The 72,089-nt window shown below is 45.3% G+C and overlaps 1 protein-coding gene across 1 annotated transcript; it reads right to left on the bottom strand.

Moving 5' to 3' along the window:
- Positions 1 to 12,291: 12,291 nt before the first annotated feature.
- LOC115081114 (extracellular calcium-sensing receptor-like) lies at positions 12,292 to 54,133 on the bottom strand. Its single transcript, XM_029585626.1, has 5 exons — positions 54,098 to 54,133; positions 52,934 to 53,773; positions 36,726 to 36,953; positions 31,461 to 31,584; positions 12,292 to 13,214 (listed from the first exon to the last, which is right to left on the bottom strand). Exons 1-5 carry the CDS (start codon positions 54,131 to 54,133, stop codon positions 12,292 to 12,294), a joined length of 2,151 nt encoding a protein of 716 aa, XP_029441486.1.
- Positions 54,134 to 72,089: the final 17,956 nt, after the last annotated feature.

Here is a 72,089-nt window from a genome sequence, read left to right as displayed (position 1 = left end):
TTCAGCCCTGGTCTTCTATCGAGGGCTGCAGAGGCGTCTCGGATTGCCGTCTGAGGCGGCGTCCGCCTTTCTCCACCCTTTGCCATCGTGGAAGTTCTCGCCGCTCCTTCTGCTCTCTTTGAGCCGTTTGCGGCACGGTCCTGCTGCCTGCAAAATGGCTGCCGCTTCCGCTGGCGTCAGTGCTTTAGAAGTGATTCCCTTGATAGTAATAGAAATCCCCGACGGGTAGAGCCAGCGGTAACGAAAGTCCTCCTGGCGAAGCAGCAAAGTAATATGCCGATATTCCTGCCGGCGCCTAAGAGTTCCTGGAGATAGATCTGCAAACACCGCAATCAAATGTGATTCCCAGTCCCATGTCTTCTTTTGCAGGGCCGCCTGAAATATCTGCTCTTTCACCGGGTACCTCGAATAGCAGGCTATTATATCTCTCGGGAGGTTCCCTTGTCTCGGCCCTAGGGTCCGGTGTGCCCGCTCGAGTTCGATCTCCAGTCCCGGGGTGGTCGGCCATCTTGGAGAGGAGGACACGGCTTATGGATTTCACCACCTCGTGGCAATCTGTAAAGGCCTCAGTTTCGGGGATTCCGCGGAATCGCAGATTACACCTGCGATTCCTATTTTCTAAATCTTCCAATTTGAGAATCAGTTCTTCTGCCGTGGAGGCGTGCTTGACGCTTTGTGACTGCAATTTCCTAATTTTGTCTTCTTGAGCCTCTAGCCGCAGATCGCAGTCGTCTACTCGGCGCCCTATATCAGCCATTTCTTCGCGAAATTCCGTAAATTTCTCCAGCATCTCCTGCTTGTGGGCTGTCATATCCGCCCTTAAGTCCGTGAACCATTGGCGAAACTCGCTCCTTGTAGGAACAGAGTCTTGCTGAGGGTTTATAGCACTCGTGTCTTGCAGCTCGTCCTCTTCTGCCGGTTCTAACATGGCTGCGTCGCCACCCGAAGCCATTCCTGCCTTTAGGTAAGAGAAGCGGCTTAGATCGGCGCCTTTTTTCCGGGTCGACATTAGGAGATTCGTGTGCTATATTCTCCTTAGTCTTTTTTACCGCCGTTGCTGAGTGCCGGGGTGGGATGCACCTGGATAGCTGTTCAGGATGCTCGGGAGCTCTTTGGTTAGGCTGCCATGTCTCCCGGTGACGTCACCCGACTCCGAAATGTGCTCCTTTTTTAAACGCTTTCTGTTGCTCATGCATGCACATATGTGTGTAATTTGCCACTTTTAAAATAAGAGTTGTGCATGCTTGGCCCATATTCTTGCATATCTGAGCCTTTTTACATGAACAATTCTTTTAAAATTCACCTCCTACTGTACAAAGTAGTTCACGACTGCCTCAGAGATGTTTTCTTATATTTTGGATATGTATGATGTGTGTCTTTCTATTTTTTGAAAGTCTTGCGTGAGGAGACTTGAGCCAGATGACTTAATACTATCATTAGTCCCACAAATGTGGAAACCTATATTTGTTGTATGGACTTGGACTGTGCATCCCGGACTGACTTCAATTTACCAGAAGGCCTGAACATTCCATAATGTGGTAGACGTGCAGGTCAAGGATATTATATACCAGATTGGACTTTTCCTCTATACACTTGGACTTTTTTTTGTATAAATGTTTTTATTGACATTTTCATTCAGCATTAACATCATCTTATTCTTTATCCTAGTTACACGTATAAGCCAAACAAATATATTACCCTCTTCCCATCTTACTCCTCTCCTCTCCCTTCCCAATTCCCCCCTCCAACAATCAGGAGTCTTAAAGAAATATATCATTATAGAATTATCCGTAACAGCATACTATAAACAATCCTGCAAACACTCTGAATTGGCACACTATTAACCTTCCTATTATGCTGAATTGGACATTTCCGATACCCGAATGAGTGCATGGCAGTATTAATTTATACGGCTTAAATTAGTCAACACCTTTGTGCAAAGCCTCAAAAGCAAATTTCTCCTGAAGCTCCTTTGGTAGCTTGCCCATATATACCCCTCAGACTTCCAAAAATTGTTTAGGTGATTTCTTAAATCTCATTGATCCCGTCTTATAATCCAAAATCATCAATTCCAGCATTTCTGCAGCCCAGTATTCTTTAGAGCAGTGGTTCTCAACCTTTTTTCGGCCGGGACACACCTGACAGATGGTTCTCACATGCGTGACACACTGAACATGTGACCATCACGGGACAAAATGTAAATATACATTCTGCATCCTCAGGAACCACGTCGACCCCCAAAAATGGGTGCAGAGCAGAACTAGGGCATTACCCGTACGGCTCACCATACAAAAAAAAGATATTCTGGATCTGATGACATCTCAGTAAAAGCAAAGCAAACTCTCTTTACTGGCAAGCACAATACCCCTCCTTATGAAAAGACAGTAATTAACCAGGCCCTAAACACTAATACACCTCCTATTGGGAAAACAGAGCAAGCCAAGCTGCTATAGATACCCACTTAGAAATAATTGTAAAACTATACTAATAAATGTTACAAAACAGCTGATGAACGGAATAACATCCAACAATTAAAAACTCATAAAAATTATTAAAAATTGTCTAAATATCAAAATATTTCAAAACAGCAGACACATCACATAACACCCAATAATTAAAATGGCAATCAATCAAGAAAAATAAACTTAAAAAGCTGCCTTTACTTACCCTCTCCAGCAACTCTCCTACTCCTTTCCCTTGCAGACCAATAGCGCTCACCAGAAGCAGCAGTGGCTGCTGAAGCTCTGTCCTCACAGTCCTCTTCCTTAGGGCCCACAACCAGTCACAACCAGTCTCTGTCTCACACAGACCAGTAACTTTCATAACTAGTATCTCTTCCTCACACACACACCAGTCACCTCCCTGACCAGTCTCTCTCAATCACACACATGCTGTCACTTACATACAAGCACACACATACTCTGTCACTTACAACCACACACACTGCCACTTATGCACCCATTGTACCACACACACAAGCTCTCACTCATGCACCCAAGCACCCATTCTACCACATACACACACACACTGCCACTCATGCAACCAGGCATGCATTCTAACACACACACACACACAAAGCTGCCACTCACGCACCCAGGCATGCATTCCAACACACACACACACACACACAAAGCTGCCACTCACCACTCAGGCACCCATTCTACCACAGGCACACAAGCTCTCACTCATGCAATCAGGCACCCATTCTAACACACACACACACACAAAGCTGCCACTCACGCACCCAGGCATGCATTCCAACACACACATACATAAAGCTGCCACTCACGCACCCAGGCATGCATTCTAACACACACACACAAAGCTCCCACTCACGCACCCAGGCACCCATTCTACCACAGGCACACAAGCTCTCACTCATGCACCCAGGCACCCATTCTAACACACACACACACACACACAAGCTCTTACTCATGCACCCAGGGACCCATTCTACCACACACAATCACACAAGCTCTCACTCATGCACCCATTCTACAACAGGCACACAAGCTGTCACTCATGCACCCATTCTACCACACACACACAAGCTCTCACTCATGCACCCAGGCACCCATTCTACCACACACACACACACACACAAGCTCTCACTCATGCACCCTGGCACCCATTCTACCACACACACACACGCACACAATCTCTCACTCATGCACCCATTCTACCACACACGCACACAGCTCTCACTCATGCTCCCAGGCACCCATTCTACCACACACACACACGCACACAAGCTCTCGCTCATGCTCCCAGGCACCCATTCTACCACACACACACACAAGCTCTCACTCATGCTCCCAGGCACCCATTCTACCACACACACACGCTCTCACTCATGCTCCCAGGCACCCATTCTACCACACACACACACGCACACAAGCTCTCACTCATGCACCCATTCTACCACACACGCACACAAGCTCTCACTCATGCTCCCAGGCACCCATTCTACCACACACACACACAAGCTCTCACTCATGCTCCCAGGCACCCATTCTACCACACACACACATGCACACAAGCTCTCACTCATGCACCCAGGCACCCATTCTACCACACACACACACGCACACAAGCTCTCACTCATGCACCCAGGCACCCATTCTACCACACACACACACGCACACAAGCTCTCACTCATGCACCCATTCTACCACACACACACACAAGCTCTCACTCATGCACCCAGGCACCCATTCTACCACAAGCACACAAGCTCACATGGAGCCTCTTCTCATTGTTTGGCCTCCACTTCTCAGCCACCTCTGGCCTGACCTCCCGCGGTACGCAACGTCTCTCCAGCCGCCTCCCGCAGTGTGCAGGGTCTCTCCGCTCTTCAGCCGCTGGCAGCAGCGCACAGTGTCTCTTTGTTCTTCGGCCCCGCCGCCGGCAACGTGCAGGTCTCTGCGCTCTTCAGCCACCGGCAGCGGCGCACAGTGTCTCTTTGTTCTTCGGCCCCGCCTCTGGTGACGCGCAGGTCTCTCTGCTCTTCAGCTGCCAGCGGCACGCAGGTCTCTCTCCTCTTCAGCTGCCGGCGGCGCGCAGCGTCTCTTCGTTCTTCGGCCCCGCTGACGTCGGCGCGCAGCGTCTCTTCGTTCTTCGGCCCCGCTGACGTCGGCGCGCAGGTCTTTTCGTTCTTCGGCCCCGCTGGCGTTGGCGCGCAGCGTCTCTTCATTCTTCGGCCCCGCTGGCGTCGGCGCGCAGCGTCTCTTCATTCTTCGGCCCCGCCCCTAGGGAGAAGGGAAGCACAAGCGGGGCAGTGGAACACCGGGAGCCGCGACACACCTGCCGGAGCTTGGCGACACACCTGTTGAGAACCACTGCTTTAGAGGGTACGTCTGGTGCAAGTGAATATGTCAAAATACATTTTTTCACATTCGCCAAACCTTTAATTGTAAATCTTAAACATTTAATAATTGCACAAGATCTGCCAAAGTCATCCCCAAATAAACATAACTGGGCCTGATTAGGCAAACTGATTTGTAGCTAATTTGACAGTTCGTGTAAAATTATCTCCTGGAATTTTTGCACCTGCTTGCTCCCATAAATTGTGAAATAGGGTGGAATGGTCATAAGAGCATTTGAGGCAAGCACAGCACTGGCTTAGCTATTCCCATCTTAAATGCTTTCATAGGTGATACCACTAACCTATGCACTATGCGCAAATGTTGATCAATAATGTAGCAGACACCAGAGCTTTGTGTATCAAGAGAAAGCTTTCACTCAGATCTACTTCCTCCATTCTTTCAGTAAGGTCTTTTTCCCATTTATCTGACACCCAACAAGTAACTTACAGTCCATTTGCTCTTGCAAATACTTATAAATACTTGACAATCTATTTTTCCCTGCTCGATAAATCTGCAACAGCTTCTGAAAAGCCTTAGATGGAAGGTGAGTATTCTGATAAGCTATAATTGATCTAATATAGCTTGACAGTTGGTTATATGCCACAACATCTGACGCCTTAAAGCCCAAGGCTTCCTGACATTGAACATACCCATGCATCACTCCCATCTTAGGATTAATATTATCTATATTTCTCTATTTTAACTCTCTAAAACATTTTGTCTTTTGCCACAGCATAAAGTCTAGATTGCCACATATTGGTGGCCATAAGGATGCTCTCCATGGTAAGGCCACCAAATGCCTCAAGAATTTCCATACTTTTTACTAACTCATTTTTGCGGATCTGTTTGGGTGACTTATCATCCTGCGAATGTAGCACACATTGTAGATCAATAGGTTCCACCATCAAATGTTCCAGCTTTACATCTGAGTATAAATTAGTCAATCAAATCAAGTCTCCCAATGATCTTAGTAAACAACCCATGTTATGCAATAAAAAACTGAGAAACCCCCAACCTCCTTCTTCCACCAGGGCTGCCATTCTAGCCAGAGTTAGCTGAGATTTCTATCCTTTCCAAACGAACCTTGAGCAATCTTTTTGTATACTTAATAGATCGCTATTTTTAATCATTATAGGGAACATTTGTAACATATACAGAACATCTTTATCATAGCTAATCTGCCTAATGTTTTCAGCAGAAGGTTCATCCAATTCTGCAGCTTAGACTTAAAAATGTACACGATTGGTGTTATGTTACACTTATACCAATCCGAGAAATCTTTGTGAATATATACCTCCAGGTATTTAGGGCTAGATTTTTAAAACTCTGCATGTGCGTCCATGTGCTCACGGTTCACGGTGCGCGCACATGGACGCGGCTGTTTTATAATCTACGCGCGTCAGTGCACGCATGTTATGAAATAAGGGTCCAGTGCGCACATGTGCGCCGGATTTTAATATCTGTGCACGCATGTGCAGGCAGGTGGCCTGTTCCTCGCGTGGGTTTTTTGTTTTTTTAAATTATACGCGGTGACACAATCGGACCCTTGCCCAGTTTCCTCCCAATCCACTCTAATTAAGGTGTGGACTGGGAGGGAACTTTCCTTTACTCCTTTCTACCATTCCTCCCTTTTCCCCTCTCCTAATCGACCCCTAAACTAACCCAACTTGTGGGGGTTTTTTGGCTTTTTAACTTTCCTGCTCCTTTGGAGCACAAGTAAGTTCCGCACTCCGGCCGGCTGCTGGTGGGTGCTTCTCCAGAACAGAGCCTGATGGCCGCTGTCCCGCCCGGCACCCGCTCTGCCCCACCCTGACCACACCCCCGCCCCTTTCAACTAGCCCGGCTCTTCAGTGAGTAGCGGGGGTTACGTATGTGTCCATGCCCTTTCTAAAATGGGCTCGGCGTGCAAGGATCAGGTGCGTGCATAATCCCCAGTATTAATGTGCCGCACTTTTAAAATTAGGCTTTAAGGGTCTATTTTAAGACCCACACGCGTACATTTGGACTCACCAGTTGTATAACAAGTGTGCATCCAAATGCCTGTTCGGCATCAAACCTTATTAACACAGGATCTTTCACATTCAATTCGTTACATAAAGTTTGGAGTACCATAAGCCTTCCAATATTAATGCTAGGTCTCCTGCCTCTGAAGAATCCCACTAGTCCTCCCGATATTAGGCAAAAGAGAATAATAGGGATGTGAATCGTTTATCTGACGATTGAAAATATCGTCCGATATTTTCAATATCGTCAGATATCGGGGGGTCCCTGATAGCGATAGGAAACCCCACGATTAATTTAGTGGGTTTTCTTATCGTTATGGGGGGGGGGGGGCGGGAAGAAAGAACAAAACCTAAAAACACAACCTGACCCTTTAAAATGAATTTGTTAGTATCCCTCCACCCTCTGGACCCCCCCCCCCCAAATTTGTAAATACCTGGTGGTCCAGCGGGGGTCCCGGGAGCATTCTCCCGGGCTCGGGCTGTCGGCTGCCACTAATCAAAATGGCGCCGATGGCCCTTTGCTCTTACCATGTGACAGGGGCTATCGGTGCCATTGGTTGGCCCCTGTCACACGGTAGGTGCACTGGATGGCCCGTGCCATTTTTAAAGATGGCGCCAGCTGTCCATTGCTCCTACCATGTGACAGGGACCAGCCAATGGCAAGAATACCCTGTCACATGCTAAGGGCAAAGGGCCATCGGCGCCATTTTGTTTACTGGCAGCAGATGGCCCGAGCGCGGGAGAATGCTCCCAGGACCCTCGCTGCTTCACCAGGTATATAAAAAGTTTTTTTGGGGGGTCCGGAGGGTGGGGGGATACTAACAAACTCATTTTAAAGAGTCAGCTGTATTTTTTGGTTATCGGCTCGGGCGCAGCCGATAAAAAAAACCTGATCGGACTGCAAGAAAAAACTTTCACGATGTGAATCGGAACCGGAATCAGAACCGATGCCGGTTCCGATTCACATCTCTAGAGAATAACTTTTAAACGGTTTGTTAATATCTTTGTAAATTGTTTGATATCTAAATTTAGCAAAGATATGGGTCTATATGAGTTGTCAGTTGTAAGTCCCCACCTAGTTTCAGTACTACAATAACATGCGCTAACTTCAGAGTCTCTGGCATCGCCCCCTTTGTAATCATTTCTGTAAAAAGTTATTGAAGTGTTTCTACTATCAGCCAACAGCCCATCTGGGCCAGGGGCCTTTAGGTTCTGAAGCCCTGCTATAGCCATATTCATTTCAGCCGTTTGCAATGATTATTTAATTATTCCAGCTTTCTTCTGTCAACATTGGTAGAAACTCCTAACTCGTACATTTTTCCCTCTCTTCTGTGTCAGCCACTTCTGCCATGTACAAGGATTCATAGTACTTTTAAAAATCTCTCTAGTCCCCTCCTCTGATGTTACTACTTCCCCAGACTTGTCTATCATACTAGTCACAAATGAAGCTCCTGTTCTTGGTTTTACCAACCTTGCCATCAGCTTGCCCATTTTATTACACTTGGACTGTTATTTCTTTAGTAATTATATTTACTCATTATTTTAAAAACTTTTACTTAGAATAAGTGTTGAAAAGTGGTTGAGTTGCAAGTAAACTGTGATTTATTTAATTGTGATGTGTTATTACAGTGCGTGTTGATACTGTATTGGTTTATGTATGAAAACTAATATTTGAAAAACAAAATTAAAATAAAAATGAAAAAAAAAAAACCTTTGAAAATGATTTCTGACATAATAACAGAGGAGGAAGGAAGTTGAAGAAAGCACTTTTAGGAGGAGTGCAGACTACATGAAGGTAAAGAAGGAACCAGGAGTTTTGAGAGGTAGAGCAGAAACCAGGAATGAAGGAAACAGTAGGATAAAGGATTCTGAATTTCATTCAATAGGATATAGGTATTTATTTATTTATTTATTTAAGGGCTTTTAAATATACCGACATTCATAGGACATATCATGCCGGTTTACAATCAACTTTGTAGCAAGGAAAGAGAAATTACAAATAACAGGGAGAGGGGAAGGGGAAGGGGTGCAGGAATGGAAAAAGGGAGAGGAGGGGGGAAAGTGAAAGCGAGCGCATAAGAAGCATGAAGAACATAGGCTGTAAAGCGTAAAGGGAGAAAGAATATATAGGAACTGTATTAAAAGCATTAAAATAAATATAACATTTCAATAATTACATAGTCAACATTTCCATAAGATGCATCATTGATTAGCAGGTAGCAGAGCAGGATGCGATTGGGAGGAGGCAATAAAGGGATTAGGTTTGATTGGCATCTGGGTAGGCCTGTAAGAAAAGCCGTTTTGATGCCTTTCTTGAAGTTGGGTAAGGAGAGTTCAAGGCGGAGGGACATGGGGAGTGAGTTCCATAGGGTAGGGCCAGCTATGGTAAAAGCTCTTTCTCTTGTAATGGAGAGGTGAGCAGTTTTGAGGGGTGGGATGTGTAGGGTGCCCGCAAAGGTGGCTCTGGATGGACGATTGGAGGTACGGAAATGCGGCATTTCCTTGAGCCATGCAGGGTTGTTTTTGTAGAGCACATTATGAAGAACGGTGAGGGTTTTGTATTTTATGCGGAAAGGGGTGGGGAGCCAGTGCAGATCTTTTAAGACTGGGGAGATGTGTTCTCTTTTGCGTGTGTCTGTGATGATTCTTGCCATGGAGTTCTGCAGAATTTGTAGTGGTTTAATTGTGGAATAGGGGAGGCCTAGGAAAAGGGAGTTGCAGTAATCCAATTTAGATAGAATGGTAGACTGCAAAACTAGATGGAAGTCCTGAGCGTGGAGGAGGGGTTTGAGTTTTTTGAGTATGTGGAGTTTGTAGAAACCTCCTTTTAGTAGTGATTTGATATGGGGTTGGAAATTAAGGTGATGATCTAATACGACACCTAGGTCTCTTATAGATGGCAGGAGGGGGTGGGTAGTGGTGGGTACCTTGAATGTGACCTGCGAGATGATTTCAGGATTGTTGGATATGAGGAGGATTTCCGTTTTAGCTGTGTTAAGTGCAAGTTGGAGGTTGGCTAAAAGGACGTTGATGGAGACTAAACAGGATTCCCAGAAGTTCAGGGTGTCTTTGAGGGTTTTTTGAATGGGTATGAGGATCTGGACATCATCTGCATATATGAAGAAATTAAGACCTAGGTCAGAGAGTAGATAGCAGAGAGGGAGGAGATAGATGTTAAAAAGGGTGGAGGATAGGGAGGGTCCTTGGTGGACACCCTGCACGAGTGGGATGATTGGGGATTTAGAGTTGTCAATTTTGGCCAGGTATTCTCTATGAGTGAGGTAGGAAGAGAACCATGAGAGCACTGTACCGGAGATACCTATCTCTGATAGTCGGGATAGAAGGATTTGGTGGTTGACTGTGTCGAATGCAGCTGAGATATCTAGGATGGTGAGTAAGTATGAGTTTCCTTGGTCCATGCCAATATGAATGGTGTTGGTAACTGCTAGCAGGAGGTTTTCCGTATTGTGACCTTTGCGGAAACAAAATTGGGAACGGTGCACGATGTTGTGGTCTTCAAGATAGTCAGAGAGTTGAGTATTGACAACCTTTTCAAGGATTTTGGATACAAATGGAAGATTGGATATGGGCCGGTAGTTGGAGGGGTCTTTGGAGTCTAAAGTGGGTTTTTTAAGGAGGGGCTTGACGATCGCAAGTTTGAGGGGGTCTGGAACCTTGCGAAATGAGAGTGAGCAGTTGATTAAATCAGTTAAGAGTTTGGTTATGGAAGTGGGAAAGGAGAGGAGAGGAGGGTTTTGGAAGGGATGGTGTCAGAAGTGTGGGATGCAGGTTTCATCTTTTTTAGTATAGTTTCTATCTCCAAGGTAGACGTGTTGTTGAAGGATTGAAGGGTGATTCCATTGGTTTTAGTAGGTAGAGGAGAGGTGCGGGAGGGCTTGGTTGGGAATCGAAGGAGAATGTTGTCAATTTTGTTTTTGAAGAATTTAGCAAGTTCTACACACTTCTCCTTAGAGTTTTCTTCTTGGGAGTTGGGGAGTGCGGGCATAGTGAGTTCAGCAACATATGAGAAAAGAACATTTGCGTTGAATTGGTAGTTGTGGATTTTGGCTGCGTAGAAGTCTTTTTTGGCTTGGATGGTGGCTTGACAGTAATTGTGGAGAGTAGAGATGTGAATCGTGTCCTCGATCGTCTTAACGATCGATTTCGGCTGGGAGGGGGACGGAATCGTATCGTCACCGTTTGGGTGTTTAGAGTATCGTGAAAATCGTTGAAATCATGAACCGGCACACTAAAACCCCCTAAAACCCACCCCGACCCTTTAAATTAAATCCCCCACCCTCCCGAACCCCCCCCCCCAAATGCCTTAAATTACCTGGGGGTCCAGCGGCGGTCCGTAGCTAAATCGGGGAAAGGGGGAGGGCAGGAAAACCGGCACACTAAAACACCCTAAAACCCACCCCCGACCGTTTAAATTAAATCCCCCACCCTCCCGAAACCCCCCCAAATGCCTTAAATTACCTGATGGTCCAGCGGCGGTCCGTAGCTAAATCGGGGGAAGGGGGAGGGCAGGAAAACCGGCACACTAAAACACCCTAAAACCCACCCCCGACCCTTTAAATTAAATCCCCCCCCCCCCCGAACCCCCCCCCCCCCCAAATGCCTTAAATTACCTGGGGTCCAGCGGCGGTCCGGAACGGTCTCCTGCAATTGAATCGTGTTGTCTTCAGCCGGCGCCATTCTGCGCCGCCATTTTGCAAAATGGCGGCCGCAAAATGGCGGCGGCCATAGACCAACACGATTCGACTGCAGGAGGTCGTTCCGGACCCCCGCTGGACTTTTGGCAAGTCTTGTGGGGGTCAGGAGGCCCCCCAAGCTGGCCAAAAGTCCCTGGGGGTCCAGCGAGGGACCGGGAGCGATTTCCTGCCGCGAATCGTTTTCCGTACGGAAAATGGCGCCGGCAGGAGATCGACTGCAGGAGGTCGTTCAGCCAGGATCCGGAACCCCCGTAAGCTGGCATACGCACGTACATATGTGCCCGCACTCCGGTATCAAAGTTATCCTCTAAGAGAGGACTGTAACCTCTAACATTGTGTTTGAGGGCTGATTCCTGGGACCTAGAGGGTACACCTAAGTTCTAATGAATATTTATTGATCGATGGTACCTCATGTACTCTCTTTGGCCTTATTCAAATCCAGTCTAAAACCCCTCCTTTTTTATGCCACTTTTACACCTTTACAACCTGATAATTTCTCTTTCAGCTTTATTGATTTTAACCCTTTTCTTAATAAATGAAATTCCCAATGTTTCTTTTACATTGTATGTTGGTCTTGATTAGATTGTAAGCTCTATGGAGCAGGGACTATCTCTTATGTGTTTTTGCACAGCACTGTGTACATTGATTAGCACTATAGAAGTGATAAGTAGTAGCAGTACTGGTAGAAGCGATGGGGGTACAATAAAATTACTTTGCATTTTTTAGGTTCCCTGTGGTTTTACCCATTAGGAATTCCTTGGTGTTCATCTCTGGTCTGATTAGAATGACATAACATTTGGGGAAGAATATACAACCCAACAACCCAGCACTGGAGGACAATATTGCAAATATTTCCACAGCCACTGTGTATTTCCCTCTTGTGCTTAGGTAAGCAGGGATGAAAGAGAGCCAGACAGCAATGAATATAAGCATGCTGAAGGTGATGAACTTAGCCTCATTAAAGCTGTCGGGTAACCTTCTAGCTAAAAAAGCTACAATGAAGCTGATAGAAGCCAAAAGCCCCATGTATCCCAGCATGCACCAGAATGCAATCAATGACCCTTCGTTGCATTCAAAGATTATCTTCCCCATCTGAGATTTCATGCTCATTTGGGAAAACGGGGGAGCCACGATCAACCAAGTGACACAGATGAGGACTTGGACCAGGCTGCAGGCTAACACCAAGGTGCTGGGCAGTTGTGGTCCTACCCATGACCTTAGATTGCTGTTTGGCTTGGTGGCCTTGAAGGCTATGGTCACTATGATGGTCTTGGCCAACAAGCAGGAGATGCAGATGACGAATACAACACCAAATGCAATCTGACGCACCATGCAGACTGGGTTTGTGGGGTGGCCAATGAACACTAATGAGCAGCCGAAACACAGGATAAGGGCCAATAGCAGGAGGTAGCTCAGTTCACGATTATTCGCTTTCACAAGTGGAGTGTGGTGTTTCCAGATGAAAACTGCAAGTATAGCGGCTGGCACCAGGGCTCCTAGCACTGAGGTAACAGCAAGCATCATGCCCAGGGGTTCTTGGTAGGACAGAAACTCAATGGACTTCTCCTGGCATCCGTCATTTCTCTTGGTGGGCCATTGGTCATCAGGGCATTTCATGCAATCTGTGGCATCTGTAGGAAAAAAGAGATTCCATGTGTGGCTTAGATCAGGGAAAATCATTACAGGAATAAAATGAGAAAGTGAACATGATTTATCTTTACAGAGGCATTATCCTTTGCCAACTACGATTTGCCAGAACTTGTTGAGTTTTAAGTATGAGGGGGATAGTAAATTGCTGGGCTCTGATTACTTTCTACCAGGACTTTAACCCCTAACAAGTGACTCACAATATGATCAAACACCTGATTCCGCGAGATTCTGTAGTGGGAGGGTATTTTTTGGATTTGAGATTAATGAACTGCTACTGTGGTGCCTGCAATGCCATCCTAAAGCTCAGGTACTGTAGTTTAGGTGCAGAAATCAGTTACTATGCCAGGTTTAATGCAGACCTGCCTCTACAGGGTTAATGGTCAGGCTGAGAGTGCTTAGCCTTTAGGATCCCTGCTGACCTGTCTTGAACCAATCAGAGATGGGAGTATGCCTCAGAGCCAGTGGGGGCCTGCACATTCTGCTTGCATTTTCTTTATCTTGTGGATTTTCTTCCAGAGTTACAAAACTGGTGCCAGAAAAGGGCTGAGTCATTAGATACAGGCAGAGTATCTAATCCTGGAGACAGGAATGTTAGTGTAGCCCCTAAGCCATTGAAGAGCTGTGAAAGAACATTAACTATTGAGGCTTTTAAATGTATATTTCCTACTGAACCATTCTGTGTTTATGTATTAGGGATGTGCATTTGCCCTGGTTCGGCCACCCCGAAAATTGAAGCGAATTTTCCTGAAATTTCGTGAAAATTTGTTTTTCGGGATTAGTGCGCACTAACCCTGAAATTTGGGGCAGCCGAAAAAAATCATCCCGAACCGCAGGAAAACGAAATTTCCTGTGGCGAGCAGATGACGAAGGCCGAACCAAAAGGTTTGGCCGAATCACATGTCTATTATGTACTGCAAGAGCAAGATTGATTTGTTTCCTCTTTACCTCCACAGGATATAGAACTATTCCTCCACTAACCTCTGACTTCCAAACAGTAGTTAGTCGAGTCTCCCTTCCCTTTTGTTTCTCCTCCCTCCCAACTTTATGTAATGCATCCCATATGCCAATACCCTTCTCTCCATGCTACCTTATTAACCGGTTTCCCGTTTTTCATTTTTCCTGTTTCCCAGCTAGTCCATGTTATTGATTACTATGTAATAAAAGTTTATTTTATTTTATTTTATTTTATTCTTTTGTGTTCCATGTACTCGTTCTGCCGTGCATTTGCCTTTCTATCTCTATGTTCCTTGTAAACCGATACAATGTGAAAATGGTTATTGGTGTATAAAAAACTACAAATAAATAAATAGGTTTTTACTGGGTGGGTTTGGATTTTTATGTATTTATTTTATGTAATATTTCCTTTGTTATATGTTACTGAGTTTTTTTGTATTTATGTCTGTTTGGGTTGTATTGGTATTATAATAAGTGTGGTGGGTTGTGGGTGGGTAGGTTGTCTTGGATATATGTAATTATTTAATTATTGTTATTATGTATTGTTCATGCTTGCCTTGAACTTTATGTTTATAGTTTTCTGATTCTGATTTATGAATATATAGATTTATTTGTATGCATAATATTTTAATTAAAGAAATTTTGTGATTTATTTGTTAGAATCCAGCCACCTTCCCAGAAACCTCAGCGGCAGATGTTCTGTACGGAAAAACGATTCGCGGCAGGAGATCGCTTCCGGACCCCGCTGGACCCCCAGGGACTTTTGGCCAGCTTGGGGGGGCCTCCTGACCCCCACAAGACTTGCCAAAAGTCCAGCGGGGGTCCGGAACGACCTCCTGCGGTCTAATCGTGTTGTCTACGGCCGGCGCCATTTTGCCGGCGCCATTTTGCGCCGCCATTTTGGAAAATGGCGCCGGCCGTAGACAACACGATTCGACCGCAGGAGGTCGTTCCGGACCCCCGCTGGACCCCAGGTAATTTAAGGCATTTGGGGGGGGGGTTCGGGAGGGTGGGGGATTTATTTTAAAGGGTCGGGGTGGGTTTTACGGTTGTTTTAGTGTGCTGGTTTTCCCGCCCTCCCCCCCACTGGACCCCAGGTAATTTAAGGCATTTTGGGGGGGGTTCGGGAGGGTGGGGGATTTATTTTAAAGGGTCGGGGTGGGTTTTAGGGATGTTTTAGTGTGCCGGTTTTCGATTTACACGATTTTCACGATTTTAACGATATTTTAAAACCCCAAACGGCAACGATCCGATTCCCTCCCCCTCCCAGCCGAAATCGATCATTAAGACGATATATGATATAATTCACATCTCTACTACCAACACACCTTGGCTATTTTACAAGCTGCAAAATTGCGCCAGTCAATTCATTTTGTGTCATTGAAGCTTTTTTTTTTTGTGCCGGATTTGGCCAAAATGACGGCACAGATTAAAAGAACTTTCTTGGTGCTGTGGCCTCAACTTTGGGATGCTGGTGCTAAATATGGCCTATTGTATCCGGCCAGGATGAGGGTCAAACATAATAATTCTACCAAAGTCTATGATTCGCCAGATGACCTGCATTCTTATTTGGCCTCTTTGCCTGCTTCTTCAGCCATGGTGGGTTGAATATACTGTTTTCCTTTTTTCTTTTTCTCATCTGGATGCCTTTTTTATGGGGCTGGTTTGGTGGATCTTTGGCGGCTCTTACATTCCACTGAAAAGGATTTCACTTTTTTTCATTTCCTCATTAATCCTACTCTTGTATTGATTATTTTTAATTTCTAAAAATCTTTTAAATTTGGCTTATATGACAAAAACTTTTCCCATCTTGCTCTCAGATCATGCTTTGCTTTCTCTCTCCCTTCAATGGATCCTTAAATAACCTGATAGCCCTAGCTGGCATGTTAATGCGGTTTGTTGGAGGATTCATCTTTTATTTCTCAAACATCGACCACCATTTCTGATTTTCTTCCTATTAATGAGGTCCCTCAGACTCCCTTACCCAGACTCCCTTACCCAGATGGACTGAATCAAATCACGGTGAACCTATTAGATGTGGTAGGCCTGATTGACAAACTGAAGAGTAGTAAATCACCTGGACCGGATGGTATACACCCCAGAGTTCTGAAGGAACTAAAAAATGAAATTTCAGACCTATTAGTAAAAATTTGTAACTTATCATTAAAATCATCCATTGTACCTGAAGACTGGAGGATAGCAAATGTAACCCCAATATTTAAAAAGGGCTCCAGGGGCGATCCGGGAAACTACAGACCGGTTAGCCTGACTTCAGTGCCAGGAAAAATAGTGGAAAGTGTTCTAAACATCAAAATCACAGAACATATAGAAAGACAGGGTTTAATGGAACAAAGTCAGCATGGCTTTACCCAGGGCAAGTCTTGCCTCACAAATCTACTTCACTTTTTTGAAGGAGTTAATAAACATGTGGATAAAGGTGAACCGGTAGATATAGTATACTTGGATTTTCAGAAGGCGTTTGACAAAGTTCCTCATGAGAGGCTTCTAGGAAAAGTAAAAAGTCATGGGATAGGTGGCGATGTCCTTTCGTGGATTGCAAACTGGCTAAAAGACAGGAAACAGAGAGTAGGATTAAATGGGCAATTTTCTCAGTGGAAGGGAGTGGACAGTGGAGTGCCTCAGGGATCTGTATTGGGACCCTTACTGTTCAATATATTTATAAATGATCTGGAAAGAAATACGACGAGTGAGATAATCAAATTTGCAGATGACACAAAATTGTGCAGAGTAGTTAAATCACAAGCAGATTGTGATAAATTGCAGGAAGACCTTGTGAGACTGGAAAATTGGGCATCCAAATGGCAGATGAAATTTAATGTGGATAAGTGCAAGGTGATGCATATAGGGAAAAATAACCCATGCTATAATTACACGATGTTGGGTTCCATATTAGGTGCTACAACCCAAGAAAGAGATCTAGGTGTCATAGTGGATAACACATTGAAATTGTCGGTTCAGTGTGCTGCGGCAGTCAAAAAAGCAAACAGAATGTTGGGAATTATTAGAAAAGGAATGATGAATAAAACGGAAAATGTCATAATGCCTCTGTATCGCTCCATGGTGAGACCGCACCTTGAATACTGTGTACAAGTCTGGTCGCCGCATCTCAAAAAAGATATAATTGCGATGGAGAAGGTACAGAGAAGGGCTACCAAAATGATAAGGGGAATGGAACAACTCCCCTATGAGGAAAGACTAAAGAGGTTAGGACTTTTCAGCTTGGAGAAGAGACGACTGAGGGGGGATATGATAGAGGTGTTTAAAATCATGAGAGGTCTAGAACGGGTAGATGTGAATCGGTTATTTACTCTTTCGGATAGTAGAAGGACTAGGGGACACTCCATGAAGTTAGCATGGGGCACATTTAAAACTAATCGGAGAAAGTTCTTTTTTACTCAACGCACAATTAAACTCTGGAATTTGTTGCCAGAAAATGTGGTTCGTGCAGTTAGTATAGCTGTGTTTAAAAAAGGATTGGATAAGTTCTTGGAGGAGAAGTCCATTACCTGCTATTAAGTTCACTTAGGGGTAGATTTTCAGAGCCCTGCTCGCCTAAATCCGCCCAAAACCGGGCGGATTTAGGCGAGCAGGGCCCTGCGCGCCGGGAAGCCTATTTTACATAGGCCTCCCGGCGCGCGCAGAGCCCCGGGACTCGCGTAAGTCCCGGGGTTCTCGGAGGGGGGGCGTGTCGGGGGCGTGTCGGGGGGCGGGCCCGGTCGTCGCGGCGTTCCGGGGGCGTGTCGGCAGCGTTTTGGGGGCGGGTACGGGGCGTGGCTACGGCCCAGGGGCGTGGCCGCGCCCTCCGTACCCACCCCCAGGTCGCGGCCCGGCGCGCAGCAGGCCCGCTGGCGCGCGGGGATTTACGTCTCCCTCCGGGAGGCGTAAATCCCCCGACAAAGGTAAGGGGGGGGTGTAGACAGGGCCGGGCGGGTGGGGTAGGTAGGGGAAGGGAGGGGAAGGTGAGGGGAGGGCAAAGGAAAGTTCCCTCCAAGGCCGCTCCGATTTCGGAGCGGCCTTGGAGGGAACGGGGGGAGGGTAGCGCGGCTCGGCGCGCGCAGGCTATACAAAATCGATAGCCTTGCGCGCGCCGATCCAGGATTTTAGTGGATACGCGCGGCTCCGCGCGTATCTACTAAAATCCAGCGTACTTTTGTTTGCGCCTGGAGCGCAAACAAAAGTAGGCTGTTCGCGCTCGTCTGAAAATCTACCCCTTAGAGAATAGCCACTGCCATTAGCAATGGTTACATGGAATAGACTTAGTTTTTGGGTACTTGCCAGGTTCTTATGGCCTGGATTGGCCACTGTTGGAAACAGGATGCTGGGCTTGATGGACCCTTGGTCTGACCCAGTATGGCATTTTCTTATGTTCTTATTGTTTGGCAAGCTTTTAAGGCCACTTGTAGGGGTATGATTATCAGTTATTCTGTGCACCTTAAACAAATTAGGTCTAGTGAATTACTTGATTTAGAAGCTCAGATCAGCCACGTGGAATCTCTGCATATATCTACCTGGAATAACAGTGTTCTTGCTTCCTTATATAAACTCAAATATCGCTACAATAAACTTTTAAGTGCTTCTGCGGGTAAATCCATTTTCCTCCAAAACTGCTGCTACTATGCAGAAAACAACAAGTCTGGGTGACTTTTGGCTACTTATTTACAGGGGCTGAAGGAACATAAGAGGGAAGAGATTTTATGCCAATTTCATGATTTCTATAAAGATTTGTATTCCTCTGAATCACAGCATGATCCCATTTTAATTACTAAGTTCCTCTCTAATTTGACTCATCCTACTTTATCATCTCTAGAGAGTGCCCACTTGAATGTGCCTTTAACTGTCTCTGAAGTGATGAAAGCTCTATTTGCTCTACAAGTGGGTAAGGCTCTGGGTTTCGATGGCTTTTCGCTCAAATTTTATAAGGCGTTCTCTTCCCTCTTGGTTCCTAAGTTGTATGCTTTATTTTTGAATATGTGAACCCAGGATCCAACTTCTTCTTGCTTTAATGAAGCTAAAATTGTGTTTTTTTCCCTAAACTAAATCGGGATCCACTATCTCCTGATAATTATCGACTCATCTCTTTAACACTGATTACAAGATATTAGCTAAAATATTATCCTCCCATCTGGAACAGGTTCTGGATAAGCTTATACACCCAACTCAATCTGGTTTTATGAAAGGTCAATGTATTACAGATAACTCCCGCTTATTTGTGGATATACTTCAAATTTATAATAATTTGTCTTCCCCTTTAGTGGCCATATCCCTCGAGCTCAAAAAGCGTTTGATCATGTGGAATGGGATTTTTTGTTTGAAGTCCTTTGCTGGTTTGGTTGTGGTGCTCCTTTCATTTTCTATATTAACTCTCTTTATTACTTGCCTACCTCATCTATTTCAATTGATGGAGCATCTTCTGACTCGTTTATATTGCACAGAGGAACGAGGCAAGACTGCTCACTTTCTTCCTATTTATTCAACCTTTAATTGGAACATTTATTGCTTGCTTTATGACAAAACCCATATGTTTATGGTCTTACTTGTAATGACATGGAATATAAATTATTGGCTTATGCTGATGATTTAATTTTATATGTTTCTCAACCTGAGATACTATTACCTCACATTATTCGATATATTTCCTCCTTCTCTCTTATTTTTGGCTATCATGTTAACTGGAGCAAATCTGAGATGATGCCTCTTAATATCCATTTGACTTCTTTGGCCTCTACTTTTTCTACTTTCAATGCGTTACTAGTGGTTTAAAGAATCTTGGTATGTATTTCTATCCTACACTTGCTCAAACTATTGCTAAAGCTACAGATAAAATATGTGCAACGGTATCTGAGCTTACTAATAGATGGTTTCACATACATCTTTCTTGGTGGGGCTGTTTGGATATTATCAAAATGGTCATAGTGCCTAAAATTAATTTATTACTTCATATGCTTACTATTTTTTTTAATATAAGATTTTATATCGGCTTGATTAGAATGCTCTCTTTATTTTTGTGGACGCATAAGGCTCCACAGCGTGCTCTATCCATACTTAAACTACCTAGGGATACTGGTGGTGTAAAGTTTCCTGATTTTAGAGTGTATCATTCAGCATTCATTTTACGCCAAGCTACTGCCTGATTGGCAGGTCATGTTCCCGATGTTACAAAACAGATTTGGCATGATATTGAAGTAGATTTTGTACATCCTCTCCCTCTTTTTGGACTCCTGGGCTTTTGGTAATTTTTCCATTTCTGAATTTACCCCACCATTTATGCTTCTTGCTCTGTGTTTCACTATCTAGAATCCACTTTGGAGCACTTAACTACACCGTGGGGCTCTTCCTCTTTGACTCGTATTTGGCATAACTCATTTTTTGATTAGTAAACAACCTACTACTTGGATTCCTTGAATTCAAGTTGGTATCTGGTCTCTAAGCCAACTAGTATCTGGGTCCAGTTGGCACTCATTCTCCCAACCGATGTCTATGTATGGTTTACATGCTTCCCAGTTCTATTGCTATCTAAAGTTTCAGCATTGTGTTCATATGTTACACTTGGACCTCCTCGCTAGCCCTCCACAATTGCTTTCTCTTGCCCAACTTTTCCTTTCTTACAAGCATATGGCTTCTGCCATTTATAAATATCTTAAACTTAGTTTAAAAGGTGCCATGTCTTGGAGTGAACATGGTCACAAGACCTCTCTCTACCCACAGATTTTCCATGGCCCAGGTTTTGGTCGTTTGTTATCCAGCCTTCTCTTTCCTCTCAAGTAACACAATCCCTTTTTTTTAGCGCACCACACCACTTGGACTCCATGGTCTTTATACAGAGCGAAGTTATCTTCGTTGCACTCATGCTGGTTGTGTGGCAAGCCTAAAGCAACTCTTTCTCATATGTTGTTTCATTGTTCTCATATTTATTCCTTTTGGAGTGAGGTGTGGGACAAGATATCTCAGATGCTTAGTTTACAAATGTCCTTATCTTATAAATGTATTATTGTTATATCTCCTATCCGCGGCCGGCTGCGGCTAGCCCCACCTACCTCTCCTGCCTGCTCCCAGGCTGTCGTCGGCGTCGGCGTGCAGGTGAAGGGAACCCCTGAGGCATGTCTCTGGCCTTCTCCGTGGCACTGGCCGCCGACACTGGGCCGCGCTCCGACGGTGTCTCCGGCAAGGGGGTGTGTGTCCCCCGGGCTTCTCTTCATGGCATCGGGCCGCACTGCATGATTCCAGGGATGTCCTCCGGCTGCCCTGTTCTTAGGAAAGAGGCCACGCCTTCTGTTCTCATTTAAGGGACCTCGTCACCTTAACCAGGCTCAGCTGCAGCAGATAGGTCAGGGTTAGGGAGGTATTTAAGGCGGCTTCCTCTTCTTATCCTTTGACTTGGCAACGAGTCTGCTCACTTTGGTAAGTCACCTGGTGCCTTGGGTTCCTGCTTCCTCTTGATTGATTCTTCGGCATCAACTTTGGACTGGCAAGTGGTGATTCTTGGCCTGTGACTTTGGACTGACAAGCAGTGAGTCTTTGACGTGTGACTTCGGACTGATGAATGGCGACTCTCTGGTAGTCAATCTCAGACTCATTTGACAGATCTTCCACCTTCAAGGGCCCACCTAAGCCCAAGTGGCCACGGTCCCTACGGGCTCCTCCCGGGGGGACCGCGGGCTACCAGCGGCGAAGAACTGGCTAGCTCCCACTTTGACTCATTTTTAGGGTCCGGGACTCAAAATGGCGCCGATCGCCTGCACGCCGGCCGGCCGATGCCAATACTCAAAATGGTGCCGATCGCCTTTGCCCTCACTATGTGTGACATAGTGAGGGCAAAGGCGAACGGCGCCTTTTTGAGTCCTGGCATCGGACGGCCGGCGTGCAGGTGGTCGCTCCTGGACCCCCGCTGGACTTTTGGCAAGTCTTGTGGGGGTCAGGAGGCCCCCCCAAGCTGGACAAACGTCCCTGTGGGTCCAACGGGGGTCCCGGAGCGACCATCTGCACGCCGGCCGTCCGATGCCAGGACTCAAAATGGCGCCGATAGCCTTTGCCCATACTATGTCACAGGGGCTACCAGTGCCATTGGTCAGCCCCTGTCACATGGTAGGAGCAGAAGATGGCACCGGTGACTATGTGACAGGGGCTGACCAATGGCCCTGGTAGCCCCTGTGACACAGGCTATCGGCGCCATGATGAAACCGGCAAACGAGTGCAAGGATAGCTTCTGGATTCCACGCTGGACCACCAGGGAGTTTTGGTAAGTCTTGGGGGGGTCAGGAGGGTGGGGGGTTGTAGTTAATTTTAATTTTAGCTGGGACACAAATTTAACTCGCCGTATTAACACATCGGGGCGCCTTACGGCCGAATGTAACGCATTTGCGCCCCGACGAATCCGAATCACGAATGCAACGAAAACTTTTTGGCTGCACATCCCTATAGCCAGATAAGTTCCAATGTATATGGCTAAGTAGTTTGTTTTAAATATTCAGCTACTGTCAGTGACCACCACTTAGCTGTATAAATACATGTATGGTAACTTTCAAACCAGCGTGTGAGTGCACATATGAGTGTGAGCGTCAGCCTTCACCCAGGGATATGGCCATTTTATAACATAGGTCCTAAAAAGCATGAAGGTAGGTGGTCTAAGAAAGCCATCAGGAAGAAAACAAGAATTAGACACCACGGTCTTTTTCAAAACTTTATTGAAGTTTAGACGTATATATTGGGTCTTAAGAATATATAAGTCTCCACTTCAATAAAGTTTTGAAAAAGACCGTGGCGTCTAATCCTCATTTTATAACATATGCACATGATATAAAATAGTCTTGCCATATGCACATGTGCACCAAATTTTAAGTGTGTGTGGGGGGAGGGGGGCACACGCATGTGTGTGCAAATCCCAGTTACATAAGAACATAAGATACGCCATACCTGGTCAGACCAAGTGTCCATCAAGACACTATCCTGTTTCCAAAAGTGGCCAATCCAAGTCACAATTTCCTGGCTAGTTCCCAAACATTAAAAAGATCACAAGCTACTAATGCTGGTAACAAAGAGTGGCTAATCCCTATTGATTAAAAGCAGTTTATGGGATTCTCTTCCAGGAAATTATCCAAACCATTTTCCCTGTACGTACCAGGATCAGTCCAGACACCTGGGTTGTGACTGCGCACCAGCAGATGGAGACAGAGCAAGACTTGTCGGGCACCCCTACATATAGTAAGGCGCCACCCACAGCTCCACAGTCTTTCTCTGTCTCCAGCAGATGGGGCAGGTCCACCCACAGTCTCTGGTAGTTCCTGGTTAGTTCGTGTAGCTAGTCAGGGTTTTCTGGTTGTTTAAAAAAAAAAAAAAAATTATTAAAAGCAGCAAGTCAGAAGAAGAAGGTGCCCGAGTCCTTAAAGCCTCCCAGGGGGGTTGCAAGGTTCTGAGGGGACCATCCCCCCCTGGTTGAGGCCGCTGCTGAGGGTTGAGGACCCGGCCTTTTCTGGCAGCAGCGTTGGGGGTGACACCGGGGAGCCCGGTTCACTCACCCCCGCTGGAGCAGAAGAATCAGGACCAGGGTCAGCGGCAGGTAGTAAAAAAAAAAAAAAAAAAAGCAGTGTGTTTGTTTTTGTTCGCCGGCTCGCTGTCCTCTCGCTCCGTTTTGGTCGCGGGGGGGGGGGGGGGGTAGGGGGGCCGTTTTTCGCCGTGTAGAGCCGCCGATTTGAAATTTTAATTAATTTTGAGTATTGTGTTTAGTCGCGGCTGTGCGCCGAGTCAGTGCTCATGCCGAGGGGGGCTTCCTGCCGCGCGTGCGGCTCGGCGTGCTCGCGGGTGTCCCGTGAGGGAATCTGCTCCAGCTGTGTGTCGGGCAACGAGGGGCCGTCCGAGGTCGGTCGGGGGGTCCGGCCTCGGCCGGTGTGATCGCCGGCGAGCGATGGGCCGCAAGAGGTAGTCAGTGCTGAGCCGTTCCCGCTCAGCGCGGGAACGGCGGCCATTTTAGAAACGGTGAGGGAAGCCACGAGGTAGGCCGCAGGAGTTGCCGGCCTCCCTCCAGTGCTTTCCCCACAGCAGCGGGCCACCCGGGGGGGGGGGGGGGGGGGGCTGCTTCGCCAGCGAATCAGAGTTCAGAGGAGGCCTCATCTGATTCGGAGGCCTCCATTTCCTCAGATTTTGCAGTTTTGCTGCAGAAAACTTTGAAATATAAGAAGACTAAAAGAAAGAGAGGAAGAACGGCCATAGGCCGATTGGAACCCCGGAAGAAGAGGGCGGGGGAGGGTCCCCGGAGACCCGTGGACCCGCCCAGATAGCACCGGCCCTTACGGGGAATCCCCCAGGGCACCGACTCGGATTCGGCCTCGTCAGTGGAGGAAGAACAGGACGTAGGGGCCCCGGGGAGTACCGGGGGTCCACCCAAAGAGGAGGCGGTGCATACGGGGACCGCCAAAGCAACACCAGCGGTGGAAGGTGACAACCCCAAAGTTGTGCGCTTGTTCCGGAAGGAGGAACTGGCGCCGCTTATCCCGGCTATCCTGCGGGAAGTGGGAGTGGACACTCCTCCGGTGGGGTCTCGAACAGATGCCAAGATGGATCCGGTGCTGTTGGGCCTTACGGGGCCGGCTGTGGCTTTTCCATTTCACTTCTCGGCGACCGATATCCTCTTCCGGGAATGGGATACCCCGGAGTTGGGCCTTAAGGTGAGTAAAGCTATGGATAAGCTGTATCCATTGCCGGACAACGCGCTGGAACTGCTTTGTTTCCCTAGAGTGGATGCGGCGGTGTCCGCGGTCACGAAACGGTCCACGATACCGGTCACAGGTGCAACGGCCCTTAAGGATATTCAGGATCGAAAACTAGAGGTCCAGCTTAAAAAGGTGTTCGAGGCTTCGGCCCTGGGGGTCCGTGCGGCTATCTGTAGTAACTTTGCTTTGCGGGCAGGTTTGCGCTGGGCTCAGGTGCTTCAGGCCAATGCTGGTCTCTCGGGAGAAGAGGCGGCACAGGCTGACCACTTGGAGGCGGTGATCGCGTACAGCGCGGATGCTATGCATGACCTACTGCGGACCTCGGCTACGGCCATGGTTTCGGCGGTTTCGGCACGCCGGCTTCTTTGGCTCCGCAATTGGGCGGCGGATGGGTCATCGAAGGCTCATCTTGGCTCGCTCCCGTTTAAGGGGAAATTGTTGTTTGGTAAACAACTAGACGACCTGATGCAGTCGCAAGGAGAAAACAGGGCTTTCAAGCTTCCAGAGGACAGGCACCGTTCCCAAGCATCTTTTTCCATCAGGGCCCGTTTCTGAGGGTCCAGAAAATCGCGGCCGCAGAGATCGTCAGGGTTCTCCTACCGATCTGGCTCCTCGAGATCGCCGTCGTGGTCTCAGTCCTTTCGGGGGAAAAAGTTTGGGAGACGGGACGGTCACGCGTCGGGATCGGGTCCAAAAGCCTCTCAATGAAATGCAGCAGGTCCATTCCCCTCCTCCGGCTCCGTCGCGGGTGCCAGAGGTGGGAGCCCGGTTGTCTCGTTTTTACGGGGAATGGACCAGAATAACGACGGACCAGTGGGTCCTCAGCGTGATAAGACAAGGTTACGCTTTAGATTTTGCTCGAATCCCGGCGGAAAAATTTCTGGTCTCTCCTTGCAAGGGGTCCAGCAAGTGGATGGCAGTCCAGGATACGCTGCGACGGCTAGAAGACCTGGGCGCGATAATACCCGTACCCCCGGAGCAGCAGCGTCGGGGCAGGTACTCCATTTACTTCATCGTGCCAAAGAAGGAGGGCACTTTCAGACCCATCCTCGACCTCAAAGGAGTCAACAGATGTCTTCGCGTGCCACGCTTCAAAATGGAGACGATCCGGTCAGTGATAGCCTCGGTTCGACCGGGAGAATTCCTGGCGTCCTTGGACCTCACGGAGGCTTACCTTCACATCGGCATCCAGCCGTCTCATCAGCGGTTGCTGCGGTTTTGTATCCTGGGCAGACACTATCAGTTCAAGGCTCTCCCCTTCGGCCTCGCCACCGCTCCGCGGACATTCACGAAGGTAATGGTGGTGGTGGCGGCCGAGCTTCGGAGGGAGGGGTTCTTGGTACACCCCTATTTGGACGATTGGCTCATCCGGGCCAAATCCGAAAGGCAGTGCCGACAGGCCATCGACAGGGTCCTGCAGCTTTTGTGCTCTCTCGGATGGGTGGTCAATCTCGCCAAAAGTCGGCTGGTTCCCACCCAGGCCCTGGAATACCTGGGAGCGCTGTTCGACACGAAACGAGGCAGGGTGTTTCTGTCCAAGGAGCGTGTATGCAAGCTTCAGGGTCAAGTATGCCGTTTATTGTCCCTGCGGATTCCTCAGGTTTGCGATTACCTGATGGTATTGGGATTGATGGCGTCAACGCTCGCGTTGGTGCCCTGGGCTTTCGCTCATCTACGTCCATTGCAATCCGCATTGCTCTCCCGATGGCGGCCGGTGTCGGAGGAATTTCACCTCCACCTCCCACTCACGGAGCTGGCGAGATCCAGTCTGCAGTGGTGGCTCAGCTTCGCCAATCTGACACGGGGAGTGTCCCTGCTCACACCCAACTGGACAGTAGTCACCACGGATGCCAGTTTGTCTGGATGGGGAGCGGTCTGCATGGGCCGCTCGGTGCAGGGACAGTGGTCCAAAGCTCAGTCACAGTGGTCCATCGATTGCTTGGAGACCAGGGCGGTCGCGTTGGCGCTGCATTCCTTCCTCCCATTGATCCGGGGGAAAGCGGTCAGAGTGTTGTCGGACAATGCGACCACAGTAGCGTACATCAATCGCCAAGGAGGAACGAGGAGCCGGGCTGTCGCGGAACAGGCGCAGCAGTTAATACACTGGGTGGAAATAAATCTTAGCGACATCGCGGCGTCTCACATCGCCGGAGTAGACAATGTCCAGGTGGATTTCCTCAGTCGGCATCGGTTGGACCCAGGAGAATGGGAGCTGACGGAGGTTGCTTATCAACTCATCTGCAAAAGGTGGGGAACACCACGCATGGACCTGATGGCCACCGCTCAGAATGCCAAGGCTCCACGGTTTTTCAGCCGCAGGAGAGAGCGAGGGGCCGAAGGGGTAGATGCTCTGGTTCTCCCATGGCCAACAGACGTTCTTCTGTATGTGTTCCCTCCTTGGCCCCTGATAGGCAAGGTTCTTCGTCGAATAGAGAAGCATCCGGCGGATGTGCTCCTGGTGGCGCCGGAGTGGCCAAGGCGTCCTTGGTTCGCGGACCTCCTGCAGTTGGCAAGGGAGCCCCCTCAACAGTTTCGAGGGGCGGCAGCACTCCTCCGTCAAGGACCCGTCTGTTTGGAGGATGCGGATCACTTCTGTCGCGCGGCTTGGCTTTTGAGAGGAAACGGTTGAAGAATAAGGGGTATTCGGATGCGGTGGTAGCCACTTTGCTGAGTTCTAGGAAGCGTTCCACGTCCTTCGCCTATGTTCAGGTTTGGGCGGTGTTTGAGGATTGGTGTAGATCTCGTAAGGTGAATCCTGTGTTACCATCCGTGCCTGATGTCCTCGCTTTTCTTCAGACAGGGCTTGCAAAAGGTTTATCTTGTAGTACCCTTAGGGTCCAGGTGGCGGCGCTTGGTTGTCTCAGGGGAAAGGTGCATGGTACGTCCCTCGCCCATCATCCGGATGTGGTGCATTTTCTTCGGGGAGCTAAGCACTTGCGTCCTCCGTTGCGTCATCCTTGTCCGTCCTGGAATCTCAATTGGGTGCTTTCGGCTCTGTGCACGTCGCCCTTTGAGCCCATCAAGCGATCTACGCTGAAAGATCTTACGTTCAAAGCGGTGTTTCTCGTGGCAATCGCGTCGGCGAGGCGAGTCTCGGAACTGCAGGCGTTGTTTTGCAGGGAGCCATTCTTACGCTTCTCGGATTCAGGTGTTTCCCTAAGGACGGTTCCCTCCTTTCTTCCGAAGGTGGTGTCGGCTTTTCATATGAACCAGACGGTCGAGCTGCCCGCTTTTCCGGAGGGGGAGCACCCTGGTCCTGATGCTAAGCTGTTGAGGAAGCTTGATGTCCGCAGGGTTCTGCTTCGTTATATGGAAGTAACGAACGCTTTTCGGGTCTCGGACCACATTTTTGTCTTGTGGTCGGGCCCAAGAAGGGGCGGTGCAGCTTCCCGGACCACGATTGCGCGTTGGCTCAAGGAGACCATTGCTTCAACGTACATCCTGAAAGGGAAAATGGTACTGGTGGGCCTTCGGGCTCACTCGACACGATCCCACGCTGCCTCATGGGCGGAATCTTCGCAAGTGTCGCCGCAAGACATTTGCAGAGCGGCGACTTGGAAGTCATTGCATACTTTCGCTAGACACTACCGGCTGGATGTTCAGGGCCTGGATTCGGGGGGCTTCGGAGAGAGAGTGCTGCGAGCGGGACTCTCTGGCTCCCACCCTCAGTAATTCAGCTCTGGTACATCCCAGGTGTCTGGACTGATCCTGGTACGTACAGGGAAAGGAAAATTAGTTTCTTACCTGATAATTTTCGTTCCTGTAGTACCAAGGATCAGTCCAGGATCCCGCCCGAGTAGTCTGTGTTGTGTTTTTGTTTTTAGCCGATAAGGAGAGTCCGCTCGGTTAAGCTTGAAGGTTAATTGTAAGTTGTTGGTCCTCTGGTTCTGGGAGTTCTGATCCAGCTGGGGGGTTTCGTGAATCGGCCCTGGTTTGGGGCGGTATAGTTAGTTAGTTAGTTTGGTTCTTTCAATTTGCTTTGACATTCCGTAAGACTGAGGAGCTGTGGGTGGCGCCTTACTATATGTAGGGGTGCCCGACAAGTCTTGCTCTGTCTCCATCTGCTGGTGCGGAGTCACAACCCAGGTATCTGGACTGATCCTTGGTACTACAGGAACGAAAATTATCACGTAAGAAACTAATTTTCCTTTAAACCCAGCTACACTAAATGCCTTAACAACTACTGTATACATCAGGGGATTTTAACATGGCATGCGCTGACACCATTGCCAGTTAAACCAGTTTATCCCCAGTTCACCCAATTAAAGGGTAAGTCTTCCAAGTTTAATAGTCTTCACTCTCCCCAGTTAACCCCGACCATTAAAACCCCGCAGATCTGCCTATTTTTCTTTATATTATAATTTACCCCTCCTCCATAGCAGAAGTAAACTTACAGGGCAGGGGATCTGGGCGTGTGCCCAGCCACGTAAGTATTTATGTGAACATCTCTGATCCTTGCTCCAAAACACCCATTCCCTACCCAGACCATGCCCACGTGCTGCCCTTTTTGGAAAACTTTGATGCGTGCATTCCTGGAGATTTACACGGATTCAGGTGGCTTTTCAAATCCACTCGATGAACAAGCCTGACTTATTAGTTCATCCTCTAATTAATGTGTGTGCCAGGCTTTTAAAATTCACCTTTAAGACGGTTACAAAGCGGAGCCCAGGGGTGTGGCAATTGTATAACTTGCAGGTGCATACACGCGCATGCTATAAAATACACAGGTCGCACACACGTCTGCTCAGTTGTAAGTGGGTGCACGCTTAGGTGCGTAAATCCCATTTCTACCATGTAAGTGAGGGTATTTCATAATGGGCGCTCATCCGCACCATTGCCAGTGCAACCAGTTACAAGCTAAGTCCTCCAAGCCCCCCTGGTTTAATAGCCTGCACTCCCCCCAGTTTCCTCAGTCCCTTTAAACCCATGAGAAATGGCTATTTTTGTTATTTGTAAGTTAAACCTCTTCCATAGCAGAAGTAAAATTACACAGCATGGGACCTGGGTGTGCAAGCAGGTGTGTAAGTATTGACATGCACATCTTTTGGATCTGCCCCGGAGCACACATGCCCCGCCCAGACTACGCCCACCCCCACCCCTTTTTGAATCTCTGTGAGATGTGCGTGCAGCCCAAGTTCTGTGTGCATTTCGGAGCTTTGAAGATAATTTCAGCACGCAACGGGCTTTTCAAATTCACTTTAAATTATTTATCCTCCTAAGTGGAGGGAAGAGAATGGGCGTCACGGGGAGAGGTGAGTTAGCCAGATAAGTTATCCAGCTAACACTTGTCCCTCCATAGAGGTGTCCTAAAGCTAGCCAGATATATTCAGCTGGGTGGTAGGCTACGTTAGCCAGATAAGTTAGCTGACACCTATTGAAACTTCAGTGGGAAATAATTACACTTGAACCTAGCACTCTCCTCCATATCCCCCCGCACACTTGTGAGTCTGCATTCATCCTCTTTCATTTGCTAGCGGATTTTAAAAATGCTACACATGGCAAAGCCGGGAGATGTGTGTGACTTGGTCTGGCGTGCAACGCGCAGGTTTAAAAAACCGCGCAAGTATGCGTGTATCTCCTGGTATGCACACAAATGAAAAAGATCAAGAAAGGGGTGGAGCATGGGCAGGCCGAGTCTTTAATATGAAGTCTGTGAGTAAGTATTTATGTGCTCGAGCACGTGCCGGGGTCCCCTACTGCGTAACTTTACTTCTGCTAGGAATGGCGTATAAGTAAGAAAATAACAAAAACTTAGTGGGGTTGTAAGGCTTGGGGCTAATAGGGTAAACGTGAGGAAGTTCGCTAGGGGGTTTAGGAAGTCCTCTCCTTTACTGGGAAAGAACTGGGGAGGCAGGTATTTGCGACAGCGCATGAATGTACTAAAATCCCCCCACTTACGTGATCGAGGCAGCATTTGTGCACACATGCGCACGTCAATATAAAGTCATGTGCACATGTATGCGCATATAGCTGATTTTATGACAGGTTCACATATACACGCATATGCGCATGTATGTTATAAAATTGCCGTGTCCATGTGGGCGAGCTGGCAAACATGTGCACATGTACGCGGGTCTTAAAATTCATCTCATAGCCTTCCAGGCCCCTTTACTCTACCAGTTGTTGCCTCTGTGTTTTCCAGGGATGTGCAGCTTTGCATAGTATGCGTGACAGATGATGAACAGCGCTCCCTGGTGACTTCCAGTGTATCCATGCACCCTGTACAGACCCCTCCTCCTCCACCAGACAATCTTCACCATGCATATTTTAGATATAGATTGCTTGTTAGCTTCCAAGACCTCATAGGTCTCCTCTGAGATCACATAATAAATACATACAATACAATATAATACTTGTTGGGAAATGTAATTTTTAAGTTTGCAATATATATGTTGGAAGGTGTCTGTCTATTAGCACCTGCTCAGAATTGAAAATTCCAGTAAAATTTTTGCCCATTGAACTGATCTAGATGGAACCCCCATACCCTCTAATACCAACCCTCCATCCTACAAGAACTGCTCATTACAGGGTGGAATTCATAGCACTCACCGGTTTGGTTACTAAACTCATCTCCAGAGCAGGGGACGCAGTCAAAGCAGCAGGCAGGTTGCCCATCCAGAATGGCCTTCCGGAACCCAGGACCACAGCTCTCACTGCAGGTAGAGACGGGAGCCTTAATGGAGAGAAGTGTGAAGGGGAACAGAGCACATTTATCTATTAATAATGAACCAAGGGACTCTTTTTCAGACAAAAAATGTTTTTATGTATTTATTTAATACTATATATATCCTGTCTATTGCAAAACAATTGTACTAGGTGGGTTGCAACATCTTAAAATCAAACAATCTTAAAATACAGCAGATAAGAACCGCTGTGATCTTATCTTGGATGACGGTATATAAAACACCTAAAGAAACAAATATATAAATAAATATATAATTCAAATACATAAAAATCTACAACAAACCTTTTATCATGCTAGCCATAAGAACATAAGAACATAAGAAAATGCCATACTGGGTCAGACCAAGGGTCCATCAAGCCCAGCATCCTGTTTCCAACAGTGGCCAATCCAGGCCATAAGAACCTGGCAAGTACCCAAAAACTAAGTCGATTCCATGTAACCATTGCTAATGGCAGTGGCTATTCTCTAAGTGAACTTAATAGCAGGTAATGGACTTCTCCTCCAAGAACTTATCCAATCCTTTTTTAAACACAGGTATACTAACTGCACGAACCACATTCTCTGGCAACAAATTCCAGAGTTTAATTGTGCGTTGAGTAAAAAAGAACTTTCTCCGGTTAGTTTTAAATGTGCCCCATGCTAACTTCATGGAGTGTCCCCTAGTCTTTCTACTATCCGAAAGAGTAAATAACCGATTCACATCTACCCGTTCTAGACCTCTCATGATTTTAAACACCTCTATCATATCCCCCCTCAGTCGTCTCTTCTCCAAGCTGAAAAGTCCTAACCTCTTTAGTCTTTCCTCATAGGGGAGTTGTTCCATTCCCCTTATCATTTTGGTAGCCCTTCTCTGTACCTTCTCCATCGCAATTATATCTTTTTTGAGATGCGGCGACCAGAATTGTACACAGTATTCAAGGTGCGGTCTCACCATGGAGCGATACAGAGGCATTATGACATTTTCCGTTTTATTCATCATTCCTTTTCTAATAATTCCCAACATTCTGTTTGCTTTTTTGACTGCCGCAGCACACTGAACCGACAATTTCAATGTGTTATCCACTATGACACCTAGATCTCTTTCTTGGGTTGTAGCACCTAATATGGAACCCAACATCGTGTAATTATAGCATGGGTTATTTTTCCCTATATGCATCACCTTGCACTTATCCACATTAAATTTCATCTGCCATTTGAATGCCCAATTTTCCAGTCTTACAAGGTCTTCCTGCAATTTATCACAATCTGCTTGTGATTTAACTACTCTGAACAATTTTGTGTCATCTGCAAATTTGATTATCTCACTCGTCGTATTTCTTTCCAGATCATTTATAAATATATTGAACAGTAAGGGTCCCAATACAGATCCCTGAGGCACTCCACTGTCCACTCCCTTCCACTGAGAAAATTGCCCATTTAATCCTACTCTCTGTTTCCTGTCTTTTAGCCAGTTTGCAATCCACGAAAGGACATCGCCACCTATCCCATGACTTTTTACTTTTCCTAGAAGCCTCTCATGAGGAACTTTGTCAAACGCCTTCTGAAAATCCAAGTATACTATATCTACCGGTTCACCTTTATCCACATGTTTATTAACTCCTTCAAAAAAGTGAAGTAGATTTGTGAGGCAAGACTTGCCCTGGGTAAAGCCATGCTGACTTTGTTCCATTAAACCCTGTCTTTCTATATGTTCTGTGATTTTGATGTTTAGAACACTTTCCACTATTTTTCCTGGCACTGAAGTCAGGCTAACCGGTCTGTAGTTTCCCGGATCGCCCCTGGAGCCCTTTTTAAATATTGGGGTTACATTTGCTATCCTCCAGTCTTCAGGTACAATGGATGATTTTAATGATAAGTTACAAATTTTTACTAATAGGTCTGAAATTTCATTTTTTAGTTCCTTCAGAACTCTGGGGTGTATACCATCTGGTCCAGGTGATTTACTACTCTTCAGTTTGTCAATCAGGCCTACCACACACTTATTCCAGGTTAAAAAGTTGCTCAAATAAATGAGCTTTTAAATATTTTCTAAAAAGACAAAATTTGTCAATTATACGCAATTTCTCCGGCAAAAGTTCCATAGCTTAGGCCCCATCACAGACAAACTTCTAGATCTTGACATATTTAAACTTACTTCCTTTGCTGAAGGGATTACCAGCAGCTTCCTAACACTGGACTGCAAAGAACGAGCAGGAATGTAGCATTTCAAAAGATTTGCTAAATAAGGTCAGGATTCATCATTCTTTGAATAACAGGGGGCAGGAGGGTGAAGGGGGGGGGCGGGCCTGCGAAAGCCCACAGCCTTAGCACCACGGCTGTTCGCTGGCTGCCAGCGTTCGCACCAAATAGCACCACCGTGAAAGATGCTATTCGGCGCGCTACTGCCGATGATAATATTAGTAACATTATCGCCGGCAGCAAAGACACCACCAACTTCGCCCCCTCCCCGCTCCGACTCCTCCCCTCCCCGCCCCAACTCCTCCCCTCCCTCTAATTTGCATTCTATCACATGCGAAAAGGCCGTTTTTGCATGCAAAAGAGGCTTATCGCATGAGATACGGCTGTATAGCGTGCAATAAGCCTCTGATAAATGACCTCCTAAGATGGTCCGTCAAATTTCAATGCTTTAAAAACTAAAATCAACATCTTGAAATTGATACGATATTTCATTGGCAACCAATGCAGGTCTTGGAGGTGTGGAGAAATATGCTCCCACTGTCGGCAATTTACTATTGGAGAGAGTGGAATAGAAGCTTTAGCATAAATAAATAAATAAATAAATAAATATTAGCCACGTTGCGGAATTTTGAAGGACCTAAAGTGCCCTTAGAGAAGCTGCTGGCAGTCTCACAAACAAAGAATCGCAGTTATCTACTATTGTTAGTGCAAATGCTTGAACACTGCGAAAATCATGCTTACAAGAACAAATTTAAGATGTTGCAATAATCTAAGCTTGGAGTATGCTGATTTTGAAACATTTTGAAAATGATTCTTAGACAAAAGTTTTGCATCAATTATGCATCCTAAATTCCGTACTGAATATTTATATTGAATTGTTTCACCTAAAATTCCAAGGCCATGTAAGTTATTTTTAATTAGGAAGAATGGTGCATAAGAGATGAAAGAGATGAAAAAAATGAATGGGAAATTTAAAAGACAGGAAGAATGCTTTGAAAATAAACATGGATGCTAAAAAGTGTGAAATCATTCATTTGATGCAGAAATCTTCACAAGCTACATATCACTGTCTCTTTGCATGACACACAAAGCGACACCAGAACCTTTCTGACACAGCTAACCTGCCTGAATTCCAGCTCTGTGTAGCTCCCTACGTCCATCTTGGGAGTCTGTCCATGTTCCTGGTGAGTGACTCTGTTCTGCTGTCACCAGGAGCACCCTCCCTCCCCATCCTGGTGGGACTAGAGGACCCACCCACTTTGCCACATCATCACCTGGGCTCTGAGATAAGGGTGGAGAGCGACACTGGAGGTGCCACATGCCTGGTATTGTATGCTGAAGGAGCATGACAAAGCAGCGCACCCCTTCATACGCCCCTTCACGTGCACTTTGTGAGCCCTATGTGATCCTTACTGATTTGCAGATATCTGTTTAATGGTTTTTCATTTCATCATGGTGTCAGAAAACATCAAAGTTATTAGTAGAAATGGAAGGTACAGACAGCTCTCCACATAATTTAAGTCAAGATTTTTACATGCAAAGAGATTTTGAAACCTATTTCTCCTATGCAGCATACTATTATTCCTTCCTATTTACTGTAATTGATAATTCTGTTAAACGCTCAGTTTTTGACTAAAAAAGTTATTTTAATTAACGATATTCTAAAAGATCAGAAGCTTTCTTGTGTATGTCTTACCAAAACATGGTTTAGAGATTCAGATAATGTGCTTATCAATCAGATTTTGACCCCTGATTATTCTTGTTTATCCCTACCTACACCTGGAAGAAGAGGTAGAGGATTAATAATTACATATCATAATGATTTGAATTTGAGAAAGATTGATGTGTCGATTGTCTGTCCTTTTGAGGTGTTGTTGGTCATATCTAATAGGGTAAATATATGTTTAGTTTATTGCCTTCCAGGGTTGCTTCAGCATAATACATCACCGTTAATGTAATTGCTTTCTGATCTGAAACTTGACTTGTCCTCAGCTATAGTTATGGGTGACTTTAATCTTCATGGGGATATTGTTGTATTGCCTCCTGCCTGTGAGATTCTCCTCACCACTCTGCTGGCTCATGGGTGGGAAGATTTCCGACAGTAAGATTTTTAAAAAGAGTTTGAAAACATGGCTTTTTAATCTAACTTTTAAGAATAGTATAATTAAATACTGATTGTTACAAGTAAGATGGTGGGATAACATCAAACAGGCAAAGATTACATTTACCAGAATGGTCAAGATAGCTTTTATTGCAGTTTATATTTTATCGTATTATGTATATTATTGTAGTGCATATTTTTTTATTTTATGGTGTGTTGTACTTTATAGTGGTTTTTATTTTTTAATGGTTTTTATTTCATAATTGTATTAAATAGAAGTTATGTTATATTATGAATGTATTATTGCAAATTGCCATGACCCTTGGAATGGCAGTCATTAAATATTTTAATTAATAAATAAAACAGTATAGGCCATGCATCATTTTTTGGGCATTTTATTGATCCTTCCTTGAACTGTCTCCGGCTTTTGTTGGTGTAGTTTCCAAAATTCATCCAGTTCTCAACATGAGATTACACCAGAGATCTGTAGAGTACAGAGGTATTATTACTTCACTTCTTCCAGTAGTAATACCTCTCTTTAGTTACCAAGGTATACTATAACATATTATTGACTACTACTAACTTTTGCTATGTCTTTTCATAAAAGCCTTCCCAAAATAAAGACTGGCAAACTCCTGGAATATGGAGTGGTGATCCCAGACATCTTTTAATTAATGAAAAATAAATCAGAGTTGATTCAAAGCAATGTGAACCTGAATTTGATTGATCAAGTCCACCCAAGTCAAATATTCAATTGGATTTCAAAAAGATTAAAGAAGGCTCCTCCCATCATTACTTCTGAGCATCTTATCAATCTGTTTTTTGTGAAGACAGAGAAGTGTCACCTAACCTGTGTATAGTTGTCATGCCACACAATCGCACTGGTGTTGATCTTGATGTCCTGGCCACTGGCTGCTCTAGAATCATAGTGGCCGATGTTTACATAGGTGAAGGAGTCACTTGAAGATAGGTGCCAGTTCAGAATATCATAAGAAGCTGGCAGGTTACCCTTTTGGTCAAAGAAAATCTCCCAGCCCATGGTGTTCTGGAAACGCACCTTCCATATGTAATGCAGGAACTGTAATGAGAAAGGGGATACATTGATTTTATACAGTAGCAGCTTGACTTCATGGATGAGATTTGTAGTGGTGTTTCTCATTGATTTCTAGGGATGTGAATCGTTTTTTGACAATTTAAAATATCGTTCGATATATTTTAAATCGTCAAAAATCGTTAGGGCCACGATACAATACCAATTCCCCCGATTTATCGTTAAAAAATCGTAAATCGGGGGAAGGGGGAAGGGGGAGGGCAGGAAAACCGGCACACTAAAACCCCCTAAAACCCACCCCCGACCCTTTAAATTAAATCCCCCACCCTCCCGAACCCCCCCCCCCAAATGCTTTAAATTACCTGGGGATCCAGCGGTGGTCCAGAACGGCGGCGGTCCGGAACGGCCCCCTCAATTGAATCCTGTTGTCTTCAGCCGGCGCCATTTTGCAAAATGGCCGCCGCAAAATGGCGGCGGCCATAGACAAAAACGATTTGTCGCAGGAGGTCGTTCCGGACCCCCGCTGGACTTTTGGCAAGTCTTGTGGGGGTCAGGAGGCCCCCCCAAGCTGGCCAAAAGTTCCTGGGAGTCCAGCGGGGTTCAGGAAGCGATTTCTTGCCGCGAATCGTTTTCCGTACGGAAAATGGCGCCGGCAGGAGATCGACTGCAGGAGGTCGTTCAGCGGCGGTCCGGAACCCCCGCTGAACGACCTCCTGCAGTCGATCTCCTGCCGGCACCATTTTCCGTACGGAAAACGATTCGCGGCAAGAAATCGCTTCCTGAACCCCGCTGGACTCCCAGGAACTTTTGGCCAGCTTGGGGGGGCCTCCTGACCCCCACAAGACTTGCCAAAAGTCCAGCGGGGGTCCGGAACGACCTCCTGCGTCGAATCGTTTTTGTCTATGGCCGTCATTTTGCGGCGGCCATTTTGCAAAATGGCGCCGGCTGAAGACAACAGGATTCAATTGAGGGGGCCGTTCCGGACCGCCTCCGTTCTGGACCACCGCTGGATCCCCAGGTAATTTAAAGCATTTGGGGAGGGTGGGGGATTTAATTTAAAGGGTCGGGGTGGGTTTTAGGGGGTTGGCTCACGATTTTAACGATTTTCACGATAGTTTACACACCCAAACGGCAACAATACGATTCTCTCCCCCTCCCAGCCGAAATCGATCGTTAAGACGATCGAGGACACGATTCACATCTCTATTGATTTCTCACTATAATTGAAACAGATCACAGACCACTAAAATTGTTCCAGGTTTCAGAAGAATTCTATAGACAGCTCAGAAATGCATGATTCTCCTTCGGCTTCTTTATAGCTAGCTAGTTGCATAGAGTCCTAGACATCTCATAGGTCCTGAACAAAGCAGAGTTGCTTACCTGTAACAGGTGTTCTCCAAGGACAGCAGAATGTTAATCTTCACACATGGGTGACAACATCGGATGGAGCCTGGTATGGAAACTTTGACATGCACACTGAGCATGCCCAGCATGCCGCCAACCACGCATCCACGCAAGGTCCCTCTTCAGTTTTATAACATAGAGTTTGCGATAAAATAAAATAACAAACCATGAGAAAAACCAACTGTGTGGGTAGTGGGCGGGTTTTGTGAGGACTACCATCCTGCTGTCCTTGGAGAACATCTGTTACAGGTAAACAACTCTGCTTTCTCCAAGGACAAGCAGGATGGTAGTCTTCACACATGGGTGATTAAGTTGCTCCAGGCCTCTCCGAACATGGGCAGCAGAGAACAGGTGCCAACGTGCACTACAACTGGAACTGCAGCCACCATTGGAGCAGGCCTGAACCCAAGGACAGGGCCCATGGAGGGAGAGTTGGGTTTTCATGGCTGGAATAGATTACGGAGGATGGACTGTCCGAAATGACTGTCTTTTTGGCCATCCTAGTCCAGGCAATAATGCGAGGTGAAAGTGTGGCGGGAACTCCAAGACGCTGCTCTGCAAATCTCACGAATGGGAACTGCACGCAAGTGAGCCACCGAGACTGACATGGCTCAGACAGAGTGAGCTTTTACGTGGGCATCAAGTTGCAACCCCAGCAGAAAATGATGCAATCCGCTAGCCAGTGGGATAGAGTTTGCTTGGAGACAGTGACTGCTAATTGGTTTCTGTCAAAGGATATGAAAAGCTGAGTTCCAAGTAAAAGAGAAGTGCCCTCTTGCAGGGCATACTCACCTTGTGAGCATGAGCCCTCAGGAACAAAAGGCAACACAATGGACTGGTTGAGATAGAACTCTGAAACCACTTTGGGAAGGAACTTTGGGTGTGTCTGTAGGGCCACCTTGCCATGACAAAACTTCGTATAAGGAGGGTTTGACACCAGAGCTTACAGTTCACTTATCCTGCGAGCTGATGTAACTGCAACCAAGAAGATTACCTTCCAGGAGAGGTACTTTAGGTCACACGAGCGCAACGCTACAAACTGAGGTTTCATGAGTTGCAAGAGTACTGTGTTGAGATCCTAGGAAACTGCCGGGGGGGGGGGGGGGGGGGCAAGTAGGGAGCTTTAGTTGTAGTAAGCCCCTCATGAATCTGCCCACTAGTGAATGGGAAGAAATTTCAGAATCATCCGAATCCCGATGGCAAGCTCCTATGGCACTGAGGTAAACCAATACCGACGTGGTCTGCAGACCGGACTCGGAGAGCAATAACAAATAGTCTAGTAGTGCTGAAGGGCAGCATGAGAAGAGGTCTAGGCCACGAACCTCACACCAGGAAGAGAACCACTTCCACTTTAGATTACAAGATTTTCTAGTGGAAAGCTTTTGTGACGCCAGAAGGACACGAGATACCCCCTCCGACAGGCCGAGTGCCTCTACCTTGCTCCGGTCAACATCCAGGCTGTGAGGGCCAAGGCCCACAAGTTGGGGTGATGGAGCCTTCCCTGGTCCTGAGTGATGAGGTGATGACGAAGCCATGTCCCGAAAAGTCTGGAACTAGACCTGGCGGGTCCAGCAGGAAGCAATCAGAATCATGGAGCCCTGATCCTACCACAACTTCTGGAGTGTCCTGCTTATGAGTGGAAGAGGCGGATAAGTGTACAGCAGCCCCTTGCCCTAGTTGATCAAGAAGGCATCCACTATCAAACCCCTGCCTTGCCTGCCGAGGGAGAAGAAGCGTTGCACTTTTCTGTTCTCCATGGAGGCAAACAGATCTATGTCTGGGGTCCCTCAGCAGCGGAAGATGCAGCTTGCCACCTTTTGACTGAAGGACCATTCGTGGGGCTGGAACATCCGACAAGGCATCAGCCAGAATCTTGTCAACACCCGGAAGGTACACCACCCAGAGAGTGATACCATTCTCGATGGCCCACGACCAAACCTGGACTGCCTCCTGGAAAAGAGGGAATGACCTTGTCCCTCCCTGTTTATTCAGGTACCACATGGCCACCTGATTACTGGTCTGAACCAGAAGTATCTTGTTCATCTGGAGGTCATGGAACACCCGCAGGGCATAGCGGATTGCTTGTAGCTCCAAGAATTTGATCTGGAACTGTGACTCCTGAACTGACCAAAGCTCTTGGGTACGATGGCCCAGCACATGCGCTCCCGATCCCATCTGAGAAGCATTGGTGGTGAGCATAGCCTGAGGCTGAGCACTCCAAAAAGGACAACCCTGATCCAGGTTCGGGGGGATTGTCCACCACAGAAGGGATTGCCATAGCTTGGCCGTGACCAGGATGGGAACACACAAATTCTGCAATGTGTGATACCACTGAGAGCGGAGTGTCCACTATGCCCATCGCATTTCTAGCCAAGCAAACGTTGTGTCATGTACCATCGCTGCCATGTGGCCCAGTAGCTGGAGGAATTGATGAGCAGAGATATGTGGGCAGTCAGAGATGTGCTGGGCGAGAGCAGCTAAAGTCTCTACCTGTCTCGAGGCAGGAAAGGCCTCATCTGGATGGTGTCCAGACATGCCCCAATGAAGTCCAGCTACCTGGATGGCTGGAGATGGGATTAGAGGTAGTTGATCAAGAATCTCAGGGCCTCCAAGGTGTCAATTGTTAGGTGCAAGGCACTCTGAGCCCCCTGTTGGGAGTTGCCCTTGATGAGGTAATCATCGAGATAGGGGAAAACATGAACTCCCCACCTTCAAAAATGTGCCCTGATAACTGCCAGACACTTGGTGAAAACCCAAGATGCAGATGCGAAGCCAAGAGGGAGGACATAATACTGATAGTGCTGCCCATTGACCAGGAAGTAACCCTTGCTGTAGTTACTCGATGTTAGGTTCCATAGTAGGAGCTACCACCCAGGAAAAAGATCTAGGCATCATAGTAGATAATACTTTAAAATCGTCGGCTCAGTGTGCTGCAGCAGTCAAAAAAGCAAACAGAATGTTAGGAATTATTAGGAAGGGAATGGTTAATAAAACGGAAAATGTCATAATGCCTCTATATTGCTCCATGGTGAGACCGCACCTTTAATACTGCATACAATTTTGGTCGCCACATCTCAAAAAATATATTGTTGCGATGGAGAAGGTACAGAGAAGGGCAACCAAAATGATAAAGGGGATGGAACAGATCCCCTTTGAGGAAAGGCTGAAGAGGTTGAGACAGTTGAGGGGGGATATGATAGAGGTCTTTAAGATCATGAGAGATCTTGAATGAGTAGATGTGAATCGGTTATTTACACTTTCGAATAATAGAAGGACTAGGGGGTATTCCATGAAGTTAGCAAGTGGCACATTTAAGACTAATTGGAGAAAATTCTTTTTCACTCAACACACAATAAAGCTCTGGAATTTGTTGCCAGAGGATGTGGTTAGTGCAGTTAGTGTAGCTGGGTTCAAAAAAGGTTTGGATAAGTTCTTGGAGGAGAAGTCCATTAATGGCTATTAATCAAGTTTACTTATAGAATAGTCACTGCTATTAATTGCATCAGTAGCATGGGATCTTCTTAGTGTTTGGGTAATTGCCAGGTTCTTGTGGCCTGGTTTGGCCTCTGTTGGAAACAGGATGCTGGGCTTGATGGACCCTTGGTCTGACCCAGCATGGCAATTTCTTATGTTCTTATGTTCTTAGGAATCTTAGGTACTGCCGATTCGCCTGAAAAATGGGGATATGGCCATACACATCTTTTAGATCGAGGGAGCAGAGCCAGTCTCATGCTCGAAAAAGGGGAATTAATGTACCCAGTTAGACCATTTTGAACTTCTCCTTTACCAAAAAATGGTTTAGAGCTCTCAGTTCCAAAATGGGCCTGAAGCCACCCGTATTCTTGGGGGTTAGAAAGTACCTGGAGTAGAACCCTTTTCCTGTAGACTGGGTGGAATGGGCTTGACTGCCTGAGCCAAAACATGGGTACAAATCCTCTTAAACCTTTTTAGGGCTGACTTCACCACCACTGATTGGTGGGAGAGTTGATGGCAGTCGAACCCAGTGGACGGCTGGACTAGGTACACCTCATCTGTCTCTCTGTTGACCAGCAGCACCAAGATGGGATGCTCCCATAGGTGGGTCACAAATTCCTTGAAAATGTCATGGACTGGCACCGCCACCACCTCCTTTGGGGCATCCATGAATTTCAGGATGTGAAGCATTTTGTGCGTTGAGACCTATTCTGTTAAGAATTGGAAAGGCACCGACTCAGCCATGGCCTTTACAAACCCAGTGGAGATGGCTCAGAAGACAAATCTTCCGATTCCTCGGAGGAGGATATGGAAGCCTTCTCCTCCCAGGGGTCTTAGTGGGTTTCTCCCTCATTGCGACCCTCCGGGGATGCATGGGGTGGAAGGCCCATCGGCGTGCGTGGCTTGGTTCTCGAGGGCACCGGCAGGGGTGCTGGGGGCATCAGGAGGTCCTGAGACTGCAAGGGTGGCATGGGGGTCCAATGGCATCAGTGGGAATAGGGGCACTGAAGGAATTGGTGGAACTGATCCCGATAGCCCTGGGAGAGCTGGCAGGTGAGATGGCACCATGCATCTCCAAGCCACTCCTCAGAGGAGTTGCTCACTGGTATGGGGGCTGGTGGCAGTGGCAGTGGTGCACCCATGGGCCATGGAGGGGCTTGGGGCACCAGAGCCGGCTGTGTTGGTAAAATAGTGATGAGCACGTCGCGCCGCTCCAGCAAGGGCGCAAGCACCGGTGGAGCAGGCTCTTGCAGCAGAGGCAGTATTCGGGAAACTGGAGGCTAAAGGCCCTGCAGGGCCTGGCCAACCGCATGCACCTCTCTAACACCTCCTTCAAGGCCAGCGAGGAGAGTACGGCCTTAGGAGGAGCTGGCAAAATCGGTATATACCCCTGGGTAAGGGGGACTAAGCCTTCCACCGGTATCAGTGGAGGCCACTTGGAGGCATCAGTGGGGTCAGAGGGAATGGCCTCCTCCACCCTCGACTGTTTCTTGGCAGGCACTGAGGTTGATGCCTTCTCATGGTCTGGTTTGGTGGAGGAAGAGGACCAATGCCGATGCTTCTTAGATCTTTCTCGATGAACACCGCGGTCCTTTCCAAATACCAATGGTGATGTCAAGGAACCGGACTGGGAACGAGATGACAGGGATACAGATGGTCCCCTGTGCTGATGTCAGGACCAGGCACGACAGGGGAAGAAGAACCTGATTGAGTAGGAGCTGGGAGCTCCTTTCCAAGTGGTGGATGTTCCCAATGCCGAGGATGGCTCCGAATGCTTGCACCCGAAAGGTTTTTCCATTTTATTGAGGCGGCACCGACAACCCTTCAGGGTCATCTGGGCACAGAGATCACAGACACAGACATCATGGGAAGCCCCCAGGCAATGGCCACAGACGTCGTGGGGGGTCTGTGATGGACATGAATGGGGCACCGGGGGCACCAGCAGAAGCCGGTCGATGCAATTCAAAAAAGAGCACGACGTGCGGTTGATGGTCGTCGGGCACCGGGAGGGGATGCCATTGGCAATTGACCGTGATGACCCATGAAACTTACCGATCGCAGGCCAAGGAGGGTGATGGACCCTATGTGATGTGTGGAAGGCAAAAAAAACCACTTTAAAGTAACAAATTTCTCAAAAAAGAAGCGTGAGTTCCGAAACTACGAAGCAACAGCTCCACGGAAAAGAAGAGACTGAAGAGGGACCCCACATGGACACGTGCTTGGCAGCATGCTGGGCATGCTCAGTTTGCCTGTCATATTTTCCCGTGCCGGGCTCCATCTGATGATGTCACCCATGTGTGAGGACTACCATCCTGCTTGTCCTTGGAGAACCTGGGTTCTTTGCAGGCTGCGATGCCTTTTATCAGATTGTCTGGAGAAGGAACTTGTGTCTCCAAAGCTGATGTATAGTAACATCTTTGGATAAACTTTTTATTAGTGTAAGAAAGTTTATCACAACATGCAAAGAAACAGAGAAACCTAGAATTTTCTTAAAAGTCTGTGCATCAGTTCAACACAAAGAAGGAAACGTTTTTGGAAAACATTATTGAGTCCATTTTGAAATCACTTATTTGGGGTGGATTTTCTGAGTCTGCATAAGTGGATTTTCATTTACCTGAACTCCTGCCCAAACTTTAGTCACAAGCATTCTCTTAGCCACAGATTAAAGAGCCATTCCATGGAGCATTTTGGAAGTGTGATAGGAACTTCTACATGTATATTTGTTTTAAAAATGTACGGACATAGCAGGCATGCCGCTAACACACAAACTTTATAGGGACCAGTTGACACTATATACCACAAACAAAACTCTCCATTTATCATTCCATCTACAGCCAAGGCCTCTATAGCCAAAACTAATATGAGGGCATTCCCCTGCTGGACTCCAAAATGTGGTACACCATCCGATAGGACATGAGAGGTCATCAAGGACCACTTGAGATTCAGAAACACTATAAGACTTGGCTGTTCAGATCAGCTTTCCATTATTTAAAAATAACAAGAGATCACCCTGCTCCCCTACAGGACAGCAAACCTCTCATTTATCCTTTTACTGATCCCTGCTGCTTATTGCCCAAATATGTTCTCTCAACCTAGCTTGATGGACTCTCTACCTGGGTAATATCAAGCTAGGTTGAGAGAACATTGTACAAATCTCATTGTTGTGTGAGTTTCCACACTCTGAAAGACATCAAATCTTTACAAGAGTGCACTGTTCTGTTTGTATGTCTCACTCTGCATGTCAAAGTGGCCCCTAACCCCTACACTACTACCTAAACCTCACCTTGAGTTACTAGGTGGGCCTCCTATAGTAGCATAAATAGCTGCTTACTAGTGGGCCACCCCCCAGAGGTGCTCTCTCTCTCTCTCTCTTTCCCTCTCCCCCCATCTCAGGCCCACCCCCAGAACAGAATTTGCAAAAAAATCATAATTTGCATTATGGGCATATTGTACAACTTAATGCCAATGAAAAAGGTGTTTTATTTTCAGTGTTAAAACTGTGCGATATCATCCATTATGGCTTTGCACTTTGAGAAGCCAGCCCACTTTTACAAAATTCCCACCCCTGACTCCGCCCCTTTTCAAAATTTGCTTCGCATCATGAGTTATGGTGCTTTTCACAAGCGAGTTGGAAAATGACCCTATATATTTGTTATAACATTTTATGTATGCTGCAAATTGCACAAAGCAATAAATAATAATAATAATAATAATAATTCCTTATCATCCTTACCAGACCAGCCCACAGACTTGGGATATCTTAGGATATTCTCATCTACCAGCAGATGGAGACAGAGAAAGAAAGTATCATTGGCCAAGGTTTAGGGACTGTCTCTTCATTTGCTGTTGCTTATTCACAGAAACAGTATTACAGTAATTTGCAGTCCTTTTATTTGAGCTGCATGGATGCACATGATGGTGTTGGAGGGAGCTCAGGTGGAGGAAAAAGCTGTTCAATTAAGGACCAAGCGTCCATACGTCACTTCTGAGAATAGGGGAGTGATTGTCCCAGTTTTATGAGAAGTGGACCCATTACAACTAAGGATGTGCGCATTTGTTTCAATTGAATTTAAAAAATACAATGAATAAAAGAAATTTGTTTCATTTGAAGGGCCCTGAAATGAATTAGAGCCCCCCCCCTTCCCCCCTCCATGAATGAAAAGAACCTTATTCATTGCATTCATTTGAAAGGAATGTTTCGGGCTAGACCTGGGCTTGAGACTCTGGATTTGGATCCGGTGGGCAGAGGTGCATATGTGGCCATGGCAAAGAGTTCTCATCTCTGGTGAAATCCTCATTCTCAAGAGTATGAAATCCATTTACCCCTTTTTCCAGAGGCCAGATGCAGTCTGTTATGGCAGCTCTCCATAGACAACTTATCTAGGGGGACAGAGTTGGAAATTCTGGAGTTGATGGTGATTACCATGAATACAAGTCTCAATGGTTGGGGAACACATTGGCAGGGATGGATGGTGCAAGATCTCTGGAGTGTGGAGGAGAAGTCTTGATGTTTGGAAATGAGGACAATCAGGAAATCCTTGCTCAAGTTTCTACCACTACTGAAAGGAAAGGCAGTGAGAATATTTTTGGACAATGCTACAGAAATAGCTTATGTGAACCAGCAAGGTAGGACCAGGAGCGCATGGTTTGTGACAAAACATGAACCTACTCCCTACACCTGGTTCCGCTTCCTCTTGCTCACCTCACTCCTTGCAGGAATAATTTCTAGTCAAACTTTTCTTCAACTTTGAAGTTCACCATGGAGCTTCTCATCTCATTGATTTCTACATGACTAATTCACTTTGGATCCAGCTTAGATCCTGCTTTGCTCCTTACAAGTGAGAAGTTCTACCTTTTCTCCTTTGCAAGTGACCATACCAGTATTTTGTGATTCCTTGTTGTGCCAAGGCAAGTTGTTACAATCCAGCGTTCACTGACATTTTTCCTCCAACATCCTTCCCTGCAGTGCCCTGAGCTGGTAAATCTAAACTGGACTTTATGAATTTGCTACATGCACTCTTCTGGTATCCATCCACTGCTTAGTAAAGGACTATGAATGTCATCCTGGCTTCCCATTGCCTGCTGGAGCCTTTGCTACCCTTGACCCTCATTTATCTTACACTGGCTCAATTGTCTCTATCCCAAGAGATATTCATCCAAATGTCTACCTGGAAATTTAATACGCTGAATCAATATCCTGCCTGAAGGTCCGCACTGATGTCTGTCAACTTCCACACTACCTTACCATACGGGATTCTGTATCTACACGAAGTCTTCCTGAAAGATATTTTTTTCTCTTCACAGACTTATGAGGAGAGGAGTCGCTATTACCACTTGTCCTCTCAAAAGAATTGGAACTGGTAACTTTGAGCTTTCTTCCACTTGAATTTTTCACTTGTACCAGCTTTTCAGCAAAGGATCTTCATACCACTATGACAAGCTTTCCTTCATTGGTGCCACATCAGGAAATCCTTGCTCAAGTTTCTACTGCTACTAAAAGGAAAGGCAGTCAGAATATTTTTTGACAATGCTACAGAAATAGCTTATGTGAACCAGCAAGGCAGGACCAGGAGCGCATGGTTTGTGACAAAACATGAACCTGTTGCTCCAGGGAGCAGATAGTTATCTTTTAGCATTATTAGCAGTGTATAATGCTGGTGTGGAAAATATTTAAGTGGATTATTTGAGCAGACACACTGGATCCCAGAGAGTGAGAATTGTTGGGAAAGGCAATCGCTTGGATTCTGTCTGAGTGGGAGGTTCCTCAGACCTGAAGGCATTTATAGTCAATGCTTTTTCAGCGAAAAAGAGAATTAGCAGGTATGGATTCCTTAGTTCAAAAGTGACCCAAGGGGCAACATCTGTATGTCTTTCCTTAATGGCCATTAATAGGCTGAGTGGTTCAAAGGATTCAGAGGCATCAGGGTCTGGTAAATCTTGTAGCTCTAGAGTGGCCTAGTAGACTGTGGTTTGTGGACTTCATCTGGCTCAAAAGCATTTGAGGTTTGATCAGGGCAAAATCATTGACCAGAAGACTTGATTTTGTTTTGGGGCTTGGCTTTTGAGAGGAGAAGTTTGAGGAACAAGAGCTACTTGGAGGATGTAGTATCCACATTACTTCATGCATGGAAGCACTTGATTTCCTTGACCTATGTCAAAGTTTGGAAAGGATTTGGTGTAAAGACAAAAAGATACTGCTACTTAGGGCATCAGTCTCCAGTATTCTCTTCCTTTTGCAGAGCAAATTCACTGAAGGTGCATGCATGGCACTGTCTTCTTATACTAGGGACAGTTTTGCAAGTTATTTGGCTTCTCCATCAGATGTGGAACATTTCCTGAAAGGGTTGGGGATGCTTCCCCAATTGAAATCTCAACCTGGTTTTGGCTACCTTGTCAACTTCTCCTTTTGAGCCCCTAAAGAGAGTAACATTGAAAGCAATGTTTCTGGTGGCAATTTATTCTGCAAGCTGAGAATTGGAAATTCAGTCTTTGCCGTGTAGGGATTCCTTTTTGAGGATTTCTTTGGAAGGGATTTTAATTTGCACAATGCCTTCCCTTTTGCCAAACATCTTCTCAGCTTTCCATATGGATCAGTCAGTGGAATTTCTGTTTTTTTCAAAGACCTGGTTTGGGCAGAAAGCTGACGGAACTGCACATGATTCTGAAGGTTGTGTTTTCTGAAGGTAACCAACGATTTTAGATAATCAGATCATTTGTTTCTGCTGTTTAGTGGAAATAGAAGTTAGAAGGCTTATAAAGCTATATGTTACGCCCCTGTCCGCAGACACCATCCCACAGACAGGGCCTCACCTCTCTCTCCAGCGCAGCCGCCGAGCCGCGCCTCCTTGCTTCTTTGTGGCCTTGCCGCCACTACTGCTGTTTACCGCTACTACTGCTGGACTCCCTCCTGCGCGGCTGAAGCCGCGCCGCCGACTTCTCCTTCGGGGGAATCCCCTCACGGGGATGCTTCTCTCCACCGCAGTCCGAGTGCCGCCGCTGAAGGCCTTCTTCGTTGGCAGGAAGCCGCCACAGCCGCTCTCCTCTTCTTCTTGGGATGCCCCGGTGCAGCTCCTCTTCAGCAGCAGGAGCTGCCTTCAGCCTACTGTTCCTCTCCAGCATGGCAGGATGCCGCTGCAGGCCCTAGCTCCACCCATCTTCCATCCTTGTCTTTTAAAGGGCCAGAGACAGGAAGCACTCCTGTCCCCTCCCTGATGACGTCTTCAGGGCTCTTCCTGGTTCTGCCCTATAAAAATGCACTTTTTCAGTTCCTCAGTGCCTTTGGATGGAGTTATTACTACTCCATAAACCATCCTCGGAGTTGCTACCACTCTGCTTAACATCTTTGGAGTTACGACTGCTCCAGAATCCATCTTCAGAGTTTTACCCTCCATGGAGTTCCACTGCTTCCATCATGGTCCATCTTGCTGCTCCTGTCTGGAAGACTTCATGTTCCATGTCTTCTTCTTCTTCTTGATGTCTGTCCGATGCTCCATGTTCATCCCTCATCGGATCATACTCGTGGTATGTTCCAGTCCTTGGCATTGCTTCTGTAAACCTCGGGGTTCCTTGTCCGTACCTTGATGTCTCAGATGTTCCGGTCAGCCAGATGTCCAGATGTCCTTCATCCTGATGTCCGTCATCCTCTTCTCTATGACCTTCTAATCTCTACTCATCCAGTAGCCCACTCTACCTGTGTCCATCGTCTCCGATGTCCAGAGTCCCTGATGTCCAGTTGTCTTCTCTTTCCAAGATCCAGATGTCCAGATGACCTGCACTTGAGGCTTCCCCTCTCACGTATCTTCTTCTATTTCTCGTTCCTGAAGAATCCACCAGCAGCCTTGCCGCCTCCTGGACTTCTCCTCCAGTCATCCTTCGCGGAAGCGTTCTGTGTTCCCGGTATCAGTCTTCAGGTGACCAAAATCGTCTCTGGTTGGACTTCTCTCAAGTGCTGTCCAGACTTTCTTCTCCTCCCTTTGCATGTTCGCTCTCAGTGTGGTCCGCAACCAGCCTTCTAGGTTGTGTAGGGCACGCAGTGGGACAGGGTGGTCTGTGACCAGTCCACGTCGGGCTGTGTAGGGCGCCCTGAGGGACAGCACTCTCCCAAGTCTCCAAGAACCTCTTCTCTTCTTCGTCTTCAAGAGTATCCTCTTCTTCAAGTCTTCAAGAATATGATCTTGTCCAAGTCACCACGTCTTCAAGCATCTCATCTCGTCTTGTCCAGTCCAGGAGTCCTCTTCTTGTCCTAGTTTCATGAGTCCTCGTTCCCTATGTACTCTGACTCTTTGACTCTCATCGGTTAGGAATCCCCTACTCCGGTACCTTCCCTTAGAGTTTCCAGCCCTCTGTCATCTCTAGTACATGTTGGTTCAACAGAGGGTTGACCCACTTTATCCTCCTCCTGTGTTCTTGCTCTGCCCATGCCTGACTTGCTTACCTCACTCGAGGTGTGACTTGGGGCTACTCCCTGAGCCACCTCTGGCCCAAGGGCTCACACTCTCTCTCAGGAGCAAGCAGTCACACCTCTACGCCCTTCCCAGGGCTTTTCTAGTGCGTTTGTAACAGAATCCAAAGGCCATGAGCCCGGTGAGCCAGTTCCTGTGATGGGCACAACATTTCCTGGACAAATTTTTACATTTTTGTCTGGTCTAACTTTTACCAGAAACATTTCCACAAAAGTTTCTGGATAAATTATTTCTATGTGTTTGGCCTAATTTTCACCAGAGATTTTTCTATAAATTTCCTGGACTAATTTAAAAAAAAAATGTTCTGGCCAAAACTTTTTCAGAAATTTTTCTCAAGTTTGCTGAACTTTGTTATTTGTCTTTCTAACAAACTTTTTCTGAACTCTTGTTCTCTATATTTAAGCAGAAATTTTTTTCCCAAGTTCCGAACTTTGCTTTCTGGTTGCAAGCAGAAATTTTTCTCCAAGTTCTGAACTCATGGGTTATTAAATTTTTAAACAAGTTTTGACTTTTTTTGGACATACCTTTCCTGTTTTTAAGTAGAATTTTCTCTCCAAATTCCAGGACTCAAATTCTTTGTTTTTCACTAAGAATTGTGTACTAACCGCTTGTCTCTTTACAGTATGTCTAGCTTCATACGACCCGCAGGAGGCGCCTGCATCCAGACCTTCTTCATTTCCCTCTACTCCTGGAATCTTCTTGACCAGCAGGAGGCACCATTCAAAGGACCATCTGCGTTCATTCCCACTGCGATGTTCATTCTCCCTGGGTTTACACGACCTGCATTAGGCGCCTGCACCCAGACTTCCACATCCAGTATCAACTTTGACTTCTCGTTAATTACCTCCAAGCCTCAAGGAGTATACCCTTCAGCAACTCCAGGTTTCCGGAGTTAAACAACCTGCAGGAGGCACCTGCTCCCTTTTGGAACTCCTTCCTTGGTGGGGCTCTATGTTTCAATGTTTTTGTAGTTTTGTAGCTTAGTCCTGATCCCAGGGAGGAATTGCTTTGGGTAGAAAATACTGACAGGCTGTAGGTAGAACATTGCCTTATGAGGCAGTTTCTGTTAAACTTTCTTTCCCTGTCTCCATCTGCTGATAGGGGAGAAAAATCCAAGCATGTCGACTTCAGGAAATAAGAATTGCAAGTAAGAGACCTAATTTTACTTTTCTGAATACCAGTTAGCAGTCAGCTTTTTGAAGGGGTTAATAAACATGTGGATAAAGGTGAGCCGGTAGATGTAGCGTATTTGGATTTTCAGAAGGCATTTGACAAAGTCCCTGATGAGAGGCTTCTAGGAAAAGTAAAAAGTCATAGGATATGGCGATGTCCTTTCGTGGATTACAAACTGGTTAAAAGACAGGAAACAAAGAGTAAGATTAAATGGTAAATCTTTTCAGTGGAAGAGGTAAACAGTGGAGTGCCTCAGGGATCTGTACTTGGACCGGTGCTTTTCAATATATTTATAAATGATCTGGAAAGGAATACGATGAGTGAGATTATCAAATTTGCGGATGATACAAAATTATTCAGAGTAGTTAAATCACACGTGGATTGTGATAAATTGCAGGAGGAACTTGCAAAACTGGAAGGTTGGGCATCCAAATGGCAGATTAAATTTAATGTGGACAAGTGCAAGGTGATGAATATAGGGAAAAATAACCCAAACTGTAATTACAAGATGTAGGTTCAATATTAAAAGCTACCACCCAGGAAAAAGATCTGGGCGTCATAGTTGATATTACATTGAAATCATTGACTCAGTGTGCTGCAGCAGTCAAAAAAGCAAACAGAATGTTGGGAATTATTAGGAAGGGAATGGTAAATAAAATGGAAAATGTCATAATGCCTCTGTATCGCTCCATGGTGAGACCATACCTTGAGTACTGTGTACAATTCTGGTTGTCATATCTCAAAAAGATATAGTTGCACTGGAGAAGATAAAGAGAAGGACAACCAAAATTATAAAAGGGATGGAACAGCTCCTCTATGAGGAAAGGCTAAACAGGTTAGGGCTGTTCAGCTTGAAGAGACAGCTGAAGGGGGGATATGATATAGGTCTTTAAATTCATTAGAGGTCTAGAATGTGTAAATGGGAATCAGTTATTTACTCTTTTGGATAATAGAAGAACTAGGGGGCACTCCATGAAGTTAGCAAGTAGCAGATTTAAAACTAATTGGAGAAAATTATTTTTCACTCAACACACAATTAAGTTCTGGAATTTGTTGCCAGAGGATGTGGTAGTGCAGTTACTGTAGCTGGGTTTAAAAATGGTTTGGATAAATTCTTGGAGAAGTTCATTAACTGCTATCAATCAAGTTGACTTAGGGAATAGCCACTGCTATTACTGGCACCAGTAGCATGGAATTTATTTAGTGTTTGTGTTCTTGCCAGATACTTGTAGCCTGGATTGACCACTGTTGGAAACAGGATGCTGGGCTTGATGAACCCTTGATCTGACCCAATATGGCAATTTCTTATGTTCTTATGAGTACCTGGTGTTTGAAGATCAGTCGAGTTTCCGCAGACTGAAAAGCATATGTGAACTTTTTCAGTTAAATGCCCTTTTAAAAATATACCTCATACTGTGTGTCATTGTCAAGTAGTGAACTGTATGGGTCAAGCATACTTACAATCACATATCTCAAACAAACACTGGCACTTACCTGCCAAGGCTTAAAGTGTTTGATGTCCCCGCATGATCCATTGAAGAAAGATCCTTCTCCAGGTTTACAAGAATGCATGGCATGCAGGGCATGAGCCACCACATACACAGAGTTATACGCATTATACGCATACCTTAGGTTTGTCATATCAAAGAAACGAATATCAAGAGAACTTGGGTCTTCCTTCCCTGTGCAGAGTTTCCCTTTTCTGCTTAGTTCTTGAAGAGTGTCCTGGTCCATGTTGGGGTCAGCCCACCTGCAGCCAAAAACTTCTTCCCAAAACTCCCTAATAAAGATGTCTTCTGTAGTTCTGAAAGGATGAAGATCATAGAGGTAGTCTTTGAACCTTGGAATGTTGCCTGCAGTAACAGAGAATGCAATGGTTCCTTTAAGAGTTTTTGAGAACTCCTTTACATTAAATATTGGAAAGTCAGCCCAGGCATCTGTAGCAATCCAGACTTTCCCAGATATGTCACTCTTTGCAATTGCCAGCATCACTGGATAAAGGTTGTTGGCAGTGGAAAAGACCACGATGACTCTGGCTGTCATTTTCTTTACCACCTCCAAAATGTGCCGTGTCTTCTCTTGAGAGTAAAATAGGGGGATGTTTTCATAGAAGGCTACACAGATCCCAGCCTTGATGAGCTCTTCTTTTAGCATCTGACTCCCTATCTGTCCATAGTCACTGTCCTCAGCGAGGATTCCAACCCAGGTCCAACTGAAGAAGGTGATCAACCGGGCAATGCCCAGAGACTGGTACTCATCACTTTGAGTAGTGCGGAGGAAAGAGGGAAATCGACTTTTATCACTAAGAGTGGCTACAGAAGCGGCATAGCTGATCTAGAAGAATTTCATCAACAATATTAATTAGTTTTTCTAACGCTTGATCATCAGTTATGAGAATGATAATAATATGCATTTTTCCCTCTTTTTCTTAAAGGTTATCTCAAGACATGCTAAAAGTTTTCCCACCCTAATAGTGTTACTTTGTCCAAAGGTAATTAAGCAATTTACCTCCACTTTCCATTCTACTTCTTGATAATGATTAATAGCAACCAAAATGACTTTCTGTACAGCCACATCTTCAATCTGGCTTTCAAAGGGTTCCAAAAAACAAATTGAAATTATCTTTAGAAATAACCAGAGCAGAAGGATATTCCATACCTGTGCATATTTGTAGACCCCCAGTAGCTGAGCCATAGTTATGGACATTCGAGACTTAGCATCTCCAAGCACCGCAGTTAATGGAGATGTTCCCCTGCAGGTGTAATTTGGGATGGGATCTTTGTGCCCAGTGAGTTGCCACATTGTGCCTTGCAGAGACCGGGATGGAGTATCACAGGAGTCATATATCCAGAACCCCAGGGTGATGTTGGGCAGCAGGGTGCCATTTCTGTTAATTTCTTCCAAGGCAAATACCATGGCCTGCATATCCTGGTAAATAATTAATTGTAGTCTATAAAAACAACAGAAATGTGTGATATAAATGGAAGACAGGCAAATGTACATGTAATAGTGAATTTCTAATAGAGCACCCATCTGGCCATGCACAAATTCAGCTGATTTTCAAAAACAAGATACCGGTATATATTCAGTTGAAATATCAACTTATTTTGCAGACAAAACTATGCATATATACTTAAACGGTTATAGAATTAAGGGGCAGATTTTCAAAGACCTATGAGCGTAAATCCAGGAGGATTTACGCACGTATGGGGGTTACGCGTGCCGGGCCTAATTTCAAAAGGCCCAGCGGCGTGCGTAAAGCCCTGGGATGTGCATAGGTCCCGGGGCTTTTCTGAATGGGCGGGCAGGGGGCAGGACGGTGGCGGGGCAGATGATCCGTGGGCATGGCGGGGCAGTCCATGGGAGTGGCTGGGTGGTACGGGGGCAGTCAGGGAGGCGTGACCAAGGACTCCGGCACAGCAGCCGGGGGATCGCGTGCTGGCACAGCACTCGGCCGGTGCGCGCAAGTTATAAAATTGGGCGTACATTTGTGCGCACCAGGTAGCGGCACAAATGTACACCTCGCGCAGACCTTTTAAAATCTGCCCCTAAATGAATACATGGGGACATTAACTTTCAAATGGGCGCACATATGCACATGTGCACTGATGCATGACCAGAGACGTGGCTGTTTTATAATATGTGCGCCTGTTATATAATAGGCTAGGTGTGTGTATATGGGCTCCTAATTTGAAGCTTGTGAGCTCACAGCAGTGTAAGTCAGTTTTGGATCATGCAAATGAGGGTATTTTATAACAGAGGCACTTCCAGCTGTGGACCAGTCTCACCAGTTTGTCCACCAGTTTGCCCATTTTTCTCCTTGTTCCTCTCAATCCCCCTGGTTTTTAGCATGCACTCCTCCCAGTTACTCCAAACCACACAAACCCCTCACAGATTCTGTATTTTTTTTTATTTCCATCTCCTCCATAGCAGAAGTAAAGTTAGGAGGCACTGAACCTGGGGGCATACCCAGCCACATAGGTAAATGCGCACATCTCTTGGCCCTGCCCCAGAACACCCATGCCCCACTCATACCACCACCCTTTTTCCTCTGATGCGGGATGTGCATGCATTGGCACTTGTGCATGCATTCACCCGCTTTATAAAATAGGAGTGGGATCTGCCAGGTATTTGCTAGCGATCCGGATTGAACACTATCGGAGACCAATTCAGGACTTGATGGACCTTTGGTCTGACCCAGCATGGCACTTTTTATGTTCCAGAGGATATTTCTTGAAACTAAGAAGTAGCAGATTTAAATTCAATTTTAAAAGACTTTTTTTTTATTTAATGAACAATTAACAATTGTATGATGATGCTGTCATGAAATTAATTATAATGGCATGGAAAAAGAAGCATGGGGAAAATAATCTGTCACTTACGTGCTGCAAAGCTGGATGCTGGGAGTCTCAGTGAAGGGAATCGGCGGGAGGTAGGTTTTAGCATTGTGAACAGGGATGATCCCCCCTATAATGATGTCCCCCTGCTTTATGTATCCTGTTACCTTTGCAGTGCTTGGCTGAGAGTTGACTTTAGCGGCATTATAAACAGAGATGGACAGTATCAGGAAATAAGTCAGTGCCGTCAAAATAATTTCCTGCATCGAGCTGTGCCAATCTCTACCTGTCTTTCTTGCAGATTTTGCCTTGGGTGGAATGGAAAAAAAGAACTTTGTTATCCCATCTGAATGTGAAAGAGTATGGCTAAGGTTAGAGTTAGAGTTAGCATCAGGTTTATGGTTATGTCTATTGTTAGGGTTAGAGTGAAGTTCAGAGTCATAGTCAGGATTAGAGTTAAGGTTAGATTTTGAGATAAAGTTAGAAAGAGGATTATAGATATGATTAGGGTTAGAGTGAAGGTTAGGATCAAAGTCAGGGTTAAGTGAAGGCTCAGTGTAAGGGTTAGGGTTAGGTTTTATGATAGGGCTAGGATTAGGGTTAGGGGTGGTCATAGGTTCTGTGAAGGATTCCATCATTGAAGGCCTGATTTATAAAGGTTTTTTGGCTAAGATTAAAAAAGAGGAGTGAAATGTCTTTAAAATGACTTGCAAAGTCTAATAAATGAGTAACTCTATTCCTAAGACTGCTTTTTAGAAAACATGCATCAATAAACTATAAATATTGCAGGGCAAGGTTCAAAGCCATTTACATGGGTGAAAGATAACTTACTCAGTTAAACTGCCTCTCTGAAACTGCCCTCCCTCAACCCATCTACACGTGCATGTGTTCTTCAGCAAGCTACATTTAAGCGAGGTGTTCCTTGGGGTTTGTTTTGGGCAGGATCAGAAAATAAGTCATAAAACGCCAGTGCAGATGTCCCCAGGTCCTTTTTTCCAGTGTCGGGGGATTGTCGGGGGATTTACGCCTCCCGGAGGGAGACGTAAATCCCCGCGCGCCGGGACGCAACCTGGGGGCGGGTCCGGATGGCGCGGCCGCGCCCCCGGACCGCCCCGGGCCGTGGCCGCGCCCCCGGGCCCGCCCCCCTCAGAAAACCCCGGGACTTACGCGAGTCCCGGGGCTCTGCGCGCGCGCCGGTAGGCTTATGTAAAATGGGCGCACCGGCGCGCAGGGCCCTGCTCGCCTAAATCCGCCCGGATTTAGGCGAGCAGGGCTCTTAAAATCCGCCCCTTAGAGAATAGCCACTGCCATTAGCAATGGTTACATGGATAGACTTAGTTTTTGGGTACTTGCCAGGTTCTTATGGCCTGGATTGGCCACTGTTGGAAACAGGATGCTGGGCTTGATGGATCCTTGGCCTGACCCAGTATGGCATTTTCTTATGTTCTTATGAATGTCCTTCCTCATTGAGAAGCAATGTCAAGTTCACAGGTAAAATGTGGCCATGGACTTTGCCCTCCACTCTAGTCTCCAACCTCCATGGATGCAGATTACCGACGTTTGGTAAAGGTACTGCTATTGTTTATCATTTATTTTCAAATACATTATTATTTCTATTATGTTTTAATGTTTATTTTTTATGAAATTCAGTTCATTTTCCACCTTCCCCCCTTTTTCTGTTGGGTGCTGACTCTGTTTTGATGGGAGCATTGTGCCGGTCCTGGAGGAAGCTGGATTCCTTGCAGGATCAACATGCAAATCATTCAAAGGGGCTGTTGAAGGTGAGTCTTGGAGATCCTATGAGTCCCTTCATCCATGCCCTATCTAAAGATCTCCAGAAGTTGATCTGGAGAAGGCCAGCTTGGTGCTCTCAGTAAAAGACACTCACTGACCTGTTTGCAGAATTCTCATGTTCGGCTCCTGCAAAGGATTTGATTTTTAAGAAGCAAACAAGTACAGGAAAACCAAGGGGGGTTAATGAGAAGCACACAAAGTGCAGAAGAGAGGAGGGGGCAAGTGGGGGGTGGGGGGAAGCGGGGCAATAAGCAGAGAGATATTATGAGAGAGAGGGAGGGGCAGGGAGGGTGAAAAGCATTAGCAGTGCCTGCCAAAAGCTGATTCACTTAGAAAATGTCAGACAGATGGGAAATCTCTGGAGAAGAAACTTTTTCTTTCTATGCCCTGCAAGAATAAGGACCTTATCTAAGTGTTAGGCAAAAGAAATGCAAACAAGAAAAACAATCCTGGGCTAACAGACAGCTGGCTTCACACAAGTTTTAAGTGGCACAGGTTTTGCCCCCACTGTTAATGTCCTGCATCATCTAGGAAGTGCTAAATAAAATGCACAGTAAAATGGAGCCAGGAGAAAAGTGTGAGATTCCCAGGGACATTTGCCTGGTTTTTACATTCCAGCCATGCCAGGGACAATAGTCCCCCCTTTGCTATCTGCACACGTGTTCGCTGGTCACTGTGCTTGGGTGGATCTTTTTCCCCTTCAAGACGTTGCCCTGTTTCAAACTTGTGGAAAACCAAATGAATTGAGGCCTTTTTCTTGGACCTTTTTTGCCCAAATCTGTCTGCTCAGATTTGTGACTGCGTTTCTAATGTCTCTTCAATAAATGAGATTTGAAAAGCTTACGCACTTCTGCTTGTCCTCCTTTGAAGTGAAGCTGGAGCTCTCTCGTGGGGTCTGATGCTGGTGCTGTTGATTCCTGGTTTATAACTTTTCAGGTATTCCCCCATTGCAAGGACCAATTTCCATGATGGAATAATTGCTAATTGTTCTGTGGATTTCACAAGCCACGGAGGAGAATGTGATTGATAAACAAAGCCATGGACTTTGAAATGAGCACATTTAAGGGAAATTACTCTTTACTACTCTGCTATATAGGACAGATGCTAAAAAAGAGCTGCTATTTTACTCAGGCTGCAATTATGCATAAAACGTTAAAAGATATCTGCCATTTTCCTCACTGTGGAATGAAATGTAAAGCTCATATCAGCAGCAACAGATGAGTGTGAGAAATGTCTTTGTCTCCAGTTATTATTCAGTATTTCATGTTAAAGGCCAGGTCTAAAGCGATGCCGTAGGCTAGGATAAGGAGTAAGTTATCTGCAGACATCTTATTGTGTCACTGTGATGTCATCAACACCATTATTGTGATGTCATCCTTCTGATTCATTCTACCTCATCCCCATAAAGGGCAAACTCTGCTTACCCTACATACCCTGCAAAAGGAAGCTGACTGCACCCTGCCCTGAATGTTACTGAGGGAACAGGCAATGGGGGTTGCCATCATAAGGCCCATCACATGATAGGAGCAAAGACCTGTTGGCAACATTTTGAAAATGGGTATCAACCATCCCAGAGCTATGGGGTGCTCTGGACCGCTTCATACCACCAACGAGTCTTCTTTAGGAGTGTGTGTGCGGGGCAGGGAGTCTGGAGGCCTCTAGATCACTAGGATCTGTTTTCAACATAAGGGATAGAAGTGTGAGGGGGAGAGGGGCATCCTAAATCACCATGGTTGAAGTTTTTTGGAAGGTAGGATTCAGGGGGAGGGGATGGGGGTAGGGGGCTTGGCAGAGGTCTTGTGAGCTCGAACTGCAGAGTCAGTGACTGTACCTGGTGACCAGCGTGAGGGTTTAGTGGTTCAGGTAGACAACTAAGAGCAATTTTGGACCAGTGTTGGGTACCATGGATGGAGGTAGCATAAGGTTGCTCCAGCACCAGAATGCTGCATTGTCAAGGGCTGGTTCTGGGGTCTAATGAAGAGTCCAGGGGTTGATGGCTGCATGGCACTGTGCTGGCTGGAGCTGGACCTAAGGCCTGGTTGTAGGTCCAGGCTGCAGGAGCAAGGTCTGTAAAGCCACTCCCAGGAGCTGCTTGAAGTTGGTGGAAGCAGCCAAAGGCAGGAGAGCCCTGGCTGGAGATGCTGCCTTGAGTGGCCTGAAAGATGTATTGAAGAAAGTGCCACATGATCTAGGGAAAGGCTCCCATGGTACTAAGGAATCCATTATTAGGTCATATGGGGGATGGGCTGGAGTGGGCAGCACTGCATCAGGCTCTGCTGCTGTTTCATTTGATGATAGCGGCCATGGCAGTGAGGAAAATAAGTTTGCATGGCCATGGTTTTGAGGAACAAGGCTCTCTGAAATGCCCAGTGACACCAAGAAGCCCCTTGCATGATGTAGAGATGAAGGCTATAGGTTGCTATCATCAATGGCATCAGAAGGCTACTGCGGCTCTGGACTGGAACATAAAAGGTAATAAATAAAATGAAAGAAAGTAAAATTAAATAAAAACAACCATGAGGGACAAGTATATAGCAGTTAAGGGCACTGGGCAAGCCCCTACTTCATGGAGAATGTGCTATAAAATATTTATAAAATCACTGCATTTTCCTGGCATTGTTTTTGAGGTAAAAACCTCATAAAATGGGTAAAATTAAATTGAATAAATCATGGGGACACCAGAGGAGGGGCTGGGTATCCCTACTAAATTTTTATTTGGAATGAAAATATTGAGAGCAAAATGGGAACTTTTTGGATTCCAAAAGTAAGTATGTTTTGCGTCCGTCAGACTCAGACGGCTTCGTCCTTTGTGCCTCACCTCAATTCTCGCTTTCTCCACTAGCCTCGGGAACATGGCTACCACCGCGTCTGCAAGCTACACTGCCCGGCGTCCCCGGAACGGCTTTGGCAAGGCATTCTGCCATGTTCCTCCTGAGGGCCTACTAGGGTGCTTGCGCGCGCGCTACCCATATCTTTATTCCAGCTATGGCGTGAACCTCGGGGGCGTCCCCCTCGAGTGACGTCATGCCAACTACAAATCGGTACCAAGAACAGAGATATCAGAATTAGAGATCAATAATAGGATTATTAATATATCATCAAAGACTTTAGATGCACATGAGATTAGTGCATTGAATAAAGGGCTTTCTTTTGTTACCACGTCAGGTTACAATGCATTCCGCACCAGAATTGAGTTTTTTAAATTTACCAGAAAATTAAAGATCGCAGAATTTTTTTCAAGATCAGACTTCAGCCCTCATATAGACCAGTCAATAGTAAAAAAGCCCAATAAGTGGATTCCTCCTGGAACAGTCAATCCAGTGATCCATACTTATGAAACACTTGTTTTACAAGAAATACAGAAATTAGAAGTCAAAGGTACTAGAAATAGATTCTATAATATGACAAAGAAAGAAAAAGAGGCTATCACATTTTTAAAAGAAGACTCCGATATAGTTATTAAAAGTGCAGATAAAGGCGGGTGCATTATTATTATGGACATTGAGAAGTATGTTAATGAAGTAGAAAGACAACTATCTGACAAATCCTTCTATCTCAAACTAGATAGCGACCCAACTATCTCGTTTAAAAAGGAGATTGATGATTTATTACAAATAGCTGAAAATAGAGGTTTTTTAACTAACAAAGAAATTGACTTTTTAAGAGTTAAACATCCCATCATGCCCACATTGTATATTCTACCCAAAATTCATAAATCCATTACTGATCCACCGGGAAGACCTATCGTGGCTGCTATAGGATCTTTGTTAGAACCCCTCTCCACATTTATAGATTCTTTTCTCAAACCTCTCATTGTGAATATGCCATCTTATGTAAGACACTCTTTACATTTTATTAACCTTTTGGAAAATATAGTACTTCCTAAAGATGAACTGATTTTAGTGACTTTGGATATAGAATCTCTATATACAAACATCCCACAATTAGCGGCATTAGATATTATTTCACAAGTGGTTATCGATAGAACTGGACATAAACGTATCCCTAATGAATTTTTAATTAACATAGCAGAAATAGCACTTACTAAAAAATTTTTTAGCTTCAATAACAAAATATATCAACAGATAAAGGGAGTAGCTATGGGTTCAACAATGGCCCCTTCTATTGCCAACTTGTATGTGGCCAAGTTTGAAAAAGTATTTTTAAGCGATTATGATTTTATTAATAATGTTTTAGTATGGAAGAGATACATTGATGATGTTTTTATCCTGTGGAAAGGTGACATCGAACAATTATTACGGTTTCATTCCTGGCTGAACACCCTAGATCATAATTTGAAATTCACTATGATCTACAACAAAGAAAAGATATCCTTTTTAGATATTCAGATCATATATATTGATGGAAGGTTCACAACAGACATCTATAGAAAGCCGACAGATTCAAACAAACCTTTACATTTCAAGAGTTGTCATAATAGATCTTTATTGCAGAATCTCCCGTATTCACAATTCTTAAGGCTACGTAGACTGTGTGCTGATGATTTCACTTTTGATTTAAGAGCATTAGAAATGACACAAAGATTTATCAATAGAGATTATCCAGTTAAATATGTTCATAAGGGATATCTGAAGGCATGTGACCAGAATCGTAGAGACTTACTTAAAAAAAAGGAGAAAAAACCTATGAACCGTATTGTCTGTCCAATGACTTACACTTTTATGTCACATAAAATCATAAACATTTTAAAGAAGCACTGGCCAATTTTACAAGTTTTATCAGTTTTTAAAGATAGTTTATTTGAGGTTTCTTATATACCGAGGCACGTTTGAAACAAACATCCCCTCGGTTCACAATATAACATAACTTAGCAACCAGCTTTACAATATTAACATTAACAGGGAGAGGGTTAACGGGACGATACATGAATTATATACAGGAATAATATACAAATGTACATGTTAATTTTAACAAATGAGTTAGATAAGGCAGTGACAGTATTTGGGGGGAAAATAATGGAGGGAGGGGAGGAGGAGGAGAATCCTACAGGGGTGGGGGGTAGGGAAGGGGGGGAGAGGTAGGGGATTGGTCAGGCGGTCAAGAAGTATCTTTGGTGAGAGATAGTTCGTTAGTCTGGGAACGCTAGTTTGAAAAGCCATGTTTTAAGGTTGTGTTTAAATTTTTTGTGGCAGGGTTCCTGGCGTAGTTGGGAAGGCATTTTGTTCCAGTGGGCGATAGTGATCTGTTGATTGCTAACAAATGTGATAGAAATCTTAAAGACATGATAGAACCTTCTGCATTACCAATTAAACGTAAACTTGACATCAGACCTCCCGGCCATTCGCCCTTGTGGCACTTGTTCAGTTTATAGTGTAAATATGAAAACATCTGTTTTAAATATACCGGGAAGAGATAAGGCTTTTATACTTACGTCTTACACAACATGTAAAAGCAAAGGTGTTATATATGCTGTTTTTTGTCCATGTAATTTGATGTATATAGGAAAAACTATCAGAGCATTTAATAAGAGAATTATTGAACATAAAAGCAACATCAATTGTCTGGTACCTGCTAAACCATTAGTAGAACATTCTATTTTAAAGCAACACAAGTTCAGTGATTATAAATTCTGTGTTGTGCAACAAAAAACCCCTAATTGGAGAGGAGGTAATTTTGATACCTTATTTTTACAATTAGAACAGAAATATATTTATAATTTTAATACTCTCACTCTGCATGGTCTAAATAATGATACTGATTTTTCAGTGTTCTTATAGTTTTTTTTTCAGAATTTTGCATACTTTTTATTTTCATCATCCGCACCTTTGCCTTTTTAAGTTATTGCAGTTCAATACAGTTTTTGTCACTTCACTTATTTTTCATTTTTTCTACCTTTTTTAATTAGATTTTTCACTTCGTTTCTGTTTTAAGTTTTTTAGCTTTACATCACATGAGTTTTAATAGATTTTTCTAATCTTGTTCACACCACTGGTCTTAAATTTTTTTTTAATTATAACTTTTTTCCACAAACATTTGATATGCACTGTTTTTTTTACACTGGTCTGATAGGCACTTGACCAACTACACATTGTGCAGCCCTTTAAATTCTAATGACACATGAGTGACATTAATTATGCATTCACCATTTTTGACCCACGGTTTCTTTTCTCACTTTTTTATGCTTCATTTCGTATCTGTATAGTTGCCTTATAGATTCAATAGAGCACTCACTATGATAAACACAGTCCTTCTTACCCTTTCTTTTTTTTTAAAACTCCACCCTTTTTCAGTGATTGACATTCACTTTGACGCTGATATCATCCTTCATCTTTCAACATTTTTTCCATTAATATTTTTTATAAATAATTCCAAAAATATAGAGGTAGATTTTCAAAATCTACTCGAGCGCGTACTTTTGTTCGCGCAGCAGGCGCGAACAAAAGTACGCTGGATTTTATAAGATACACGCGTAGCCGCACGTATCTTATAAAATCCGGGGTCGGCGCACACAAGGCTGCGCAAAATCGGCAGCCTGCGCGCGCCGAGCCGCGCAGCCTGCCTCCGTTCCCCTACCTATCCCACCCCCCCCCCCGGCCCTATCTAAACCCCCCCTACCTTTGTCGGCAAAGTTACGCTGGTCCAGAGGCCCAGCCACCGGGCCACGCCACGCCACCGGGCCCGCCCCCGAAACGCCGCGGCACACCCCCGAAACACCGCGTCATTTCGGGAACGCCCCCGGACATGCCCCCTCCCGCCCCTTTTCGAAAGCCCCGGGACTTACGCGCGTCCCGGGGCTTTACACGCACCGGCAGCCTATGCAAAATAGGCGCGCCGGCGCACGAGGGCCCTGCGCGCGTAAATCCAGAAGGATTTACGCGCGCGGGCCTTTTAAAATCCGCCCCATACTGTTTTGGGACATCTTTATATTTTTAGTTTCACATTAGTTATTTTTAAATTGGATAAACCACTCCTCCCACATTGAGTGACAACCTTTTTGGCGCCAAAAATCCCTTTTAAAAGTTTGTATTTTCGCTGCTCTATCTTTTAGAATTGCTATGAGTGGAGATCATCTGTACCGTCAGACAGTTACACGGTAAATATCATTCAAAACAGTCCATTCGCGATAGCTATATTTATTGACTCATGTTTCTAATTTAAGTTGTTTGTATTGGCACTGGAGTTTTACACGTTATTAACAGCAATGGCTATATTGTTTGTCTCTTATCAATGTAAGCCCTTCTGTTTCAGCGCGCGTTCTTTTTTAATACATTTCATTGATACTGCAATTTTATATGTTAGTGAGAGCGTCAGCAACATTGATTCAAGATTTTATTTAAGGATTTCTGTTTTATCGCGCTCCTATCTTTTTTGTTGTTTTTATTGTCATTGGTTTTATTTATTTATATGCTATCAGCAGTGATAGCTAGAGTGAAAGGTTTTTTTTTTTAAAATAAGATGCCCCTGTTTTTACCGTGTTTCTTTCTTTAGTCGGCTTTATCTGACATTTGCTCCGGTTCTGAAATTACCTAGTGATTCTGAATACTGGATTCATATACCTATATTTAACTAGTAGTGACAATGATTGCCTTCTGTTTCAATCTTATTATTTAATTTTATTGGCTTTGAATGATATTGTCCAGGTTCATGCCAATAATTAAAAAAAAATTTTTTTTAAAAGAGCTGCTTTAAAGTTTTTACATATGCACGATTAACTTTTTTTAGACAATACGTGGTTTTTAGTTAAGAAGTTTCGGTCCTCTTATACATCAAACCGATTAATATTAAAAATAATACCTATACAAACTTTGCATAAAGATAGATAATCTTTTATCATTTGTTGAATAGTATTCTTGAGTATCACATTCCTACTACTAGTTTCATATATTTTTGGGGTTTTTTTCAGTATACGGCGCCATTAATGAATGGAACCGATAGAATATTAAGAACAACCTGCTCTTATTAAGGTGTGTTATGTTCAGAATCCAACTGTCTTAAACACTTTTTGATTCACTTTCTTTTGCAGCATCGAAACTGATTTTTTAATCATTTTTTCTTAGACATATGCGTACTGCAGTTGAATTTTTTGAAATTTCCTTTTGATTTCAACTTGGTGTTTATAATTAAGGTATCAAATTTACTCCCCAAAATATTATATATATGGGTACTTTGTGCATTGATGTTGTTCACATGCAATTCCTTTGTCACTATAATTTCTAAATTTAAGTTTGTTCTCTCTTTTTTATATATGTTTTATGGATGTACTCATATGTTTTTATGTATTTATAATTTCTATTTTTTTACTGTGATTGGTATTAATTTTTGTATTTTAATGTTTTTATGATTTCTTACGCAATTATTTCTTAATGATTTTATATTCATGTTTACTTTTAGCCCCTGAGGCAGCCACTTAATGTGGCGAAACTCGGCCAGAGTCGGGCATCTTTTATGAAATACTGCACGTCTCCACTATTAAAGATTTGGAAAAGACTTTTTTGTGGCATCTACTTCTTTGTTGTTTCCTCACGGCTTTATTGGATCTCCTACCTTGCTGTTTTTTTTGGGCCCCTCACCTCAATTCTCGCTTTCTCCACTAGCCTCGGGAACATGGCTACTGCCGCATCTGCAAGCCACACTGTCTGGCGTCCCCGGAACGGCTTTGGCAAGGCATTCCGCCATGTTCCTCCTGAGGGCCTCCTAGGGTGCATGCGCGCGTGCTACCCACGTCTTTATTCCAGCTATGGCGTGAACCTCGGGGCGTCCCCCTCGAGTGACGTCATGCCATCCGGGTATTTAGACTGCCCTTTGTATGCTGACTGATTGAGTTAGCAAGGCTTGGACTCGTCCGGTCCGAGATACTCTGCCAATTCTTGCTGCCGCTGGAAGCTCTCTCTTCCCTCTGGGGTTCTACTAACTTGGCTACCCGCTCCTCGGGGGCCCTATGCTTATTTCCAGGTGCCTATCTAGGAAACCAGGTACTCGCTCCTCGAGGGCCTGCACTGTCTATCTTGGTGCCTGTGAGCTAACTACTTCTGCCTGCTGGAATCATCACCTATATGGCTACAGTGTTGTGAGTAACTTAACCTTTGCCAGTCTGTCTCACCTACAGCTCCATATTGAAAACCTGCATCGGAGCTCCCTACACCACCATTGTGGGACGGGTCTCTTCAGCCGAGGACCCCTAGACTGCTGCTATGGAATCAACTCACTACTGCCACCTCTAGAGATGGTTTTCAGGGGTGATGAGTCAGACGAACTCAACGAAATCACTGTGAAACTGGAAGATGTAGTAGGCCAGATTGACAAACTAAAGAGTAACAAATCACCTGGACCGGATGGTATGCATCCTAGGGTACTGAAGGAACTAAAAAATGAAATTTTTGATCTATTAGTTACAATTTGTAACCTTTCATTAAAATCATCCATTGTACCTGAAGACTGGAGGGTGGCCAATGTAACCCCAATATTTAAAAAAGGCTCCAGGGGCGATCCAGATAACTATAGACCAGTGAGCCTGATTTCAGTGCCGGGAAAAATTGTGGAAACTATTCTCAAGATCTAAATCGTAGAGCATATAGAAAGACATGGTTTAATGGAACAAAGTCTACATGGATTTACCCAAGGGAAATCTTGCCTAACAAATCTGCTTCATTTTTTTGAAGGGGTTAAAAAACATGTGGATAAAGGTGAAGCAGTAGATGTAGTGTATTTGGATTTTCAGAAGGCGTTTGACAAAGTTCCTCATGAGAGGCTTCTACGAAAACTAAAAAGTCATGGGATAGGAGGCGATGTCCTTTTGTGGATTACAAACTGTTTAAAAAACAGGAAACAAATAGGGAGGTGGTTTACTGACTGTGAAATTGATAAGACTTGGTTAAGAATCGCGGGAGGACAGTCCCTATTTTCCTAAAAATTTGTTTTCTTTCCATCTCTTGATGCCACATACTAAGAGGAAGGGTCGATTAAGGGGTGAAATGCCAAATTCACCTGCAATCGACCCTAGTCAGCCACAAATCCCCGGCTTCTTCCCAATTGCTGGAACTTTGGTACCGGAGAGCACAGTCGGTGAGGGGAGGATAGAGGATAGACTCTTGAAGTCACCCTTAGCCCCAGTTCTCCAAATAAGCCCACATACCCTGGGAAAATTGAAACATCTACATCTATACCTTTATTACTGGAGGCAGATGTGGACCTGCCAAAAGAGCAGTTTTCAAGCCTCAATGTGACAACTCAACGAGATACAAAAGAACATAATGGAGTACAGCAATCAGAAGATTTGAGTGTAGGTGGAAGGACTTCTACAGCATTGATGCAAAAAGTACCCATTCCTGCGGTACTTCGAGCTATGGTGGTGTCTGGGGTATCTGGTGGGGTTAGGGAGGAAGAACAGCTCAAAGATCTAGTTGCATGTGAACTTATTACAAAACCTGAAAATATTACCCTGGAGAGTATCTGGTCAACATTAAAATCAATTGGGAACTCAATTAAAATTCTTTCACAAGTAACATTGGATACAAAAAAATCAAACATTGTCAAATAATCAATTAATTTCTAGTTTTAATATGAAAACGGATGAACTAGATAAAAGGATATTTTCCATTGATAAAACGCTAGTAAAATTAATTGATTCAGAAAGAATTGCTTCAAAAAGACTTGAGGCAGTTGAAAACTCCTTAAGAGCCCATAATTTAAGATACTTAATTTTCCTGTTATTAAACTTATTTCCCCTTTGAATTTGTTTAAGACATATCTTCAACAAGTTTTGAACATTCCTGAATCAGCTCTACAGGTAATAGTTAAAGCTTTTTACTTGCAACAGACATCTCAGACAGAGGAGCAAAATATACCTTTATCCTTAAATTTAACAAATCTTATTGAGACATCTCAGGATGTAGAAATTGACCAGAGAAAACCGTTACTTATTTCTTTTGCCTTTTTATCAGAAAGGAATAATGTTCTGCGACTATTCTTCAGACATAGACAAGAAACATTTTATGGTCATCCTATCTGGGTCTTTCTGGATGTAGTCAAAGCCACCCAACATCATTGAAAAGAATTTCTTGTAATGAGATCAGATATAATAAAGTTGGGGACCCGATTCACCCTGAAATAGCCATGTAAGGCATGTATTACTTATAAGAATAATAACTACATTTTTTCTGACCCGTTCAATTAAAAGAGTTTTTGACATCTCATCTCCCCTTAACAGTTACATCAGAATAGGAGAAAAAAAATGTATGTATGTTCCTAGCACTAATCAGCACAGTCAGATTATACCACTTTATGTTAAAGTGAATTTAATGCCTCTAGACGTTCTTACCCATCTCCTTATTATCTTATATTTTTTTTGATGTCTTAAAGTGATAAATATTGTATTAAATATATTTTGTAATTCCTCATGAAATTGTTTCTGTTTAAGACATTTAAATTTTCTGTACAAGAGTTGTATTTCTTGGGTAATTGTTTCAAAAAAAATTAAAGAATTTAAAAATAATAATAAAAAAAGACAGGAAACAGAGAGTAGGATTAAATGGTCAATTTTCTCAGTGGAAAAGGGTAAACAGTGGAGTGCCTCAGGGATCTGTACTTGGACCTGTGCTTTTCAATATATATATAAATGATTTGGAATACGACGAGTGAGGTTATTAAATTTGTGGATGATACAAAATTATTCAGAGTAGTTAAATCACAAGCAGATTGTGATACATTACAGGAGGACATTGCAAGACTGGAAGATTGGGCCTCCAAATGGCAGATGAAATTTAATGTGGACAAGTGCAAGGTGTTGCATATAGGGAAAAATAACCCTTGCTGTAGTTACACGATGTTAGGTTCCATATTAGGAGCTACCACCCAGGAAAAAGATCTAGGCATCATAGTGGATAATACTTTAAAATCGCCGGCTCAGTGTGCTGCAGCAGTCAAAAAAGCAAACAGAATGTTAGGAATAATTAGGAAGGGAATGGTTGATAAAACGGAAAATGTCATAATGCCTCTATATCGCTCCATGGTGAGACCACACCTTGAATACTGTTTACAATTCTGGTCGCTGCATCTAAAAAAAGATATAGTTGCGATGGAGACGGTACAGAGAAGGGCAACCAAAATGATAAAGGGGATGGGACAGCTCCCCTATGAGGAAAGGCTGAAGAGGTTAGGGCTGTTCAGCTTGGAGAAGAGACTGCTGAGGGGAGATATGATAGAGGTCTTTAAGATCATGAGAGGTCTTGAATGAGTAGATGTGACTCGGTTATTTACACTTTCAAATAATAGGACTAGGGGCATTTCATAAAGTTAGCAAGTAGCACATTTAAGACTAATCGGAGAAAATTATTTTTCACTCAACGCACAATAAAGCTCTGGAATTTGTTGCCAGAGGATGTGGTTAGTGCAGTTAGTGTAGCTGGGTTCAAAAAAGATTTGGATTAGTTCTTGGAGGAGAAGTCCATTAATGGCTATTAATCAATTATACTTAGGGGCGGATTTTCAGAGCCCTGCTCGCGTAAATCCGCCCAAAACCGGGCGGATTTACGCGAGCAGGGCCCTGCGCGCCGGGAAGCCTATTTTACATAGGCCTCCCGGCGCGCGCAGAGCCCCGGGACTCGCGTACGTCCCGGGGTTCTCGGAGGGGGGCGTGTCGGGGGGCGGGGCCGGAGCGCGCGGCATTGCGGGGGCGTGTCGGCAGCGTTTTGGGGGCGGGTACGGGGCGTGGCTACGGCCCGGGGGCGTGGCCGCGCCCTCCGTACCCGCCCCCAGGTCGCGGCCCGGCGCGCAGCAGGCCCGCTGGCGCGCGGGGATTTACGTCTCCCTCCGGGAGGCGTAAATCCCCCGACAAAGGTAAGGGGGGGGTGTAGACAGGGCCGGGTGGGTGGGTTAGGTAGGGGAAGGGAGGGTAAGGTGAGGGGAGGGCAAAGGAAAGTTCCCTCCGAGGCCGCTCCGATTTCGGAGCGGCCTTGGAGGGAACGGGGGGAGGCAGCGCGGCTCGGCGCGCGCAGGCTATACAAAATCGATAGCCTTGCGCGCGCCGATCCAGGATTTTAGTGGATACGCGCGGCTCCGCGCGTATCTACTAAAATCCAGCGTACTTTTGCTTGAGTCTGATGCGCAAGCAAAAGTAGGCTGATCGCGCTTCTTTTAAAATCTACCCCTAAGGGAATAGCCACTGCTATTAATTGCATCAGTATCCACTATGCACCAACTAACCTCTTTCCCTTCACTAATAATTCTCCAACATCTACTGATTCAAGGGAAACCTTGTTTGGTGATATTTTTTGTACGGTGGCTCTGTTCAAGGATAACCAATTTTTAGTTATCCTTCTCATTCGCCCCGTATATTACTCTTTATTATTCATGCTTTAATATTTATCTTTATTCTTTATTTCTTTTTGTCTTATTTTCTCCTTTTACTTTTTACTTAAAAAAAATCCCTTCTCCCTAACTGCTTGTCCGACCCACTTGTTTGTTCTTATGGTCATATACTTATCAAGGCTGCCGCCTCTGTCTCTTCTCATGGGATCGGATCTGCCTGCCCAACATTGGCCATGTTTCGGCACCATGTGCCTGCTTCAGGGGCTGCAGGAGAGAAATCTACTGTGTCCAATCGGGGTTCACAGTATCGACATATCTTTAAATGGAAATTAAAATACAACATTCTCAAAACCTACTTTAAGCATGAGTCCATTGTTTACCACCCCAAAGTTGTTAACACTTACTTTTTCTTGTGCTATGCGTGTACACGTGGGCGACGCCTTCCATCTGCATCTCGGGCGACTCTACCTATTCTGCCTGCTTTTATACTCACTAGGGATGTGAATCGTTTTTTGACAATTTAAAATATCGTCCGATATATTTTAAATCGTCAAAAATCGTTAGGGCCACGATACAATACCATTTCCCCCGATTTATCGTTAAAAAATCGTAAATCGGGGGAAGGGGGAGGGCAGGAACTTACTTACTTGCCCTAAACCAATGGCAGGAAAACCGGCACACTAAAACCCCCTAAAACCCACCCCCGACCCTTTAAATTAAATCCCCCACCCTCCCGAACCCCCCCCCCCCCAAATGCCTTAAATTACCTGGGGTCCAGCGGCGGTCCGGAACGGGCTCCTGCAATTGAATTGTGTTGTCTTCAGCCGACGCCATTTTGCAAAATGGCGGCCGCAAAATGGCGGCGGCCATAGACCAACACGATTCGAATGCAGGAGGTCGTTCCGGACCCCCGCTGGACTTTTGGCAAGTCTTGTGGGGGTCAGGAGGCCCCCCCAAGCTGGCCAAAAGTCCCTGGGGGTCCAGCGGGGGTCCGGGAGCGATCTCCTGCCGCGAATCGTTTTCCGTACGGAAAATGGCGCCGGCAGGAGATCGACTGCAGGAGGTCGTTCAGCGGCGGTCCGGAACCCCCGCGGTACGGCGGTCCGGAACCCCTGCTGAACGACCTCCTGCAGTCGATCTCCTGCCGGAACAACCTACTGCAGTCGAATCGTGTTGGTCTATGGCCGCAGCCATTTTGTGGCCGCCATTTTGCAAAATGGCGCCGGCTGAAGACAACACAATTCAATTGCAGG

Source organism: Rhinatrema bivittatum, chromosome 19 (assembly GCF_901001135.1).
Source record: "Rhinatrema bivittatum chromosome 19, aRhiBiv1.1, whole genome shotgun sequence".
NCBI lineage: Eukaryota > Metazoa > Chordata > Amphibia > Gymnophiona > Rhinatrematidae > Rhinatrema > Rhinatrema bivittatum.
Note: the sequence above shows the minus strand (reverse complement) of the source record. Positions and strands in the feature narration are given on the sequence as shown.

What these genes read in the sequence shown, in the direction of transcription:
- LOC115081114 (XM_029585626.1), bottom strand. Translation starts at nt 54,133, where the DNA reads ATGGCTCAGCTACTGGGGGTCTACAAATATGCACAG. An exon ending in AACACTTTAAGCCTTGGCAG is followed by an intron (nt 36,954 to 52,933) that starts GTAAGTGCCAGT and finishes TTCTCATTACAG; the next exon opens with TTCCTGCATTACATATGGAA. An exon ending in TGAGTTTAGTAACCAAACCG is followed by an intron (nt 13,215 to 31,460) that starts GTGAGTGCTATG and finishes TTTTTCCTACAG; the next exon opens with ATGCCACAGATTGCATGAAA.